Source organism: Zalophus californianus, chromosome 16 (genome assembly GCF_009762305.2).
Source record: "Zalophus californianus isolate mZalCal1 chromosome 16, mZalCal1.pri.v2, whole genome shotgun sequence".
Lineage (NCBI taxonomy): Eukaryota > Metazoa > Chordata > Mammalia > Carnivora > Otariidae > Zalophus > Zalophus californianus.
This window is the reverse complement of record NC_045610.1, coordinates 42,179,326-42,231,780: the sequence shown is the minus strand read 5'-3', so window position 1 is coordinate 42,231,780 and position 52,455 is coordinate 42,179,326. Positions and strand designations below refer to the sequence as shown.

At 46.2% G+C, this 52,455-nt stretch overlaps 1 protein-coding gene and 1 non-coding gene across 3 annotated transcripts; both read right to left on the bottom strand.

The window, feature by feature from the left end:
• Positions 1–756: 756 nt before the first annotated feature.
• Positions 757–31,143, bottom strand: DHX8 (DEAH-box helicase 8). Of its 2 annotated transcripts, XM_027626270.1 has the most exons (24): positions 30,996–31,026; positions 27,937–28,001; positions 26,223–26,308; positions 25,435–25,507; positions 24,957–25,042; positions 23,999–24,108; positions 23,244–23,609; positions 22,624–22,768; positions 22,324–22,527; positions 21,639–21,726; positions 19,576–19,673; positions 18,531–18,678; positions 17,351–17,532; positions 15,316–15,510; positions 14,823–15,008; positions 14,497–14,707; positions 13,930–14,111; positions 11,473–11,613; positions 8,552–8,707; positions 5,909–6,046; positions 5,293–5,421; positions 4,914–5,110; positions 4,290–4,469; positions 3,294–3,513 (listed from the first exon to the last, which is right to left on the bottom strand). In XM_027626270.1, exons 2-24 carry the CDS (start codon positions 27,998–28,000, stop codon positions 3,294–3,296), a joined length of 3,585 nt encoding a protein of 1,194 aa, XP_027482071.1. In that variant the 5' UTR covers position 28,001; positions 30,996–31,026. The 2 variants fall into 2 exon arrangements, with proteins under 2 accessions (XP_027482070.1, XP_027482071.1); XM_027626269.2 differs by lacking the exon at positions 27,937–28,001 and having other exon boundaries at positions 757–3,513; positions 30,996–31,143.
• Positions 9,972–10,044, bottom strand: TRNAM-CAU. The gene has a single exon. It is a non-coding gene; the product is annotated as a tRNA-Met (tRNA).
• Positions 31,144–52,455: the final 21,312 nt, after the last annotated feature.

Below are 52,455 nucleotides of genomic sequence, written 5' to 3'. Positions count from 1 at the left end.
TGACAGGTACTTTATAACCTGGCCCGGTGCCCCCAGGCCAATGGCTACCAGCTGGGCAGGGGCCAGACAGGGCTGAGCTTGGAGGCCCTCCTGGGGCTTCCTGGGGCAGAGTTTGGCCTATGGTTTAGGTGATGCTCTTCCCATGACCGCGCTACCCATGCATGTCTATACCCTAACTATGTGCGCGCCCCCCCCCGCCCCCCCGCTTCTGCTGTGGCTCCAGGCTTCTGTTTTTGCTGAAGCTGGGGACAAGAGTTTACACAGAGAGGATCTGGAGAATGGAGAGAGAAGAAAGGCACCCAGGCAAGAGGGTGCAGGGAAAGCCCTGTGTTCTGATCAGTGAAGGCGAACGACCCTGGGTCTTCAGGGAAAGGGGAGTAGAAACACGGGCTCCTTCCGCAGACTTAGGGGAGACTAGAACACTGAGGCCCGGGTGGGTGGATGGGAAAGGCAAAACTGAGAAAGTGGTAACACCTAGGGAGGGAGTAGACCTGACAAGGGGTAACTGTCCAGGTGTGAGGGGAAGAATGGAAGGTTCTAGACCCAGGCTCTGGTTGAGAGTGCTCTCCAGTTAAACCAGAACTGCAGCCCTGCTAAGGCTGCGCCAGCCCAGCCCAGCCCTCATTAAGGCTTGAATAGCTTGGGTCCCCAGTCCCTGAGCCCTCAGAGGAACGGATGCCTGTCAACCACTACCCACAGGTAAAAAGCAACGTTATTGTTTTCCTAGAAACTGAAAACATCAACTTTGATAATTTAGAGCAAGGAACAGAACACTTTAAAATACAAGTTTTAAAAAATATACATATTTTTTAAAAATACATAATTTCATTCCATGTTAAAGCCAGACTATCTCGGTGGGAAGCTGTAGAAGTCCATGGAAACCCTGAGGTCCTGAGTATTTGTAAAGGAGTGACAAGAGATTTGGATGAGAAATGGTATCCACCGCCTGAGATCTGTGACCTCTACCCTCTGAAGTCTTTATTAACACACTACTCCTCACAGCTCTTTGTTCAAATCCTTAACCTTGGAGGGCCAGTACTCAGGAGGCAATCAGGCTCCGGCCTGGATGAAGGTGAACCCTAGACCGAGGAGTAGAGTTTACATGAGCAGCCCCGGGATGGTCCCCCCCACCCCGCCCCCGCCCCATACACAAGCACACACTCAGCACATGCACAGGGGCAGGAAACTCCTGAGCTAGGCTCCTGCAGGGGTGGGGTGAATGGCCTAGAAGATTCCAGCTCCCTGCAGGAGACCCACATCCTCTCCTGGGCTGTCACTCAATCTCTGGGAAATACTGTTTCAGGGAAGAGAAACAAGGGCCCCATTGTGTGGGAGCAGCAGACAAGTGCTCCTTCCCAATCTGGCCCCTTTCTCCCTCTGAGCAGGCTCAACAATGCTGCCTCCATGCTGTTTCCTGATGGACAGTCTGAAGGTCAGACCCCTAGCCATACTGACAGCAGAGAAGTGACCCCAGCTCTTGGGGTAGATGTTCAAGGAACACCCACAGAGCTAGAGTCCTTTTTGCTCACGTAACCCACAAAAGATGACTAGCCCGGCTGTCTCTCACCTTGGCCTGTTAAACACGTCCTTCTCAACCTCAGCTAAAATACCAAACCTCCCCACCCTCCCCCCAGGGCCTTAAGGATCTCCTAGGTGCCCATGCCTCCCAGGCCTGGTCACTTAGTGGGGCAGGCGGCTGCCAAGCCTGGAGTCTGCTCCTGAGCTGGAGACTGGGGAACTGGGTGCCCAGCCCCTGCTTCACGTTCGGTTTCCTCTGTAGGCCCCTGCCTGTCTCTCCCTGTAAGGCCTTAAAGGTAAACACACAAAGATCCCCTGCCCATAATTACTGGCCTGGGCCTCCTGAGGAGCACTCGAACAAAATCAGCTCAAGGACAGGGCAGGGACTTCCAATAGCAGATGCCCTGGCCTCTTTTCTGGTATTCTTTTCTGCTGCATCCTCTCTGAACTGTCTTTAGGGTGGTCAGTTTGCTAACCAAAGACAGCCTATATTCTTTTACATTCTAGAACATCCTAGAGTCTCAGCATCTGGTGTACAACTCAGTAGTTGTAGTACTTACATCATTTCAGAACTTACTAGAATAAGGATGGGGGAGGCAGTACAGGCCATAATATCCCATGCGCCCAGTCCCCCAGGGGCTTCTCTACCAGCTCCACACCTAGACCCGCTTTCCAGAAGCCCCACTGCCTGGCCTGGCAGCATCTGTCTGATCTTCTTCCCAGTCGAGAGCTTCCTCAGGCACCGTGAGAGGGGCACCGGGAGGTGGCCATTCCCCAGGCAAATGCTACGAGAAACTCACTCAGCAACAGCAGTACAGCAGTACAAACTGGCTCTGAGAGGGGTTCTGTGGGTTTTGTTTGTGGTGGGGGACGAGAGGCTTTGACCAGAAAAAGCTTTTGTTAAAGCCCATCGAGGACCCCAGGGGGAAAAAAATAAAAGCTGTGACGTCGCCTGCATGTTTCAAAAGGAGAAAGGACGCACCGCCCCCTGGGTGGCGTGCAGAGGAGGTAGCCCGGGAGAGCATTCTGTATTCAGTGTGCTGCATCTGACCACTGAGGCGCCCAGACCAGGGCAGTGGATGCGGTTAATCACGGGGCCGTGTGGCAGAGCCGGTCTTGCGCGGGTATCAAGAGATGGGACTGCAGGCCTGGGTGATGCATCACCTCTGAGCCCCACGAGGCCCAGAGCTCTGGTTACAGGTGACTCTCCATCACGTGCGCCAAAGCCACCCATCTCCCCACCCTGAGCCCAGGCCAATATCCTAACCTTCCAGCTAGAAGAAACGGCCACAGAAAACCATTTATGTTTCCTTAAGAAAATAAATATTTCTAGGAGATTGAACAGGACAGGGGCTGGACAGGGGCGGGAAGTGGGGCCAACACTGGCAGTGAGCTTTGTGGCTCCCTCCTCCAGAGTCCCAGCTAGGGCATCAGGCCCTCACTGCGCCTGGGGGTCAGATGCTCGAGACTCCCCTTCCCATCCTAGGACGACAGGAGTTGCCCATTTCATGGAGACGATGCCCTGTACTCCCTCGTCGGCCGTGAGCCACACCCCCAGCCACCGTGCCTTGAGGTGGTAGGGGCTGGAGGCTCTGGTCGAACCAGGCAGAAATCTCTGTTTCTATTTTACCACAGGGAAGAAGTAAGAGTCAAGTTTAGAAAAGGCCCAGGGAAGACAGTCACTGGACAGCCGTATCCTCAGGACGAGCTTTCCCCCGTGAGAGTGAGTCCACGCCCTGGGCCATGGCCGCACGACGGACGGGGGGTCCCGGCTCTCAGCGCCGGCGGAAGGCCCGGGATATTCTCCAGGCGTTGGGCTCCTCGTAGCGATTGTACAAGGGTTCGAGGCGCTGCTGCTTCTTCTGCTTGCTCAGCTTGGTCGGGTCGGAGACCTTGAAGAAGGCCGGGGCAAACTCCACAAGCCACCGGGGGTCGATAGTGGTGACCTCACGCATGTACTCTTTCGTGGTCAGCACCAGCTCGTGGTACACCACCCTGAGCGGGGGACAGAAAGAAGGCTGCGGCCTCCCGTGCAGGCCCCACTCCACGGTCCCCATGGCCCCCTGGCGGCCCTCAGCTGAGCTCGCACTTTACCCCCGTACCTCCCCCGTGGGGCCCCTCAGGAGGCTGCAGTCTCTGTCTACGACAGCCTCGCTCCAACGCCAAGGAGCTGCCTGCCTCTAACTGTGAGAAAGCTGTCAGGATGTGTTCTAGTGCTGGCTCTCACGAGTCCTGGCTCTAACTAGTCCTGGCTCTCACGAGTCCTGGCTCTTAACTAGTTAAGTGACACGAAGCCAATCACACCCCTTCTCTGGACCTGGATTTCCTGCTCTGTGGGATGGGAGGGTGGTTTTTCAGGCCGTCTCCACAGAACTCTGGGGCCCTGGAGAGGCGCCCCGGGGGCTGCCCCAGGGGCTAGGGCAGGCCAAGCAGCAAGGTTCTCCTCTCCAACCCCTCCTACATGACAACACCATGGTTTTACCGCAGTTTGACGTTAAGGTGCATAAGATTCTAAGTACTACTTAAAAAAAATTTGTTTAAACCGTCTCACTAGATGATCTCTAGATCCTCCTAGGCTCTCACTCCTGTGATCTTATTTCTCTCGAATGGGCCTGACACTGCACCTACGTCAGGCTTCTGCCGCTCTAGAACGGAAGCGATGTTAGAGGAGATAGTGATGGGCTGGGCGAAGACCTGAACGCAAAGTGCTGGGACGGCTGCAGGTCCTTTCTGCCCACGCCGGCCCCCGGCCCCGCGTCCTGCCCACCTACCATTCGGGCTGTCTGTTGAAGAGAGCGCTGGAAGGGTGGATGTAGACCACCTGCTGGTCGATCAGCGTCCGGTAGCCCTCCTGCGGGTCTTTCTTGGCAGCGTTCCGGAAGAATCCACTGCAGATGGCCTTCTGCACTCGCACCGTGGACTTGCCACAGGAGACCACGTCCAGCTTGTGTCTAGCAGGAGAAGAAATCAAGAGAGGATAAAGATGTGAGACTACTCTGCAATCAGAGGCTCTATCTTCCGGAATGATGGTGCCCAACACCCCCACCTTGGGTCCCCAGAGTCCAGCCCTACGTGCACCACAGGGGCAGCTCTACAGTGGGCAAGACGGATGCAGAAAGAGCCAGACATTTTATTCAATTCAACCTATAATGTTCCAGATGCTTATAAACAAAGCATTTGTCAATTACTCAGAAGTAACCTTCTTAGGCACTTTCTGAAGTGATTCTCAGCTGTAGCCTTGCCTGGGGATGGGTACAACAAAGATGGAAGAGCTGGAGGAAAAGGCGTATGTGAGGAGCCTTTAACTTCTCAGGTGCACAGAGAGACAGAGAGACGAACAGACAGGAGAGTCAAGCAGGCTCCACTCAGACATGGGACAAGTCACCGGACGTCACCTGTCCATTATGCCTAACATCTGCTTGCGAATATCCTGGGCCCGGCGCAGGGAGCGAGCCTGGATAAAGTTCTCATAGCACCACGGGTTGGAGAACTTGTTGTTCTTCCAGGAGTTGTACACGGCCAGCAGGGTGAGGTGGTCCCCTTCGGTCTGGTGGAACTTGGCTTTCTTCTGGTCTGCGAGGGCTTGTTTATCCTGCCAAGAGATGGGGCGGAGGATCATTTTCTGTCCAACAGCTACTAAGTGAGCACTTAGCAGTTGCAGAGAGTCCTACCAGGCCCTGTCGAGTGTCCCCATGAAGCACTGCGGGTGGCAAAAGGCTGATGTAACCCAACGTCACCACACCCTGTACCTGAACGTGAGCCTGACCTCCGTACCTTGGGCCTGTAGAAGACGTTCTGCACTGACAGCATGGACACAATGGTCAGCATCTCCTCGCTGCAGCCCAGATGCACGGACATGATCAGCATTTTGCACAGCATCGGCTCCAGAGGGAATTCTGCCATCTAGAGGGAGAAGCAGGGACTACAGTTGCTGCCCTTCGGAAGACGCCACCGTACGGACCAGAGGCAGCCACTGCACGGTCCGTGTGGGTACCAGCCCACAGGACCTTTACCCCTGCATGATGATGCGAGTTGCCGGTCTCCATCAGAACAATGCTGTTTTTTAATTTCCCAAATAAACCTCAACGAAATGCATGTGACCAAGAACATAACTACTACTGGGGTAGACGGGAATTTTGCAGACATCTTTCAAAATCAAGGCCAGACTCAGTCATGGATCCTGAAGTAAAACTGACTTTGGACAGAATTCCTTTTTCTGTAAAGAAATAATTTTAACGGATAGGGGAAAATCCAGTTTAAAAACAGGCATCTAGAATTCTACTCAAAGTTGATCGAGGGCCTCAGAGTTTGATTTTGCACAGAACAAAGAGTACGGAAGGCTGGCCAGGGACTCTCCCCAAGAGCACCGGAAGTTCAGTCTGGCTCCTACCCTGCGGCCCAGGCGAGTGAGCAGGCCCTCGTCATCCAAGGCCCCCAGGGTGTATAGCTGCTCCATGGCTGTGATCAAGGTTTCCATTGGAGGCGCATCCATGAAGTCAAAGGACAGCAGGTCATTGATGCCCATGGCCTAGAAGAGAACAGAAAGAACTGTGTGATGGGAAGGTGAGGCCTGCCAGTGTTAACGGGGAGGGACAGTCCTTGTACACTTCTTTCCTGTTTCTTCTACTGCAGGTAGGAAGTCATCAGCAAGCTTAGCAGTCACCTCCAGGGCTGGGCCACACAAAACACTCAGACTAGTAGAAAGCATATACTTTCTCGGGAAACTTTAAAAACTGCTCCTTCAGAGTAAATGTAAATACAACTCAACACCAAAAAGATGACAATTTAAATATGGGCAAAGCGGGGGGGGGGGGGGGGGGCGGGGGGGGGCGCGCCTGGTTGGTTCAGTAGGAAGAACCTGCAACTCTTGATCTCGGGGTTGTGAGTTCGAGCCCCACACCGGGTGTGGAGATTACTTAAATAAATGAATAAATCTTAATAAATAAATAAATAAATACGAGTAAATAAAAATGGGCAAAGGATTTGAAAAGACATTTCTCCAAAGAGGTTATAAAAATGGCCAAAAAGCACATGAAAATATGCTCAACAGAACTGGTAATTAGGGAAATGCAAATCAAAAGCACAATGAGATACCACTTCATACCCGCCAGGATGGCTATATTAAGGAAAAGAACAGAACCAGGGTTGGCAAGGATGTGGAGAAATAAGGACCCTCATGCGTTGCCAGCGGCAACGTAAACCAGTGATTTCTCGGTAAGTTGAACATACAATCACCATATGATCCAGCAATTCCACGTCTAGATATGCCCAAAAGAAATGAAAGGAGGGACACAAACAGATACTTGTACACTAATTTTCATAGCAGCCTTATTCACAATAGCCAAAAAGGCAGAAACCACCCAAATATCCACCAACAGATGAAGGGACAGACAAAACACAGTGTTAGGTACGCCACGAGTATTATTCACCCTTAAAAAGGGATGAAATTCTAACACATGCTATACCACAATGAACCATGAAAACACGGACGCAGAGCAAAAGAGGCCAGACACAAAAGGACAAATACTGCAGGATTCCATTTACATGGAAATTCAGTTCACAGAGACCAGGAAGTGGACTAATGGTCACCAGGGGCTGGAGGAGGGGAGGAGGGATGGTTCAGTGTAACAGGGACAGAGTTTCTGTTTGGAATGATGACAAAGTTCCAGAAATGGATGGTGGTGATGGCTGCATACCCTGGGAAAGTACTTAATGCCGCTGAACTGTACATCTTAAAAAGCTTACAAGGGATAGTATGTTGTGTATTTTACCAAAATTTTTTTTAAAAAGGACAACACACCAGCTTGTCCTGTCTCTTGCATACAAAATTTCTACTGTGCATAGAGGAAGTGCCTCGTGTCAGGTGCCAGGGATATGAAGATGACCAAGATAGGGCCCTGGCCCTCGGAGGGTTCACAACGGGGAGACACACGGACAAGAAACTGCAGTAACGCAGTGGAATCTGCGTGCTGGGCCAAGAGTCGGCATTTGATGTGTTTGTCAGCTAATTTGATGAATCAAAGAAACAGATGAGTGATGCACTATCCAAGTGTGTACAAGGGGGGTGTGGTGGGACCTAAGGCTTCTGTTTCTTTTCCCTAAAGTGACTGTGACCATAAACACAGCAGGTGTCCAATAACTGCTTATTGTATGAATAATAACTACAAGGAATTATGTTAGCAATCAGCAAGCACTGTGCCAAGGGCCTTTACCTGTATTATCTCATTTATTTTCACAACAGATACTGTTACTAGCCCACTTCTAAGAAGGAGAATATAGAACAGAAGGCTGAGCAGATAAATTTGCCGAGGACACAGAGCTCGGAGCCAAAGTTTGAGCCACAGATGCCTCTCCGTTCTCACTCCAGAGACCGGAGCAGGGTTTTCTGGTCTGAGCTCTGTTTCAGCCCCTCTTACAGTGGATGAATAATACATTCCAACAGAGCACTCTGCACCAGCAGACTGCCAGTGCCCCAGGGCAGCACCAGCATCAGGGGTGGGGATTTCATCAGCTGGGAAATTATTCATGCAGCCCCCCCTGCCAAAAGAGAATGAGGGTCCTCACTGGGGACCGAGAGAGGAAGAGCAATGATTCAGAATGAAAACCCAGCCCCAAGAGGGTCAGTCTGAAACCTGTACTGATAGTCTCCTTGCAAAGTTTTTGGACTGGGAGTTTCGCTTCCATTCTCAAAGAGGAGAACTGGATCGGGGTTGAAGGAAGTGTGCCTGTCCACGGTTTGGCACTCATTAGATTTTTCTAATATCCTTTGCTCCTAACTAAACTCTTTTATAACCAAATACCCTGCTGGTTATGAGGGTAAGAAACAAATGTGTACTCACAGCAGACATGCCAACTTAGCCCCAGACCCACGGTGGAGAGGCTGTTACCACAGCCATTTGCATTCCATTCAAAGGGACTGGTTCCACGAGGTTACTAAAGTATTTAACAAGGTTCATAAAACTGACGTTCATTTACTATGGACACACGATTGGACTGTTCCACCAGCCCATTCTAACAAGACAGTGATTTCTACCTTGAGCGAGAGCACTGTGCTTGCTAGGTTGGTCCTCTGGATTTCCGGCACGTTGGTGGTCAGCATTTCATCTCGGTAGGCACGTTCGGTGTACAGCCTGTAACACTTCCCTGGGCCTGTTCTCCCGGCTCTGCCAGCTCGTTGCTTTGCCTGAGCCTAGAGGGGTGGGCATACAAAAGTAACATATCTGTTAAACACTGCTCAACAGCTTTGCCCAGGAAATCGACTAAAAGGGGGGTACTGGGCAGCTGGCAAAACCTGAAATGAGGTTTATTTCACTTACTTTAGGACCATTTCCAAGACTATCAGTGCTCTTACCATCCCCTCAGCATTTCAGGAAAGTTTGTTCAAGTGAGGCAAATATTAGCACCGTGAATGGAAGAAAGATTGTAAAGATCGTAGAAATGCACATTCAAAATAGTGTGGCACAATATAAAAGAAAAAAGCATAACGCAATATGAAAAATACCATCCCCACAGTCGTGACCAAAAGTGTAAGTGAACTAAAGAAATGATATGTTAGGGGCGCCCGGGTGACTCAGTCGTTAAGCGTCTGCCTTCGGCTCAGGTCATGGTCCCAGGGTCCTGGGATCGAGCCCCGCATCGGGCTCCCTGCTCGGCGGGAAGCCTGCTTCTCCCTCTCCCACTCCCCCTGCTTGTGTTCCCTCTCTCGCTGTGTCTCTCTCTGTCAAATAAATAAATAAAATCTTTAAAAAAAGAAATGATATGTTAATCACATCAGCGATGACTCTGCAGCTTGTGTGTGTATGTGTGTGTAAGTAGGCTCCATTTACAAAAGAATCATGAGCTCCACTTACTTCATGGCCCAGCATGGAGCCTAACGCAGGGACTGAACTTACGACCCTGAGACCAAGACCTGACCGGAGACCAAGAGCTGGACATTAACCAAATGAGCCACCCAGGTGCCCCTCCCAAATCAGGCCTGAGACTTTCAATAACAGAAGGAAATGTTCATGCACACAGGTGAAAAAGCAAGTTACAGAACAATACTAATTTTGTAAACAAAACAAAAAAAACTACCAGAAGGAAAAACTAGGACAAAATGCCCTAAAACTGTAGCTAACTCTCATGGTAGGCTTGCAGATCAGTTCTATTGACTTTTATCAAAGATCCGATGTTGAACATTAGACCATAATAATCAAGAAAATTAAATATTTAAACAAAAAATACACAAAACCACACACTTAGTAGACTACTAGATTGCAAACAAGAAAGAAACAAACAATAGAAGATGGGCAGGAAAAGCATCAAAATGATGACAGGGGTGGTAGGAGAATTACGAGCAATTTAAAATTTTTTCTCCTCTTTCCCCAAAATAATGTAATACTTCTCTGCGCTACTTAGGGGAGAGGGGAGCTAATTTTTAAAAAAGTTTTTTTTTTTTAATTAAGTAATCTCTACACCCAATGTGGGGCTCGAACTCACGACCCTGAGATCATGAGTCCCACGCTCTTCCAACTGAGCCAGCCAGGTGCCCTGAGGGCTAATTTTTAAATTAAAAAAATACGTTAAGTTTAGCCATAGGTTGCTAGGAAACAGTGAATGGAAATCTGAAAAGGGCCATTTGCTGACAAAACCATCTGTCTTACAAATGGCATCAGGATTTTACAAATTCCTATTCCAGCCCCAAACCAAAGGATAAATAGAGTATGCAAAGTCACTAAGCACACAGAGGCAGGCTGCAATCACATACAGTGGCCGACTCCACGGCATTCTACAGATGTCTCTCTCCAAATGAGAGAGGACGAGTGTAGCTCATTCCTCAATCACTGTGAGTTGCATGCACCACCCCGAGAAATGGTACGGAGCATACAAGCAGGGGCCAGACCGCCCTGGTTCAAATCCTGGCTCCACCAGCTGTATGACCTTAGGCAAGTCACTTCACCCCTCTGTGCCTCCTCATCCGTGCAATGAGGGTAAAAACAACATCCACCACCAGGGATGGATGCGAGAATGCAAGGAGTTCACGTGTGTGCAAGTACCTTGTGCCTGGCACTTAGTAAGCACTCTGCACGTGGTGGCTAGCATTACTAAAGGTTCAAAATGACAATAGCCTTCTGATTTTGATGGATTATGAAAGTCACACATCCCTCTTACAAAACATTAAGATAATATATAAAAGCATAAGGAGAAAAAATGCACTTCACCCCTCAGCACAGTAACCAGCAGGTCCACCAACAAATAACCCGACTACCAGGCTGACTACACGCTGTCTCGGGCGCGCACGTGCACACATGCACACACGCATGCGCGCACACACACACACTGTACACAGCGCGCACCATTTATTTTTAAACAAAAGCTGGATTCTACACGCTATGTTTCAGATCACTTTTCTCGAATAACACACCATAATTATATGATTATGTCATTAAATATAGATGCACACCCCCATGTTAACGCCATACAACATTCTATGGCGAGGATATACCATATTTTATGAAATGACTTCCCTTTTGGAGTTCGTTTAGAATTTTCCTAGGTTTCCTTTCATATAAATAACGCTTCAGTGAACACCCTTTTCCCTTACCTTCAGACGCATGCTTACTAAACTTTCAGATGTATTCCTGCAAGTGGAACCATTACATTCAAAAGATGAACTTTTAAATGTTGGACACCTTGTAGCCAAAATGCTCTCAAAAAGGCTGATCAGGTTATTCATTTTTAAATATAATTTGGGCAGGAAATTATTCCACAATTACCAAAGAAACAAATTAACATTTCATGAATTATTACTATCTCAAATGTCTATGGCTCAGTATTTCAAAAAAGAAAAAAAAGGAATAGCTCTTTAAAAAAAAAAAAAGAAGAAAAACAATCAAGTTCAAAATACAAAACCATAAAAAATTTAAAAGCCCTAACGAGGCTTTTCAGGACAGCTGTGGGTAAAAGCTGCCATACCTGAGAAATCGGAGTCACCACGAGCTGGTCGATGCCGGTCTTGGAATTGTAAACTTTCTGCTTCACAAACCCAGGGTCCACCACATAGTAGATGCCATCAATAGTCAGTGAGGTCTCTGCGATGTTGGTGGCAATCACGACCTGCAGACAAGAGGGACAGTGGCTCAGCCCCGAGGTGTGAATCAGGACATCTGACCTCAGACATTTTCCTGAAGGTCTGTGCCATCCTCTGCCTCTCCACATGATTGGATAGCACTTAATCTGTTGGGCCTCAAATGGGTGGAAGGGGCAGTACCTTCATCCTAAAGGTCAAGATGGGGACTGGGTGGTACCTGAGAGGAGAAGTGGAACAGGAAAAAGCAAGGGCCAATCAAAGCCAATTTCATTTGGTGCAAATGGCTACATAGCTCATTTTCTAGACCCAATGTTGATTACTACAATTTTAATTTTCTTGCACCCTGGGAAAGCAGAGATTTCCTGGCATCACATGTACCAGTGCAAAATGAGATTTTTCTTCCCCCATGGGGACATCTGGACTACAAAATGGGCTGTTGTGTATGTGGAACAAGAGAGAGATGCACGCTTTTTTTTTTTCTGATCATAAAATGAACGAGGCGGCAGAGGAATTTCACGGTTTGTATGTATGCAGCAGTATGTGTGATCTAGAAGATTATTGGTCTCGGCTTGGCACTGCCACTGTTCTTCCACCCAGAGTTCCAGCTAATAAAACACAATCACTTGGAAAAATCATTGCGAGGAAGCACCAGAACATCCCGCCTTGTGCCAGCATCTCACTGGCCCTGAAAGACTCCCACCTGCCACAGAGCTGCAGAGCCCTCTTAAAAAGAAGTCCATGGGGCGCCTGCATGGCTCAGTCGGTTGAGTGTCTGCCTTCAGCTCAGGTCATGATCTCAGGGTCCTGGGATCAAGCCCCGCCTCAGGCTCCCTGCTCCACGGGGAGTCTGCTTCTCCCTCTCACTCTCCCTCTGTGTGCTCTCTCAAATAAATAAAATCTTTAAAAAATATTAAAAAAAAAAAAAGAGAAGTCCAATCATCAGGAAGAGAACAGAGGAGGAATCGCCATCCTTCCCCTCCCCAAAGCTGTTCCTCCTCCATGTTTCCCTCCTTGGTACCCTCTTCCAACCAGCCGTCCAAGCCAGAAAACCGGGAGTCATTCCTGACTTCTCCCTGCCCTTCTCCCCTGCACCTCCAGGCACCCACTATGGCTCATCCATTCTAACGCTTCAGTGTTATTCGAATTCATCTGTCTCCGTTCCTAGGTATGTACTCAAGAGAAATGAAAACATATGTCCGCAAAGAAACTTGTAAACAAATGCTCATAACAGCATTATGCATAAAAGCTAAAATGTGGAAACAACCCGAATATCCAACAACTGGTGAATGGAAAAAGAAAAATGTGGTACATCCACATTCTGGATGTAGAATATCATTCTATGATAGGATACTGTGCAGCAATAAAAAAAAAAAAAAAAAGAAGTACTGATACGTGCTACAATGTGGATGAAACTTGGAAACATGCTAAGTGAAAGAAACGAGCCACCAAGAACTGCAAATTATATTACTCCATTCATATGACTTGGAGTCTTATTCCATCCAGAATAAGCAAATCCAGAAATACAGAAAGTAGATTAGTGGTTTCCAGGGACGGAGCAGAGGGGTGAATGGGGGGGTGATTGTTAAGGGGTACCAGGTTTTGTTTGGAGGTCATGAAATTATTCTAAAATTAACTAGTGATTAATGGTTATGATTAATTACCATCAATAATGGCAATTAACGGTCAAACGATTCTGTGAATATACCAAAAGCCACCCAATTGTATGTTTTAAAGGGATGATTTGTACGGTATGTAAATTATATCTCAGTAAGGCTATTATTTAAAAAAACCCATCCGTCTCCTCTCCCACTGTCTCGTATGCACACCGACGCAGTGAGCTCCAGCTGCTAGAAGGACGCAGCCTCCTGAGACGGCCACACTCTCTTGTCCCGAGGCCATCACAGGCTGTCCTCTCAGAATGCTTGTCCTCCTGCCCTTCTTGCCTAGAGGAACAGCCACGTGCTCTTCAGGACGAGCTCAGATCCTTACTTCCTCTAAGAATTCTGAGCAAGGGGCTCCCCCTCTTCGGGGTATCCACAGCCCGAGCAGCTCTTTCACGCCATACGTTCAAAGCCTGTCTACCAGTGGGTGCCCCACAGCAGAGAGGCCTGGCCTCATACCGCAGCCCTGGTGGGTACCCGGAAGCCTGGTAGATGCTCAGTATTTGTCCAATGGAGGAGCTGGGGCTACATACAAGATCCTTATTCCTTAACTGGTTGGACTGTTCTCTAAGACATAAAAAAACAAAGCTTGTGTGCACCTTAGGCAATCCCCGTTAGGGCCAGGTGCACACGCCGTGTGGTTCCAGAGCACACGGAAGCTTCATCCCTGCCCGCTGTTACCTTTCTGCTGCCAGGAGGAGCCGGGTCAAAGATTCGGGTCTGCATCTCACTGGGAAGAGCAGAGTACACTGGCAGGATGATCAGCTCTGGAACATCCGGTCCCAGGGATTTCATTCGTTCATAGAGGATCTCGCAAGCGGTATCAATCTCCTCTTGACCAGTCAGGAAGACCAGGATATCACCTAAGAAGAGAACACTGATGTCCTGTGTGTGTGCTCCATAGAAGGCCACAGTGACATGAAAAGAATGCCAAACGATGAAAGACACACTCCTATTCCGACCTCTAATAAATCAAGCGGTTTTCATCTGTCCGTTTTTATTTCAGTTTTTCATTTTTAGGGTGTTATTTTTAATATTTTTTTAATTTTTAAAAATTTGTATCTATGTTTGTTTGTGTGTGTGTATCTATATTTAAATAGACGCATTTAAACCCTGCCACCGCTTCAAACATGCAAGACTTAGGCTTACAGAGAGACCGATACTTAAAAGGCATTTTTGAAAAGATGAGAGAAATCGACCCGCGTCAGGACTTCTGGCCTAAGAGGGGAAAATGCTCTTTCCTCCCACCTGGTGGTTCTGTTAAGTGGATCTGCATGACGGTGATCAAGCTGGCATCCAGATAATCTGTCTCAGGTTCCTTTGTGTACAGTATTTCCACTGGGTATGTTCGACCTGGGATGGTGAAGATGGGCGCTTCATAGAAGTACTGAGAAAACTTCACTGCATCCAGCGTGGCTGAGGTGACAATTAGCTTCATGTCCTGCCGTTTCTGTACCGTCTAAAAGGGAAACACAACGTGGATAAGAAGGACTGAAGCAAAAAGGCAGACTCAAATCCGATTCCCAGGACTCAGTCCCCAACAGTGGAAGGGTCACCAAAGAGCACCTAGTTACCTTCTTCAACAATCCGAAGAGCACGTCAGTGTGAATGGTTCTCTCGTGCGCCTCGTCCAACATGATGATTGCATACTGTGTGAGGTCAGGGTCAATCAGGCACTCTCGGAGCAACATCCCATCTGTCATGTACTTGATCACTGTCTCTGGGCTGGTGCAGTCCTCAAATCGAATGGTGTAGCCCACCTAAAGCAGAAGCGAAACTGAAAACCTCAGACACAAACCTCTCCTTTCTGCAATCACCAGGCAAGACTTCAGCCCCGTCAGAATGTTACCTGCAATCTTAACAGGTAAGAATTTGACCAAAATGTGCAGTGATTTCCTCAAGTAAAATATGCCTTGGACTTGAAAATAGATCAATGATGACAATGAGAACCCTCTCCCCCTCAGGAGAGACCTGAAGGAAGATAGTACCATTCCCATTTTACAGAGAGAGATCTGGGCCTATATACTCTCTTCCGGCATTTCCAGAACAGCTTCATTACCCACTTACCTCTTGGCCCAAGCAACAACCAAACTCCTCTGACACTCTTTTGGCCACCGACATGGCTGCTACTCTTCTGGGCTGCGTACATCCAATCTTGCCCCGGGACGTGTAGCCTGCCTCCGCCAGGTACTGGGTGATCTGCGTTGTCTTCCCAGATCCTGTCTCTCCAATAACAATCAGGATTTGATTGTCATGGACAGCCTGAAAGCAGCAGTATAAATACAGTCATTAAAAATTTCCCACGCACTGGGGCGCCTGGGTGGCTCAGTCAGTTAAGTGTCTGCCTTCGGCTCAGGTCATGATCCCAGGGTCCTGGGATCGAGCCCTGCATCGGGCTCCCTGCTCAGCGGGAAGTCTGCTTCTCCCTCTCCCACTCCCCCTGCTTGTATTCCCTCTCTCGCTCTCTCTCTGTCAAATAAATAAATAAAATCTTAAAAAAAAAAATTCCCACACATTACTCTGGAAGAAAATAATTAATGTTTACATTCTAACACTAAAGAAGAAAAAGGGAACACAATTATAGACATATAGTAGGATTACAACCACAGTCTAAGTTATTTTTAATCATGCATAGAAAAATATATTAATGGTGATTTTCTATGGGCAATGTTTTTTTTTAAAGATTTTATTTATTTATTTGAGAAAGAGAGAATGAGAGGCAGAGAGCACGAGAGGGAAGAGGGTCAGAGGGAGAAGCAGACTCCCCGCTGAGCAGGGAGCCCAATGTGGGACTCCAGGATCCCTGGACTCCAGGATCATGACCTGAGCCGAAGGCAGTCGCTTAACCGACTGAGCCACCCAGGCGCCCGGCAATGCTCTTTCTTATTTGAACTGCATGTATAACTTAAATTAAAAACTTGAAACTTTATGGGTATTCTTTTTTTAACTGACTCAACTCTATTTTTTAAAATTTTATTGGTTTTCTTAAATTCGTAAGAACATTAAGGTTGATGCTAAAAGCATAAACTACCAACCAGATATCCCTGATTTTACACATATGTTTTTTAAGTACTATATGCACACGGTTAAAGAATTCTACAGTAAATAAAAAAGGTATGTAAAGTGTTCCTGGCACACCTGGGTGGCTTAGTTGGTTAAGCATCCGCCTTTGGCTCAGGTCATGATCCCGGGGTTCCGGGATCAAGCCCCAAAACGGGCTCCCCACTCACTGCCACTGCCAAATCTCCAACACCTCACCCCAGAAGTCATCTTATTTCTACAGCGTTTATAACAGCAAAGGATTGCCATCAACCTATATGTCTATTAATATAGGACTAGTGAAACAAGCCAGAGCACTTCCACAAAACAAAGCATCAAAAAAAAAAAAAAAAAAAAGGAAGATTTTCTGAGCTATAACACTAAGGGGAAAAAGCAAGATGCAGAACATATGCATGATATGCTGCCATCTAGAAACATATAGTAGACATAAAACATTTAACGTTTATGCATATGCCCGTACATATGTATTTGTACTTGCTTGTGTATGTTTGACGTAACACTGAAAGGATTCACTAAGAGCTCGTAAGCTCGGTTGCCTAGGGAAAGTTTGCTGGTCTTCAAATCCGATCTCCAAAAACCGGAAAAAGTACCTGCAGCAAAGTCTTGCCCATACGGGATCCCTCGCCAAGCATCCCCAGCTCTCGTACTGGCCAGAGATGCTGCTCTGTGCCCCACAACACTCGGAACCGCTCCAGGGGCCCCTCGTTCAAACAGGTTTATCTCCTCTTTGGAAAAAAAAAAAAACGTAGGGGCCCCTGGCTGGCTCAGTCAGCGGAACATGCAACTCTTGATCTCAGGGTCATGAGTTCGAGCCCCACACTAGGATATCTATTTATATAAATAAACCCAAAAAAATGTATAGACTAACATATATATGTATTTTTAAAGTACTTGGATATGTTCTGTTTTTTTCCTATCCTCTTTGGAAAAGGCACTTCAAGTGTACACATACCCGTCCAGCTAATTTCAATCCAAACATGTCATCCTTCTTTTAGAAAACATCACTACTCCCGCACCAATACATCATAAAGGGGCTTCTCACCTGGACCAGCTGCTCCTTCAGTTTGTAGATGGGCAGGCTCTCTCTCTGCTCAATGATTGACATCTGGGTCTTTTTCCCATAAGAAGCTTTGTTGCCCCCAAAGGCATGCTTCTTCCACTCGGGAATGTCATTGGGCATCATCCCAATACCCCTCATATTGGCAGCAATCTGCCTGCCTTCCGCTGCAAAGGAAAACAGGCGACTTAGTATTATCCTCAAGCTACCTCGGTGCCCCTGCCCCCAACATTCAACAAATCCCATTTCCCCAGTTGATCCCTCCTGTCTGCTACCTCTGTGTTCAAGCCACGATCCTCTGTCCTCTGTCAGAAAAGCCTCCTAGGTCAACTCAGGTGTCTATGCTTGCCCCATCCAATCCATTCTGCAGGGCACCCTCAACAATCCCTTGGAAATGCAACTCTGATCGTGCCCTTCCCGTTTAGACCCTGGCAGCACCTACCAGTGGACTCTAGAATTGAGCCCCAATTCCTAAGTCCTGGCCACCCCACCTCATCCCCACCACTCAGCTCACCACTCCAGTCTAGCCAACAGGCCTACTTTCCACCTCACAGCCCCAGCCCAGGACACACGCCCCAAGCCCACCTCATCGCCTCTGACGGACAAAGTCCTATTTATCCTTCAGGTCTCAACTTTCTCAGGGAAGTGACCCATATTACCTGTGCTTCTTCACACAGCACTGGTCATGATGTATTTAGTTAAGCTGGTAACTATGTCATTAATCTTCATTTTCCCCACTAAACTATAAGCCTCGTAAGAGAAGGGATCATGTCTACTTACTTCACAGCGTGCCTCAAGCTCCCCAGTTGCCTCACACAAATTACTCAGCACTTGTTACGACTGTTATCTGGCAGTTACTTAACATTGACTACACAAAGAACTATGTGAAAAAAGAAGCCTCAAAGCTGTTAGCATAAAAAATTCTGGGGGCACCAGGCTGGCTCAGTCGGTAGAGTGTGCGACTCTCGACCTTAGGCTTGTGAGTTCAAGCCCTACATTGCGTGTGGAGACTGCTTAAAAATAAAATAAAAATAAAAAAGAATTTTTTTTTTTTTTTAAGTAAGCTCTACGCCCAGCATCGGGCTGAGATCAAGAGTCAGATGCTTAACACACTGAAGGCTCAGATTGTTTTTGAACAGTCCACATGCCCCTCCCAGGGTCTTACCATCAGGCAGAGGATCAACCCAGTGTTTGTTGAGCCCCATGGGAATAGAATCCATTTCCGCTTCCCGCTGGGCCTGCTTGAGTTCCCGCCTTTCTTTGGCTAAGGCACTCTGCATCATTGCTGCTTGGGAGAGGGAACCATCCGGGTTCTAGTGCAACAGAGGACAAACAGCATTAGAATGAGATCTCTCAGCATGCAGTAAATGTCCAGGAAATAAAATGTAGAGGTTAAGCCCCTTGAATCTAAGAAATGAGACCCACCTGGAAGGATGTTCATCTCAATGTACTAAACTACACTGGAGGAACTGGGGCTGTTGGCTTGAAGATGAGAACCCCAAGAGAGATGGGACACACAAGAAAGGGGTAAGACTCCTGTACGGTCCCAAGAACTAAAATTAGGACCAACATGGCTGTCTCGGTAAGACAGATTTCGGCTCCACCTAAAGAAGAGCTAATGATCAGATCCCTCTGAAGATGGAATGGGTCTCCTTAAGGGCTGGCGAATTCCCTGTCACCAACAAGGCTGAGCAGACAGAAAACCACAGGGGAAGAATGCTGCAGAAGGGTATACAAGCACTGTATGGGTGACTGGGCTGGAAGACCTTTAAAATACCCTTTTTCGAACCTAAAAAGGTATCATAACTTTCCATGAGTTCTTCTCTTCACAGCCCTGCCATCCACAGCACCCAGTGCTATAGCTTTCTACTGAGGGCCAGCCCCAACTGGTCAAGACAGTCCTTCAAACTGCCTTGGAATCTGCAAGGGCAAAGGCAGTAATAGTAGATCAAGCTCTCCTATTTCCTCCTTTCTTCCCAAAATAGAGCAGAGAGAGAGCAAAAGAATTAAAAAGGCAAAAGTAACAAAGCCAAGTCAATCACCCTTTAAAACAAAAACATTCTAGACCCTGACCAACAGGCAATACTACCTTCCAGCCTGAGTTCTGCTTCCACAAATGTAATAGCCTGCTCTGAAAAATTAACTGAACAGTTACTTTAAGAAAAGAAATTCACTCGGCACACCCGGGTTAGAGGCCCATCATTTCTCACCTTAACAATTTTAATAGGGCTCATGTCCATGCTTTGCTTGGTGTGCCCTCTCAGGAATGGAGGCTCTTCCTCAACCAGTTCAATCTCAAGATCTTCATCTAAAAATCCCCCCAAAAGAAAAAAGAAAAAAAACTGAGAGAGAAATAACTAATCATTTTCACCAAAACAAATGATTTCCATGGGCACCAGTGATCTTTACAAAGACAGCTCCCAAGATCAAAAAGCCAGCAATTCAAGTGAAACTCTAATAGAGAGAACTGTTTCTCCTGCCCTCCAGGTACTTCTGGGCATTTATGCTCTGACCTAAGAACTGATCAGAGGGGCTACCTTCAAAAGAAGTTAAGCCTGTGGAAAAATGTGGTCTAACATTCTACAGGGTCCTAAGGTGTTTGCCATCCAACTTCATTATGGAGTAACTTAACCCACAACAGACTGACAAAAAAATTAAGTTGAACAACTGGACATAACAAATGTCCGCAAGGATGCAGAGCAACAGAAGCCCACACTTATGACAGAAGCATAAATGGGGGCGGGGGGGGCCCCTGGTTGGCTCAGTTGGTAGAGCATAAGACTCTTAATCTTGGGGTTGTGAGTTTAAGCCCCACGTTAAATGTAAAGATTACTTAAAATCTTAAGGGCGCCTGGGTGGCTCAGTTGGTTAAGCGTCTGCCTTCGGCTCAGGTCATGATCTCAGGGTTGTGAGACTGAGCCCAGTGTCAGGCTCCATGCTCAGCATGGAGTCTGCTTGAGATTCTCCCTTTCCCTCTGCCCCTCCCCACACTCACATTCTCTCTCTCAAAATAAATAAAATCTACAAGTACATTTTTTTTAAGATTTTATTTATTTTTGAGAGAGAGTGTGAGCAGGAGTGTAGGGCAGTGGCAGAGGGAGAAGCAAACTCCCTGCTGAGCAGGGAGCCTAATGTGGGACTCGAACCCAGGATCCTGGGATCATGACCTGAGCCGAAGGCAGATGCTTAACCGACTGAGGTACCCAAGAGCCCTCAAAATAAATAAAATCTTAAAAATAAAAATAGAAACACAGAAACAGCTCATATGCCCATCGAAAGTGAAATGGATAAATTATAGTAAATTTACATACAAAAAACACTACAGAAATGAAAACTAAATACAACTATAAAAATCATCACAGATAAATATCAAAAGAATGATTAAAAAAAAGAAATTAAGTTCAAAAACCGACTAAACAAGGCAGTGGTTAGGGAGAGTATTTAGATATGAAAATGCTAAAAAAACCAGGTAAATAATTAACACAAAATTTAGGATGGTGGTTACCCAGAGGAGGAAAGAAGAGCATCTAATCAGAGGGGGACATGTAAGGGTTTCAAAGGTGCAGGTAAAATTCTACATAACCTGGATAGTAGGTAGTGTTCAATTATTACTGTTATATAAATTTTATGTCCCATTGTTTCACAATTTTTAAAAACTGTTAATAGGCTGAGTTAAAAGTTGTTTCCATGGCAACTCAGAGGTAATCTAATTGGACCCACGGTTTTCAGAACAATTATTAAGAATATCAGATGAAAAAAAAAAGAATTATCAGATGAAACTTACTGCCCAAAATACAGCTCTTTATATCCTGAACACGTAACATAGGGGTGGCCTGGGTAGCTCAGTCAGTTGTGTCCAACTCTTGGTTTTGGCCCAAGTCATGATCTCAGGGTCGTGAGACTGAGCCCCGAGTTGGGCTCTGTGCTCAGCAAGGAGTCTGCCTGAGATTCTCTCTTTCCCTCTGCCCCTCCAACTTGCTCAGCACACACACACTCTCACTCCCTCTCTAAAATAAATATAATCTTAAAAAAAAAGTATAACCAAAAAGTACAATATATAAATGTCTGTCAGAAAAATACATTTTCTGCTTCCATCCTGGAGGAACCCTGGTTCTCAGAGATAATGAGTGCTAAGACCTAAGGAACAAATGAGCGAAGTCACTACTTAGATGTAGATGCAGATTAAACTACATCTAAACCACCCTATCCAACTGCTCAACTCGCCCACTGTCTTCTGGATCCATGATCCTGCTCGATCCAAGTAGCTAGTTACCTTCTTCATCATCCACTTTAGGGAGAATGCCAGTCTCTTCATCAAAGTCCGGAAACTCTTCTTTGGAAAGGACATTGGCAGCAATCATCTAGTGAAAGGACAGAAGGCAGCTTTTGTAACCTGCTAGGATCAAAACCCTTCCTTTGTAAGAGTTAATACAGAGGTTCACATAGGAAACCCGGGTTTTTTCTGCCCCGGGACTGCAGGGCCTCAAACATCATCTATTCCATCCCTAGGGGGTACAGCATGGTGCCTAAAAGTAGGGCTCAAGGGTCTCACCCCCAGGAAGTGTTACCTGCTCCTTCCCAGGTTTCCCCAGCACTGTGCACATTCCCGGTTTGTAACATCCAACTGTGATGAGTTCCTCAAGAGTAAGGAACCATGATACATTCGCCTCTGTAGCCCTAACATCTACTCAGTGCCTGGCACCCCGTGGCTCTGATGTGCACTGACGAGTGGTGAAAACAAGAACCTAAGCGCTTCATTTAATCCCCACAATGCCACCACTGGTCCTGTTTCACAGATGAGGGCACTGAGGCACAAAGAAGTCAAGTAGCTTGGCTCAAAATCACATAGCTAGTAAGCGGCCAGAAATCACCCCAGGCCATTGAGCTCCAGGGCTCACCCTCCTAACTCTTATGACATGCAGAATGACTGTGTGACCATAACGGCAAATGGCCCCAACCTGTTTGATCTCCCACTTCTCCGGGTCAGAGATGCGGGTAAGGCGCTTGCGTTCCAGTGAATCATCCTCTACTTCAGGGGCACTGACAAGGGAGAGGTGAGTAGGTCTGTCCGGATTCCTCATGGAGGTCTCCTCATTGGTCTCCCCAACAAGATTTCGTCGTCGATTGGGGTTTAGATCTTCTCCAGTCTCTTGATCCACATCCTAAAGCACATACAAAAATGAGAACTAACTCACTTTCTGTCCTCTTATGTTTCCTTGGCCATCAGATGCAGAAACAAGACTGGATATCTCACTTACCTTCATACTCAGACTGGTCTTGGTCCCAGTGAAGGACAGTACTTTGACCTTCACCCTCTGGCCTTTGCTCACCACATCAGCCACATTGGCCACACGGCCTTCTCGACGGAGCTCAGAGATGTGCACTAGGCCTTCCCACCGCTTCCTAAGGGAAAGTCACAAACATCTGCAGCATGCCTAAAATATTTTTCCCCAACCGATTTCCACCCTTGTTGGGACTCAACAATAGGAAGTGGTCTTAAATGCAAAAACTTGAGAGAAAAGTACCAAGAAGGTGGTCAAAAAATAAAATAGTGGGGTGCCTGGGTGGTACAGTCAGTTAAGTGTCTGACTCTGTTTTGGTTCAGGTTGTGATCTCAGGGTTGTGAGATTGAGCCCGGCACTGGGCTCCACGCTGAGCATGGAGTCTGCTTGTCCCTCTCCCTCTACTACTCGCCCCACCCCCACACATTCTCTCAAATAAATAAAATCTTGAAGAAAAAAAAAGTCAAATTCTAACAACCTGATATGGTTGATTTGATTAAAGTGGAATTAATCATAACTTTTTAGAATGTGAAAATCCCCAGTGATAAGAGAAATTCTGCCCATCACGGGGGTGAAAGAAGAGTACCAGCCATTACCTTAATCCCTCCAGCTGCACAAAGCATCCAAACTGCATGATGCTGGTCACTTTGCCATTGTAAATGTCTCCGATGGCAGGCTCTTCTGGGGGAGGGCGGTCCACATGCTTATCCCGCCATCTGTCCAGATTCCTCTCCCCATACTTGTCCCGGTCCTTCCTGTCTTTGGGGGGACTCTGACTTCTGCTCCTTGACCGATACCTAGACTTCCCTTTATTCCTCTCCCGGGTCCTGGAGCGTGACCGGGAGCGGGACCGGTGTCTCCTCTTGTGGTCTCTATCACGGTCTCGGTCTCGGTCCCGCTCTCGGTCCCGTTCTCGGTCCCGGTCGCGGCTCCGGCTCCGCTTCTTCTTCTTCGTCTTGTCCCTAACAAATCAATAAACACCTGTTTGAAAAAGAAACCAGCCCAATTTCATCTCTGCATCCCCAAGCACCCAGCACAGTTCCACACACGTCAGGTGCCTACTAAGCGTTGAAGTGAATTAGACTTCCTCTAACTGTGACACCCCTGAAGGCCAATAAAGAATGAGGTCACAAACATATTCAGCCTCCTTCGATCCAGACTTCTATCTTATGGGCAACTTAGCATTTGCTGCGTAAATACTCTTTGCAGGGAGCAATGAAGTAGATCTAACAATGTGGTACATGGCCAGTCTAGATTCTGTAAACTTGCCCAAAATTTTGCTTAGTGGGTCCACAAAATTTAACTATCACAGTACCCTAAACCTCCAAAGGCTAAGACACTAAGAACAAACCGGTGCTCAGCATCTCTCTGCTTCTCCTGACCCGCTGCACTGGGCATCAAGGCCTCCAGTTCCTTCAGGACATCCACAGCGACTTTCACATCATCCTCATCCAGCATGGTCTGTAAGAGCAGTGGCCGCCAAAGTCAGGAGAGGGGGAGAAAATCATGTGAGAATCTGCACTCCAGATCCATCTACATCACTCCAGCGCCTACATCACTGACCACTTTATGCGAAGGAAGCAGAAACAGGTGGAGATTTCGAGCACAATTTGAGAGAGAGGCAGAAGGAATGAGCAAAGGCTCACTGCTACATTTAGCAAATTCCCTTTGTCCTTCATACAAGCCTACCGAGGGCAATCAGCCTAACCACCCCTCCTGTGAAAGCATCCAAGTGATGATTATAAATAGAAAACAGATGTTAAGGGGCGCCTGGGTGGCTCAGTCGGTTAAGCGTCCGCCTTCGGCTCAGGTCATGATCTCAGGGTCCTGGGATAGAGCCCAGAATCAAGTCTGCTTCTCCCTCCCCCCCCGCCCCTCCCCCTGCTTGTGCACTCTCAGGCGCATGTGCTCTCTCTCCCTCTCTTTCTCTCCATCTCAAATAAATAAAATCTTTTAAACAAATAAATAAAAATAGAAACACTTAAAAAATTAGACCTTCTAACATGTAATAGAGCAAAAAAAAATCTCATTTCACATATCAGGTATCTGTTCTAGAGCTATTTCATACTTATTTCATATCCCTAACCACTGCTCCCCACAATTCTCAATCCCATTTCCCTCAAACACCATTCCCTGAACTGTAATACTATTCTATGCATAGTGTGTACTCAGGGAGTGATCCAACACTTTCAATTCAAAAAATATATGACAATGAACACAAACTTAAAGCTAGGAACTAATGAGACAAAAGGGACAAGAATGGGGGAAACACCCAGTTACAGCAGACATTCCCAAAATGGTATCAGTACCCGGACAGAAGGGTTGTCTGGCTGGCAAAGGACCGGGAAGAGTTCCTTCAGCTTTTCTTTTCCGGTTTTGGGTTTAACAACTGGATCTTGTTTCATCAAAGAGCATAAAGGGGTTAAAAAAAGAAAAAGATATATTTAAGATTTTTAACAAAGCACCTCAGTATCAGATTTGCATCAAACTGAAAACTGAATATGGCATTTTTCTACAAATTACTCACATATTACTATAAATATAATTTAATTTCCTAAAAATAACACTGATGACAAAACCCTCGACAAACTATCTGGGCATGTAGCGGAGGGTGTGTTAGGGGGATACATCAGAATTCACTTGGTTAGTTATGTCTTATGAGTTTAATTTTAAGTCATTTGTAAAACTTTACTAGACTGTGTACTTGGCTCTGGACAGGGAAAGAACACAATTTACAGAATGCTCACACTAAACCGTTCTGGAGGCTAAGCGCAGCCAGACACTCACCTTTACTAGTAGAAGGCTTTGCTGGAGGCCGCATGGTTTGTATGAGGCGCAGCAAGTTACTAATAAGAGAATCCTTCCAAAAGAAACAGAACAAAAATTATCAGCCCCTGAATTATTGCCTAAAAACACTGGTTTTAGGGGCACCTAGGTGGCACTGTCCGTTGAGCATCTGACTCTTGGTTTTGGCTCAAGGTCATGAGATTGAGCCCCATGTCAGGCTCCATGCTCAGCTTGGGTTAAGATTCTCTCTCTCCCTCTGCCTCCCCCCCACGCACACATGCGCTTTCTCTCTCTCTCACTCTCTCTAAAATACATCTTAAAAAAAGAAAAAAACTAAGAAAAGGTGGTTGTATACCTGAATGGAGCTAAATGGAACAAATGAAGCACACAGTATCAATTTGATGGGCATGAAACTAGCAAAATAGCTTCAGAGAAAGCTGATATTTAGGACTCTTTGGGGGGGGGGAGTAATTTAGTTCCATTCAACCATTTTTGTTTTCCACTGTTTAGAATTACTTTCAAAACCTAGACTCTTTTGTTTTTGACTTCAGATCCATAGAACAAGAATATAAACACACATAAAGACAATGATGGAAATCTTGCCCCATTTTCCTAGAAAGGTATCACAGGAAATCCGGTTATATCACCACTGCTCAGTGGCATGAAAACATTACACACTTAATGGTTTCTTTGATTGGTATGTACAAATTATCTCCTTTCTCCATCAAAATCCTATGTGAAATCCTATCAGACATTAAAACAAAACAGGGGTCTCCAGGTACACATACCGTGAATTCGGCACCATTTTTGACCAGAGAAGCCTTAAAAGTATCAAAGGTGGTATTTTTCTCAGCAAGACTGATCACAAATTCAGCTGCAAAGGAGAAAAGGGATTAAAACTGGAATGGAGACTAGTAAAAAAGCACTTTCAAGTACATTAAAAGCAAAACCAATTAGCCTATCCAGCAGTCATAAAAACCAAAGAGCACCATCCAGTGAGAGTAAAGAGAATTCAGAGTACCAAGATTATCCAGGTATGTTCCAGTTAATTTTTAGAAATGCAAAGAAGAGGGAGTCTGGGTGGCTCAGGTGGTTAAGCGACTGCCTTCGGCTCAGGTCATGATCCTGGAGTCCCAGGATCGAGTCCCGCATCGGGCTCCCTGCTCGGCCGGGAGTCTGCTCCTCCCTCTGACTCCCTCCTCTCGTGCTCTCTCTCTCTCTATCTCATTCTCTCTCTCAAATAAATAAAATCTTTAAAAAAAAAAAAAAAAGAAAGAAAGAAATGCAAAGAAGATACTACTAGGGCACCTGGGTGGCTCAGTTGGTTAAGCGACTGCCTTCAGCCCAGGTCATGATCCTGGAGTCCCGGGATCGAGTCCCGCATTGGGCTCCCTGCTCGGCAGGGAGTCTGCTTCTCCCTCTGACCCTCTTCCCTCTCGTGCCGTCTCTCTCTCATTCTCTTTCTCTCAAGTGAATAAATAAAATCTTTAAAAAAAAAAAAAAGAAGATACTACTAGAGAATGGCTCACCAGGCCCTTCAGTGCATCAAAGGGAGAAATATCTCCCTTCCTCTCCAGATCATCATACACTTCTCATGAGACTAGCAGCTGTGCGCATTGCCATACAGACTCCAGAGGTAACAATGCTCAAAAGCAAGAGCCCTCCTTCCCCACCCCTCATGGACGTACACAGTAGGATGCTTTCTACAGTTTCAGGAAGGTCAGACCCAATCCATCCACGAGAGTCAGGCAGCTGCTGGGTGGTACAGTCTCCAAGTTGATCAAAGACTCACTTGCCCCCCAAATTTTTCTCTACAAACCTGCCCAGTGTTTGAAATGTCTAATATTAGAGCTATTTATTAAGTAAGAGACTTACGGAAGAAAAGTGCATTTTATGAGGTGCTGAGACAATAAGCCTCACGCTGTGAAGAAAATGGTAATGATTTCATCCTGATTTTAAACCTAAAACATAACAATAATAGCATGGGGGCACCTGGGTGGCTCAGTCATTGGGCGTCTGCCTTCGGCTCAGGTCATGATCCCAGGGTCCTGGGATCAAGTTCCACATCAGGCTCCCTGCTCCACGGGAAGCCTGCTTCTCCCTCTCCCACTCCCCCTGCTCGTGTTCCCTCTCTCGCTGTGTCTGTCAAATAAATAAAATCTTAAAAAAAAACAACAACAAACAATAATAGCATGGAAGATCTGGATAACTAATATAAACTAGTGCCACCATACCAATTCTGAGCTGGCATTTGCCTTTACCTTTTTGATGACATTAAGTAAAAGCCAAATGCCATGGGGCTACATGGACACAGCTTATGCGTAACAATGCCAACGGTTAAGGCTTTGTGACCACCTGCCACATGCCCAGCAAACACTATGCTAAGTGCTTCACGTGAGTTATCCCCAGGATCCTCACAACCACCCTCATTGGTAGGTAACATTATTGTCCTTTTTTTTTTTTTTTTTGCAGATGAGGAGGCTAAGGGTTTGAGATACTGACCTACCCAATAATAACTGGTGGAGCCAGGATTGGAACCCAGGAAATCTGACTTCTGAGCCCACATTCTGTAGAGAAATGTGGAGGTTAAAGTAAGCCACGTGGTGCTAGGCATGCAAAGCTCTAGAGACTATTCCAAAGCAATCAGCAGCATATTCACACTGCAGCTGTCATTAATCAAGTTTTTTTTTTAATTTTCAGAATTATATGGGGGCATCATTAAATTAACTGAACTATCAAGTTTTTTTTTTAAGTGAGCTCTACACCCAGTGTGGGGCTGGAACTCACGATCTGGAGATCAAGAGTTACATGCTTACCAAATGAGCTAGCCAGGTGCCCCAAAGATGAATTAGTGGTTAAAAACAAGTTCAGTGCTGAAAACAGGAAAAATAATGACACTGATTTAAGTGATAATACATCAGGGTGCTTGGGTGGTTCATTCGGTTAACCATCTCACTCTTGATTTCAGCTCAGGTCATGCTATCAGGGTGGTGAGATCGAGCCCTGCATCGGGCTCTGCATTGGGTGTGGAGTCTGCTTAAGATTTTCTTTCTCCCTCTGTCCCTCCCCACCAATCTCCCTAAAAAAAAAAAAAATTAATTAAAAAAAATGATAATACATTAAGGCCAAAATCAAAAGAATCAAGTCAATAAATAAAACGTAAAAGTAGCAAATATACACCCTTTAGTTATTAAAACCACTCTGGCAATTTAGTTTCAACAGAACAATACTATCTATCACATTTTTCCAACTTTAGTTACTTTAATGTTACTAGTTTTATAAATCTGTGTTTAACACTGTGATACTGTGATTTCTAAGAAGAAATATGTGTTTGGTCTTCATCCCCTTTCCAGGCACAGCACTCCTAAAAACCCTCGGAATTTCAGAAGTGTGGAAAGTGAAAAAGGTCTTCTGTTACATTAAGGAGATGACTTTAGGAAAGCTCCTAAACAAGGGTGAGGCTGAGAGGGCTGGTTGCCAGGGAAACCAACCATGTGTTTACAGGCTGGAACTTTCAACCCCACCCCTGACCTCTGGAGAGGGGGGAAAGGGGGCTGGAGATTGAGTTCTTTTACCAATGCCCAACGATTTAATCAATTATGCCTTTTTTTTTTTCAATTATGCCTATTATAATGAAGACTCCACAAACACCCAAAAGGACTGAGTATGGAGAACTAGTGGGGAGGTGAACACATGGAGATTTGAGGACAGTGGGGCACTTACGAGAGCCTGGAAGCTCCTCAATCTTTCCCACATACCTTGCCCTATGCATCTCTTCCATCTGGCTGTTCCGGAGTTATATCCTTTTATAATAAACCGGTAATCTAGTAAGTAAAATGTTTCTCTGAGTTCTGGGATCCACTCTAGCAAATTAATCAAACCCAAGGTGGGGGGGTCATTGGAACCTCTGATCTTAGTGACTGGGTCAGCACAAGTTGACAACCTGACCTTGCAAATGGCATCTGAAGTTTGAGGTGGGGCAGTCTTATAGGTCTGAGTCCTTAACCTGTGGGATCTGATGCTATCTCCAGGTAGATAGTGTCAAAACTCAGTTCAATGCAGGATACCAGCTGGTGTCACAGAACTGCTTAACAGTACTGGCAAAAACACACATCACAGAGGGTGTCAGGGGCGCCTGGTTGGCTTAGTTGGAAGAGCGTGCAACTCTTGATCTCAGGTTCGTGAGTTCAAGCCCCACGCTGGCCACAGAAATTAAATAAATAAATATTTTTAATAAATAAATGGTGTCAGAATTACAAGCAGAAGAAAACGTATTTGTGATTTATTTGCAAATTAAATGGGGTCTTCACTTACATATGGGCTAGAAAATTATGGAGTTTATACCTCATTTTATTTTTGTATATAATGAGGTTAATATCAAAACGATTTAACACTGGCTCAGTAAACGTTTGCTGAACGAAGGAACACACAACCCAGACAGCAAACTACAAGATTGTCACTCATTACCATCTAAAAGAGAAGGAGAATGAAGAAAAATGATACAGGACAAGCACATCTTGACTGGGAAGCAAGAAAAAAGTGAACTAAAACATACTGGCAGCAGGGCTTCTTCCTAGGTGCAACACGGTAACCCCGAGAAAAACACATCATCCCCATTTCACAGATGAGGAAAACAGCTTCTGGGACATTAGGTATCTTACTCAAGGTCACACATCCAACCTCCCTGACCCCTTTTGTCACATGCCCTTTCCCTTCCATCTCTCCCGTTGATGACCTCATCTTCATTTAGAAAACACAACAATTAAATGGCAGTCTCTCCCTCATCTTCCTACCACCAATCCCGAAACCTATCTGCATCTACGACCACATTCTCTGTCCTCCTTCCTATTAAAATGGATCAAGCATCCCTGTACCTCTCAAAGGTCAACCCCTCCATTCATGCTCTTGATTCCATCCATCTCTTTGCTTTCATAAGGACTCCACCTGCCTGTGGCCTTAGCTCTAGCCCCCGGGCCTTTTTCAGTTCCGCGTTTTGGTACATTCTGTCCCCAAACGCCTAAAAAGTGGTTGAGAATAGTTAAAGGCAGACTTCAAAAGGCTTGGGATTCCAGATTGGGCTCACATTTGATATATAATTTTGAGGAGGATTACTTAATTACTCAGAGCCTTGTTTTCTTAATCGAAAAACAGATAATACTATCTCATAGGGTCGTGTGAAGACCAAGTAAGATAATGTAAGTAAAGCACTGTGCATAGTATCTGCCCTGTCAATAAAGGTCGGCCATCATGATCGTCATTACAGTGCGGCTGCGGCTGCTGTCGTTGTTAACGCTGTTTAACTAACTAGGGCGGGGGAAGCAAGGAGCAGGAGCGACAGCCGCTCCGGGTTTCACTGACAGCTCTAGGCAATGGTTTGTAACAGCTCAGCCTGGAGGGTTCTCATGCGGGGGCCACGGCCGCGGGTTCCCTGGGCCCAAGTATCTGCGACAGAGAGGGAAAGAGACTCACAGGGACACACGCAGTCAACCCATCAGCCCCATTTCTCCCTCCGCTTCCCTCGACCCCAAGCCCAGAGGCCGCAGGGGCCTCCCCGGGCTTACCCAGATCCTTGTCGTTGATCCCCAGGTGATTGTCCAGCTCGGTGCAAACTTTCGACACTAAAGACAGATACTCGAGTTTGGCGAGTTCTTCCGCGGGGCCTAGGTCTGCGGTGGTTACGGCTCCCGCCAGGGCCACAACCACCGCCATGCCTACGGCCGCCACCAGCCAGCTCTACTGCCGGCCTTCTGAGCTACGCCAGGTCTGCTCAAGCTTCCACTTCCGGGTCGGCGCACGTCCCTTTTGTTTACAGTAAATTGAAAACTTTAGGAACTTCCCATGACGCAACCGAAGAATCATAGAGATCAGACAGGAAGTGCTTAAGGAAGGAACGGCCAGGTAGGTTACCCTACACGCCGGCAGCGCCCTCTACAGGACAGCGAGATTCTCAATCGGCTCTCAGGCCCGGAAACGTTCACTTTCAGCGTTCTCCCACCTGACGTCGGCAGAGGGCGACCGTGGCCTGTGCAAGGGGCGCCAAGGAGGTCACGACCCCCACGCCTCCTGCGCGCCTGCGCTTTGAAAAAAGGAACTTGGGCGCCTGGGTGGCTCAGTTGGTTAAGCGACTGCCTTTGGCTCAGGTCGTGAGCCTGGAGTCCTGGGATCGAGTCCCACATTGGGCTCCCTGCTCAGCAGGGAGTCTGTTTCTCCCTCTGACCCTCTTCCCTCTCATGCTCTCTCTCTACCATTCTCTCTCTCAAATAAATAAATAAAATCTTAAAAAAGAAAAAGAAAAAAGGAACCTGAATTCAAGCCTGGAAAAGGCCAAACTTGCTTTATAGCGGTTCCCTCTATTCCTCTATTGCGTCTTCGTGGCTCGTGACTATCTGGAGCGATTCTGTAACAAACCAGTAGGCATGGGGCGCCTGGGTGGCTCAGTCGGCTAAACGTCTGCCTTCGGCTCAGGTCATAATCCTGGGGTCCTGCGCATAGAAAACTACAAATGCCAGTTACTGTAATCCTAAGGGCGAGATAATGGTCACTGTAAAATTCATCTGTCAGGTACAGATCCCCTCAGTCTGAGACCCCAGAGAACCACCTGGCTCATCTCTTGTGAAAACCGCTTCTCAACTCCGGATTTTCCCGTGCCAATACCCTCAGAACTTGTGCCCCCAAAAAGCAGCTGTGCTGTGAACCTAATTAGGGGGTCCTAAGCTGGGGTCTCCCAACTTCTATTTCTGGTCTCCATTTTCCTTTGCAACAGCTCTAAGGTGAGGTAAGGATTTTCCCACACTGCACTGCTCTGTGTAATGAATAAGGAAATGAAGGCACCCGGAGTTAGTGGCCCTCCAATCAAGCAAAAGGGAGGGAATCAAACCCTTTTGCTTTTAGCTTCAGGCTACATTTACACGGCTGCACCTTTGGACTCTGTCCCTCCAACAACTCACCATGGACTAAAAAAATGACAGCGAAACCCCTGGAGCAGTAGCTCTCACTGACTCCAAGAGTTCCATGTTTCCAAGTTCCTAAGGAATCAGTGCTGCACTGATTCTTTTTCCTCATGAATGGAAAGGAAAATCCTGCTCTTGATTCAACGTGCTCAACTTGCCAGCTTGGAGTTAGGATATTAGGGACTTATTCCATTTGACTTCTTTTCTCTGTGCTTCTCTGCTTTTAGAAATTTTGTATTTATATTCTGCTTTTCTCCAATATTTAACTGGAAGGGGAAAACATGGAGTTTGTTTTGTCTTAAAAGCGCTGTGGGGGAAAGGGCTATAGAACCACAATGGGTGGTGGTAGTAGCAGTAAGTACTGTAAGAATGCTTAGGACTGGGGAGCCTGGGTGGCTCAGTCAGTTAAGTGCCTGCCTTCAGCTTGGGTCTTGATCCTGGGGTACTGGGATCAAGCCCCTAGTCCAGCTCCTTGCTGGGTGGGAGGTCTGTTTCTCCCCCTCCCCCTGTTCGCATGTGTGTGCGCGCTCTCTCTCTCTCTCAAATAAATAAATAAAATCTTTAAAAAAAAATTATCTCTCTCCCTCTGCCCCCCTCCCCTGTGTGCTCTCTCTCGAATAAATAAATAAATAAAGTTTAACTTTTAGCACTCTTAGGATTATTTGGGAATCATTGAACATACGTCTCAACAGTAAATATTAACAGCAAAACTTACTAAATTTTATTTACATATACATGTTTTCAAGAGTGCAAGTTTGTTACACGATACACATATTTCCTGCAACACCAAGGAATTTTTTGAAGCCAAAGGAAAAGAAATAAAAGCAAAGATAATGGATAACTTGACAGCCCAAACACAGATGCACATGGAATCTTCCTCTCCCCTTAAGAGACACTGAATCAGGGACGCCTGGGTGGCTCAGTCATTAAGCGTCTGCCTTAGGCTCAGGTCATGGTCCCAGGGTCCTGGGATCGAGCCCCGCATCGGGCTCCCCGCTCCGCGGGAAGCCTGCTTCTCCCTCTCCCACTCCCTCTGCTTGTGTTCCCTCTCTTGCTGTGTCTTTCTCTGTCAAATAAATAAATAAAATCTTTTAAAAAAAAAAAGAGACACTGAATCAAATGCAGTCCAAAAGTGGATGTATTCTAATTGTCCTTTGGTTATTATATATATTATATTAAATATTATATATCATATATAATATTTATAGTGTTATATTAAATATTATATCAGATAAATACATTTAATTGCCCATTATTATTATACTGCTTTCCTTAGATAGCTTCCATGTGGCCCTTGTAACACAGCCATTGACAGTTACCTGTAAATAATTTACCTTCACCAAAAAATATGTTAAAACAAATAGCCTATGCTTCATCACCACCCACACCACCACCCATTATGGATAAGAAATGACCTCTCACCACCTTCTTTGTAGTAACAAAGACTTTGCTTTGATGCCTATTCCTAGACTGATATATGTGTTGGGCCCTAACCGCAATCCCCGCATTATTTCTGCTCTGTCCCAGAGACTAGTCACAGCTGCTGGCATTTGGGTAAGAAGTTGGGGCAGGTAGGAAGCAGAGAAGTAGTGAACCTCTTAACAATCCTGGATTGGATGGGGGAGGGCAGAAATCACCTAAGTGTGTGTAGCTGAAAGGTGGCATCCTCAGGGAAGTTGGTGAGAAAAATCACAGGACTTCCTGTCTCCAAAACAAAATGGTATTGCTGCAACCAAGACAGCCCTAGCTTTTTCTGCTGGAGTAAAACTCAGACCTTAGGGGAAACACCTCTGCTCTGGAAGGCAAAAATCAGAATGATTTGCTTCTAAGCATATAACTGCCACTCAGCTATTCATTGTTATTAATGCAGGGGGACTTCAGAAAAAATGGCCCCTCCTTCATTGCTCCACTGAGGCCCTGACCCAGCCTAAAGACATCGATGAAAATGGCCTAAACCCTTTCATCTGCGGTCCTTCCTGATAGGGACAGGACCCCAGAAAAAATGAAGGAGTGAAATCCTTCTTTGACTTTTCCCCCAAATTCTTCTCCAGATTTGAATCAATTCATCAAAATACTTTGGACCCGGGCACTTTGGTAAGTTCTGGAAAGGACCCTTAGAGATCTGGAAGGTGGTGGGAAGCCATCAAGGAAGAACTAGAATACTCTAAATGCTGAACTCGTGGCTGGTTGGCAGAGCTGTGTTTACAACTCTGGTCTCTCAGCTGCCTAAACATGAGGGCAGGTGATTGGAAGACAAAAAACAAAGCAGGTCTGCTCCCGGTCATCTGGGGGCAGTTGGGGGAGGGGAGGGGCCAGCCCAGGGCCAGGGTCATCTCACAGGACAGTTTCTCCTGCTGCAATCCATTATTTGTCAGCCTTATCTTTTTATGCCCAGGCACAGCCTCAATTTTGCCCTAAATGTCCCTGACCTAAAATTCCCTCTCTTGTTAGGCCATCAACCTACCTTTTGGCTGCAGATTCTCCAAAGCTTTATAGCATTAGGCAAAAAATATTCCTCCTCAACAGGCCTTTCTTTCTTTCTTTTTTTTTTTTTTTTTTTTGTCACAATCAAGTTTCCTCCTTCCTCACTTTCAGGGCTATCTTAAAAATATCAGGAAAAAAGAAAAAAAAAAATCAGACACCCAGACACCCTTATGAGGTGAACTTTGTAAAAAAAAAATTATTCTCCCATCTCCACTTCCTCATCTTCTGTAAGAATGGTAAGGAAGTTTCACATACTTATTTACGAGTTAATCACCCTTTAAGTGACCCTGCTTCTTAAACTTAATTTAAGTTGGGGGGCGCCTGGGTGGCTCAGTCGGTTAAGCGACTGCCTTCGGCTCAGGTCATGATCCTGGAGTCCCGGGATCGAGTCCCGCATCGGGCTCCCTGCTCAGCAGGGAGTCTGCTTCTCCCTCTGACCCTCTTCCCTCTCGTGCTCTCTATCTCTCATTCTCTCTCTCTCAAATAAATAAATAAAATCTTAAAAAAAAAAAACTTAATTTAAGTTGGTTTTCTTTTTTGGGGTGCCTGGATGGCTCAGTTGTTAAGTGTCTACCTTCGGCTCAGGCCATGGTTGCAGGGTCCTGGGATCGAGCCCCGCATCAGGCTCCCTGCTCAGCGGGAAGCCTGCTTCTCCCTCTCCCACTCCCCCTGCTTGTGTCTCTGTCAAATAAAGAAATAAAATCTTAAAAAAAAAAAGTTGGTTTTTTTTGTAAGTTTATTTATTTTTTAGCAATCTCTACACCCAACATGGGGTTTGAACTCATGACCCCAAGATCAAGAGTCACATGCTCTTCAGACTGAGCCAGCCAGGCACCCCTAGGTTGGTTTTCTTTAAGAGGAAACTTTTAAAAGTCAGTATTGCAAGTATGGGCAACAAATTGACAAGACACATTAGGCTTCTTTTTTCTCTAACGATTTTTGTAACCTCTGGTTTCTGATTGAGGTAATTCTTTAGGAACTTTTAAGGTTTTCCTCAGGAGAGATGCTAAAAGCAAGCCCAACCAAGAAGCGTATTGATGGGAAGAGACCAGAATAAAAGAGGGGCCGATCCATTTGCAAGCCAAACATGTAAACAGCTGTCCGGTTAGTCCTAGACCAAAGATCTGGGTGAATCTGCATGTTCTTGCCACTAACTCAAAAAACTGCTGCTCTGGAAACTCCACTTCTTCTTCCAAGTGAAGGAAGATGAGTTTCCAGCGTGGCCTCCATCCAAAATCTGGAGTGCCCCTCAGAGCAAGCTATGCAAGAGTCCTTCCCTGGCTCTCCAGGCCCTGAGCCTCAGGGAGGAGAGCTTTGGTGGGAGCATAGCGGCTGCCTGCCCCCTCCCCTCCCCCCCATGCCTAGAAGAGCTGCCTCTCCATTTGGGGTTTACAGCAATTATGGTGATTTATGCCTCCAGAGTGAAAATTAGCAATCTGGTGAGGTAACTAAAAATGAATGCATCTCTTCCTGGACTTCACTCCACCCAGCTGAGCCACCCAATAAAACCAGCATATGGGGCAATTAGAGAGCCGAGCTCCTGCTTTCAGAGCTCAGCAGAAGGAGGCAGAGTTCCGGGGCCCGGGCTCCCCTGCCTGGTTCAATAATGATCACAAGTCCTAACAAGCATCCCCTCTGCCCCTCTCTAGTGCCCCCAGTCATCTTGTAAACACAAGCCTGTGGGTCCACCTTTCAAAGTCATTTGTTCCAGGTCGACTATGTTACCCTCTTTTGTTGCAAACTGACTGAAAGAGGGGAAGGGGAAGTAAGGATAAACCTCTATCACATGGGTATATGTGGGGCAAAGATATTTTTTCTTCTTAGTCATATATTTGCCTTGACATGACCCAGGAAGACTGATCTTCCCTAACTTCCACAGCCTACACTCAAATATTGGTGTGAGTGGGGCACCTGGGTGGCTCAGTCGATTGGACGTCTGACTCTTGATCACAGTTCAGGTCTTGGTCTCAGGGTTTTGAGCTCGAGCCCCATGCTGGGCTCCATGCTGTGATCCTTTAGAGTTGGAAGGGATTTAAGAAATAATGTAATCAAACTCATTCTGAGATACTGAGTTAATTGGTCTAAATATGACCTGGGCATCAGGATTTTGAAAAGTTCCCAGATGAGTCTACTTTGTAGCAAAGTCTGGGAACCACTGCCCCAATCCCCTAATGCACGGTTTCTCAACCTCAGCACTACTGACATTTGGGACCAGGATCACTCTTTGTTGTTGGGGGCTTCCTACTCATTGTACGGTGGTTAACAGCATCCTCAACCTCTCTACCTAGTAGATGCCAAAAGCATCCCCTCCCCCCAGTTGTCACAAATGTTAAAATGTGTCTCCAGAGGGGCTCCTGGGTGGCTCAGTTGGTTAAGCGTCTGCCTTCTGCTCAGGTCACGATCTCGGGGTCCTGGGATCGAGCCCTGCATCGGGCTCCCTGCTCAATGGAGAGTCTGCTTCTCCCTCTCCCTCTGCCACTCCCCCTGCTTGTTTTCTCTCTCTCTCTCTCTCTCTCTGACAAATAAATAAAATCTTTTTAAAAAGTCTCCAGAGATTGCCAAATATCCCCTAGGGAGCAAAATCAGTCTGGTTAAGAGCCACTGCCCTAATATCTTCAGTTCCCATCTTCCTTGACTTGTGGGTAACATTATAAAAATGCTCCTTAAGAAGACTCTCCTTAATGTGGCTTTCTCCAATACTGCCCCCTGACTCAGTAATCAAGGACATATTGATATTCAAAACATGTTTACAGAGTGGACCTAGAAGTTGCTCACATGTCTTTTGCTCACCTCCCCTTAACCAATTATCTGCTAGGGACACAAGAAATGTGACCTTCATGGTGGCAGCCATGCCTAGCTAAAAACTGCGGTTCTGATCCTACAGTACTTTCAGGTCCTGTCTTTTTCCCACTTTCCCCACTTCCCCCACTTCCCACTGGCTGGATGTGCAGATGTGGTAGTGTTGAGTCATCTTGGACCATATGAGCAAGGTCATGACCCCGGGGCTGTTGAAGCAAAATGACAGAAGGACCCTGAATCTCTGACCTCCCAGAGCCATCATACCAGCCCTAGACTGCTTACTCCTGAATTGTTATGTGACAGAGAAAGAAATATACTTCTGGGGAGACTAGTTGGCCACTCTTGAGCATGCAACTCTTGATCTTGGGGTTGTAAATTTGAGCCCCACATTGGGCTTAGAGATTACTTAAAAATAAAATCTTCCAAAAAAACAAAAAATGAAATACACTTCTGTCTGGGTTAAGCTACTATTATTTGGGTGTTCCTATTATATCAGCTGAACCTACAACCTTGACAGATTCAGTCAAGTTCAACTATCACTTCCAGCAACGCTCAGATCTGTCTCCAGCCGCTGCAACTCTCCCAAGCTCTGAGTCCACATTTCAGTTATCTATTGGGAGCGGCAGCTGGATATCCAACTAGGATCTTTAACTTGTATCTCTAAACCCCCCACTAACTCGTCCTGCTATTTTCCCTAGTGCTGCTTAAAAGACATCCCATTCTCCAAGTTGCTCAGGCTCCAAATCTTTTTTTTTAATCTTTTTTTTAATTTTATTTATTTATTCATGAGAGACAGAGAGAGGGGGAGAGAGAGAGAGAAAGAGAGGCAGAGGGAGAAGCAGGCTCCCAAGGAGCAGGGAGCCCGATGCGGGACTTGATCCCAGGACTCTGGGATCATGACCTGAGCCGAAGGCAGACGCTTAACCATCTGAGCCACCAAGGCACCCTCTCAGGCTCCAAATCTTAAGGGCACATCTGAGTCATCCCACAGAAGTCCATCCCGAAGCCTTGCATGTGGTCGGCACAGAAAATGTTCCTCAAGTTCAAGGGCTCAAGAAGCTTTGCCCAAAGCCACACATCTAGTTAGAAATGTTTTGCTAGATGATGGAGACTGCACATTCAGATGATAGACAATTTCCTGCTTTTTTTTTTATGGGGCTGACCATGTCATGAGGACACGGGCTTCTTAGGAAAAGGTAGTGATTTGAGAAATTCTAAACTACAATTTAAATAAGTGTTCTGCCATTTTGAGCCTTTGGCATACCATGCACTCTGATTATATCCATGTGTCTGTGTAATATAAGATACAATATCAGCATTTTATGTATTTTCATGGAGGAGATGTGACTCTTCACCCAAACATGCTCGTGCCTGCCTAATTCATTGTGGGCCAGGAACTGTTTAGAATACTGAGATATTTTTGAAATTAAGACTCACTGTGGGATCCTCTGGGCCAATTTTAAGCAAATCAGAGGATACCATAATCAATATTTGAGCCATATGGCCTGCTTTTCCAAATGAATTGTCTGTAGCCAATCCTGTTTATGTGTCCATGATTTTTTTTTTTAAGATTTTATTTTTATTTTTTTGACAGAGAGAGACATAGCGAGAGAGGGAACACAAGCAAGGGGGAGTGGGAGAGAGAGAAGCAGGCTTCCCGCCGAGCAGGGAGCCCGATGCGGGGCTCGATCCCAGGACCCTGGGATCATGACCTGAGCCAAAGGCAGACGCCCAACGACTGAGCCACCCAGGCGCCCCAATTTTTTTTTTTTTTTTGAGCTATAGAAAGGGAATCAGTGTTCCTTAAGTACCTACTTAGGCATGTGGCTAAATGCTCTAGTGGTTATCATCACAGCCTGAGGAGGTTAAGTAGGGACTGCAAGATACAGGAAAGCGGGGAGATAGGCAGCAGGGCCATTTGGCCAGGCCTCAAATGATGGGGTCTCCAAATTTCTCTGCTTTTCAGAAGCAGATTTGAGCATGGTTGGTTTAAGCCTTGAACTATATCCTCCAACTCTTTCTAAAAGCCATTTGCCCCAGTTGCCTTGGCCCGGACTAGTCTTTCACAGCTACGTGTAAATTCCAGCTGAGTTTGTGATCAAGAAACTATCCCCTTGGCCACTTAGGAGACAGTGTTACTATCACTCCAGCTCACAGGGAGATATTTCCTCCTCCAGAGCACAAGGGAGGATCCTCTTTGGGTATCATCTAGCTATTCCTATGAATATAATAGAAAAACTGATTAATGGCACATACTCTTGTAGATTACAAATTGCATCTATAATAATCCATGTTATCAATATACTTGTTTATTATAATTTTAAATTTCTGATTCATAAAAAAACTATTCCTTATAATTTTCTACATTTTACCTTTCCCTTTATTCATTTTAAACCTGGTTTACATAAAACAGAAAGATTTCACATTCGGTTATGTTCTTTTAGGCCTACACCAGTGCTTTTTGTCTTTTTGTCCATTCTGTAATAATATGCTTCAGATCAGTTTGCATTTTTTAATACCCACAGAGTTTCATTCACCATTTTTAAAGGTATTATTTAATTAGACACTGAATTCCAGAATTTAGGTCTTGCCCAGGAAATAATTTATTTAAAAGTAACTGCTTTGCATACTTTTGGTATGTGAAAGTAAATATTGCATGTCACCAAATGTCTTTGTATTAATACATTAAAGATTCCCAGTTTGTCTCATTATTTTTCAACCCCCAATACTAGCTAAATCTAAGGGTAGGATGGAAGTATCAAAATGTCATTATGTCATTGGATAGTATGATTAGTCTCATTTTACATATGATCAAGCTGAGTCTCAGAGGTGAAGAAACTGTATCATTGGGTTATCAGCCAGACTCACAGTGAATGTCCCGGATCTCTGGAAATAGTTTTGTCTCTGCTGCCTGACACCCTCCCTCCCTAACCTTGCCACATCGGATTGGTCTAGGACTGACACCCGACCCATGCCAGGCCAATCAGACTTCTTTTCTAGGATATTTGATATTGGAATAGAGGAAAGAGACCAGGCCTTCTCTAATGGTAATGTTATGATCCATGAGACACAAGAGCTACCAGAAAGCATGATCCCCTCTCTGGAAAGAAAGCCAAACGGAAAGAATAAAGCCAAACACATTATAGAGGGGGAAAAAAAGAATCCATGGGAGAGAGTGTCCTGGAGGTATTTAAGTCCCTGACTCCACTTATCCCAATTCTAGATGCTCTTGGATCCTTCCACTAAATCCCCCTTTTTGCGTAACCTGAGTCAAGTGGTCTTTATGCACCTGGCAACTGGGGAGTAAAGAGGCCTGGACTAGAGGAGGTGACCCCTGAGCCTGTGGCTCTTTCTGCCACAGTAGATCAAGTTCACCTGATTGCTCAGATCTTGTGCCAGACAATGTGAGAATGAACAGCACAAAGGCATCAAACCCAGCCCTTCAGCCTCATGTGATTTGCACACATACTGAGCTTCAGTTTCCCACACAGTGTGTGGGAAGCCGATGTTCCCACCGATGTTGTACATTTAAAAATGACATGTGCACCTTAGGGCATGGGCTCGGAAGGAAATGTTACACTCCTAGCTAGGTGTCTACACTGGACTTGGGTGGCATGGTGATAATGAAGCCACACCCAGACAAACTCATACAGGCTTGGGAGGATGGGAAGGGAAAATGAAAGAAGTAGAAAATGTGAGCTAAAGGCAAAGATAACAGACCTCTCCATGGTTATATGCTTTGCTGCTCCCAAAGTCCCTTCCCACTCATCATCTTGTTTTGGGTCCCATGGCAACCCAAGAGGGATAGAGAGCAGGTGCAGTTATTAACTTATATTTTACAGAGAAGACTGTGAAAAGATATGTACCCCAATGCAAGGAGCATAGTAGGTGCTCGTTAAACTCATCCCTTCACTTCATGCGCTACTGATGTTCAGATGTTCAGCAACCATTTGATGAATGAAAAATGTGGGGCCAAAGCATGAAGTGACTCGTCCGATGTGACACAGCTAATCAAGGGCAGAGGGGGCACTAAAAATTGGGTTGCATCACTCTGCACCCGACTACAAGATGCTGTGAGCGTTTCTAACCGCTTCATGAATTCATGTAGTGCAAGTACAGAGACCTTAATTCTCTACTGCATGAGAGAGGCAGTGCCCTTTGCCACCTCTCAGGCTTGCCAGCCAAAAGTTCTTCAAATAAATGTTTACCGGCCATAGGCATTATTAGACCTTCTAGCACTGAAAGGTCTTGCTTCCCAAGCAAGCTGTTTCAGAAACCTAGGACTCCAGCGCAAAAATGCTCAAGAAAAAAAAAAGAGTGATTTCTACAGGAGCTAGTGAGTGATTTATGGATGAGACATGCAGTCCCAATTCCCTTTTTGCTACTCTCAATGGCATGCGAAGCAAATTCGAGGAGGCAGAAGGACATTCCATTGCCCAAGTTGTGTAAAAGGGAACTGGAAACCCTGCCCTTGTATAGCAGGCTGCCCCAGTGGCAGAAAACGTGATTTCTCCTGCTGAGCATGTGAAGATGATTGAGGCCTGTCATTCCTTTATTTCCTTGTCACCAGAAGAATATCAGTTCATGCAGAAATTAGATCAAAATTTAAATGGGGCTGAAGGCGTTGCTGTCACTTGGGGAATCTCCTCCAGCTGAAGTTGCAGAAGCTCTTCCTGCACCCCCGGGAGCCATCTGTCACTAATTCCCCCGGCACCCAACAGATGCTTCTGTTCCCTGGGCAGGCAGAATCAGCTGGGTGTGAATCTCCAACTCAGATCTGTCTTGGACAATCCGAATTCCTGGCTAGATTCCAACCAGACCCGATCCCAAGGAAATAAATAGAGTAAGTCCCAGGGGAAAATGATTTGTTTCTTAGGGCAGCCTCTTTGGGGTCAGTCAGCCACAATCACCTTGGCATCCCCTTGGGCTCCGGAGAAAATGAGCACTCAGATTTATCCCAGGCCCCAGGGTGGCTCCAGGCACTTGGTAATTCAAGCCAGCAATGCAGCAGAATGACTGAGTGGTGCAGGATAAATGCTTAGCGGTGCAGCCACCCCGTGGTTGACCATCTCAAACCTCAAGGGAAGGAAGGAGATTGCAAATTGCATTGGTCCACCTACGTTGATGAACAGTATCCAGAGAATTTATTAATACCAAAGTCAGGCGCGGTGCCTGGGGGGCTCAGTCGGTTAAGTGTCTACCTTCAGCTCAGGTCATGATCCCTGAGTGCTGGGATTGAGTCCCTCATCGGCTCCTTGCTCATGGAGGAGTCTGCCTCTCCCCTTCCCTCTGTCCCTCCTCCACCCACTCCTGCTCTCTCTCTCTCTCTCTCTCTCTAATAAATAAATAAAATCTTAAAAAAAAATGTTCACCAAAGTCACCAAGAGACTGACTTAATCAGGCCAAATTGACCCTTTATAATGACCACACACCTTCCCAGCGCTAGGAGCACTCCAGTCTGAAATAACGCAGGTGCCTGGACCACACGGCACCTCTACCAGTTGGATGGTCCTAACTGACTTACTGGGTGAGGATCTCTTAGGTTTATAGAGTCATGAGGCCCTAAGTAAAGCTTCTCAAGAGGTCAGCAGCTGTCCTAAAAATGTTATGTTTCGGGATTTGGCAGGATCGTGACCTGAGCCGAAGGCAGACACTTAACCGACTGAGCCACCCAGGAGCCCCAATATCCACCTAATTTTTAAATCTTGTTTCCAGGAATGTATGCTACAGACGTGTGCACAGAAACATGCAAGGCTACATGTCCAGAAGCACAAAGATGTTCATTGCCCCCCTGCTTATATTAGTGAAAATCACCCTAATGCCCATCACCAGGGAAATGGTTAAATGAATTGCAGGACAGCCATATGGTGAGCAGCCAAGAACTGGCACAGTGCTATGATATCATTATTTTCTTCTTTCTTAAAGAATAGATGATACAGATGGATACAAACACACTTAGAAACATATGTTTTTATACATATCTAATCTGGAAAGAAGCACAAGAAACAGGAGAGAGAACTAAGAAAGGACACTTAATTTTCTCTATATCCTTGTATACAGTTTAAATAGTTAAAACGGAGCATTATCTTTAAATTTTTTTTATTTAAGTTCAATTAGCCAACATATAGTACATCATTAGAGTTCAGTTATTCATCAGTAGCATATAACACCCAGTGCTCATCACATCACATCCCTCCTTAATGCCCGTCATCCAGTTACCCCATCCCCCTATCTTTCATTTTTTTAAACTGTTTTTTTTTTTTTAATTCTATTCATCGATATTTTTTTCAGAATGATGTCAGCCCAGCATCTGTCTCACCTGACCATTATCTGGACCATTAATTACCCAGTGAGCTTGCCATTGAACTTGATAGGCTTCTGTGAATTGTGACTCCAAGGTCCCTTTCCTGCCCACATCTGTAAGGGGAAAAGGTTCAATCACCTGACCCCATTATAGGTGGGTGATTCATGTGGTTGTACGATCATTTCTTCCCAGAAACAGTGATAAACAGAGACCGAATCAGTTAAGGGGGACAAATCCACATTGTTAATTCTCCTTCTGACCATCTGAAAACATACTGTCAAAAGAAAGGGTGGGGGTGGGCACCTGGGTGGCTCAGTCAGTGAAGCATCTCACCATTGATTTCCACTCAGGTCACGATCTCGGAGTCATGATCTCAACGTCATGAGATCAAGCCCCAGGTCAGTCTCCTGCCTAGCAGGGAGTCCACTTCTCTCCCTCTACCCCTCCTCCTTCCCCTACTCTCTCTCTCTCTCTGAAACAAATAAATCTTTAAGGGCGCCTGGGTGGCTCAGTTGGTTAAGCGACTGCCTTCGGCTCAGGTCATGATCCTGGAGTCCCTTGGATCGAGTCCCTTGGATCGAGTCCCTGGATCGAGTCCCGCGTTGGGCTCCCTGCTTGGCAGGGAGTCTGCTCCTCCCTCTGACCCTAACCCCTCTCATGTGCTCTCTCTCATTCTCTCTCTCTCAAACAAATAAAATCTTTAAAAAAATAAATAAATCTGGGCGCCTGGGTGGCTCAGTTGGTTAAGCGACTGCCTTCGGCTCAGGTCATGATCCCGGAGTCCTGGGATCGAGTCCCACATCGGGCTCCCTGCTCGGCAGGGAGTCTGCTCCTCCCTCTGACCCTCTTCCCTCTCGTGCTCTCTATCTCTCATTCTCTCTCTCTCAAATAAATAAATAAAATCTTTAAAAAAAAAAAACCTAACAAATCACCTTATAAAAAAAAAAATAAATAAATAAATAAATAAATAAATAAATCTTTAAAAGAAAGAAAGGGTGGGGGCGGGATGGGGAGTTATTGTTTAAAAGGTAGACAGTTTCAGTTTTGCAAGATGAAAAGATTTTGTGGTTGGTGGTGCTGGTTGCACAAGGATGAACGTACTTACTGCCACGGAACCGTATGCTTCAAAATGGTTAAGATGGTCTATCTTACGTGCATTGTACCACAAATTACTAAATTACATTTCACACAGCCATTAGATCATGGTTTATTTTTTAAATGATAACAAGAAAATAGAACAAAAGCAAATGCCCCCTTTGGATTACATCCTATCTGAAAGCAGAATCAATGCCAGCCATTGGAATTTTGGCAAATCAGGCCCACTCCCTTCTCAGAACAAAACAAAAAGTCCTTCATCTATCACTCAGCTCTAAAGAGATCTATTCTCTCTATGACAGGGTACTATTTAAAAAAAAAAGAAAGAAAGATTTTTGCAGGACACCAGGAAAGGAGACTCTTGTAAAGCACCGGGAGAGATGAAAATTAATTGGGAGCCCTTGAGGGTGACAGATGAATAATGGACCAAGGTGCCTGAAATGAAACCGTGGCCCTTCCCCAGGGGGCGAAGCAGAGACATCCCCTGCAGCTTGTGCTGCAGGTAATTATTTCCCCATGTGCTCATCAGTCACCCATTAGCATTCAGTGGCCTGGCCTCATCACATAGGAGATGCCCGACTCTGGCCAACTCAGGAAAACCAGGGACGTGTGGCAAATTCTGCATTTGAGAGAAGCTTACTAACTGCAGGCTAGTAATCTGTTGGGTGAGTGAAAGGGGAAAGCTGGCTCTCAGTCCTGGTCCCGATTTCCAGTTCAAATCTGGGCAGGCTACAGGTCTGGAAAAAATGCTTCTGCCCTCAGAGATTCTAGAAAAATTATAAGTAGGAATCATTTTGAAAAATCTTTCGAGCCAAGAAAAGGCATAGGTCTACATCCCCATTCCCACCCAGAGGCTGGCTGCTTCCTTTGCTGGTACAAGTGTTCTCCTAACTTCTTTGAGCCTTAACTTTGTCATCTCTGAAGTGGGAGAATAATAGCGCCTCTAGGCAACAAACAAGCAAACAGATAAATAAGGAAACAGGATGATGTTTGATAGAAATAAGGGCTATGGGAAATATAAAACAGGGGGATTAATTCATTCAGTGTTCAATTCGAACAAGACGTAGGAGCATCTAGGCTGGGCTGGGCACTGCTAGGTGCTGGAGATATGTCAACGAGCAAAACCTGACAGAGATCCCTGTTCACTGGACCTCATGTTCCAGCTCCTAGAGGATAGAGAGTGTGGGGGTAAAAGGAGGGATCCTATGTTAGAAGTGGTGGTCAGGAGAAGCCTCTTTAAGGAAGAGACTTTTTGATTTGAAGAGGAAGTCTCTCCAAGAACCTTGCAGGAGAACCGCAGGCGCAAAGGCCCTGAGGCAGGAAGGTGGTTTCCAGGAACAGAAAGGAGGTCAGGGGAGCTGAAGCAAAGCAGGAAGGAACTGACACTTCCCGGAAAAGTCCACAAGTTTCCAAACTTCAGAACTATAGGTGGGCAGGAGAGTCCTGGGAATGGGTTTGGAGAATGGGAAAATTTTCACTTCCTTCTTCCACTTGCCCATTTTCCTGTGCCTGGAACAGAACCCTGAAAGGGCCTCATCCAGCTTTCTAATCTGAACTCCCAAGGAAGTAAGAGTTCCGGTGAAGAAACACTGCTGGGCCACCACCCACCAGGCAGGAACCAGTCACCCTCTCCAGGCTTGGGAGGCTCCCTCTGCCAGATGCATACCTCCCTTGCTGGAGGGAGTGCAGGCACCCAGGACAAGTGCTATAAAGATCATACTAGAGGGACGCCTGGGTGGCTCAGTTGGTTAAGGGACTGCCTTCGGCTCAGGTCATGATCTTGGAGTCCCGGGATCGAGTCCCACATCGGGCTCCCTGCTCGGCGGGGAGTCTGCTTCTCCCTCTGACCCTCTTCCCTCTCATGCTCTCTATCTCTCATTCTCTCTCTCAAATAAATAAATAAAATCTTAAAAAAAAAAAAAGAGCATACTAGATTTTTCCAGCGTGCAAGCGCCAACCACCTCTCACTTCTCTGCTTTGTTAGAGTTCAGAATCTATTTCTGCCCCCAGGTGCTGAACGTGAGCTAAGGGGCACTTTGGTCGGCTCTGGTTAAGTCTGTTTTCTGCAGGGAAAGGCCTCCCCCCCCTCAAGCAGCCGGGACGAACCCACTTTCATTCTTGTGGATTTCCCACCTCCGGGGTGTGAGGCTGTCAGGCCCAACAACTGGCAAAGAAAGGCAACTCTACGAGGGCAGCCTCGAAGGTGTAACATGGGGCTTTGGGGGGTGATTTACGCTGCAAGTAGACGTTGGAAATCGTTCTCAATTTGCAGGTCACAGGCACTTCACAATGATAAAAGTCACTGGTCCTCATGGTAAGGGCCCAGGTCAGTAATGCATCCTTTTGCATCTCTCTCTCTCTCTCTCTCTCTCTCTCTCTCTCTCTCTCACACACACACACACACACACACACACACACACACACACACACACTGTGATTTGCCACCTTTTCCTTCCTTCAGAGGGAAAAAAGGAGTCTGGAGACAAAAACCCAGATCGTGCGGGCAGAGGGGAGGGTCAGGACTTCACTCCTTGTATAAAAATGAAGCACCCTCCCTTGCCCCAGGGCTCAGCACTTCCTCAGCCGCTTCTCGGAAGGCTCTCTGATCCCCAGAGTGCTGACAAATTGGCTTCTTTTTTGCACTGCAAGAGCTCCTGCCAGGAACTGCCAGGTGCCAAGGTGGGAACTTGGAAGAAGTTCAATCTTAAATTAGGTTGGACGGTTGCCTCTTTGGAAATGGCAAGTTTCTAGAGTATGGCCGAGTCAATATCGTCTGTCCTGATGAGCAAATGTGAGAGGGTCTTCTACATAGAGAAACAGGGAACCCAGAGGAGCAGACACCCCAGTTCCCAGTCCTGGGAGGAGACAGTGGGGTCACCAAGGGATGGCTGAGAGAAGTTTCACCCATTCCCTGTTAGTGACCTGCCTTGCCCCCGGGCCTTATTGATACTGACTGTGTCCCCGTCTTTTCTTTTTCTTTTTCTTTTTTTTTTTAAGATTTTATTTATTTATTTGACAGAGAGAGACAAAGCGAGAGAGGGAACACAAGCAGGGGGAGTGGGAGAGGGAGAAGCTGAGCAGGGAGCCAGATGCAGGGCTCGATCCCAGGACCCCGGGATCATGACCTGAGCCGAAGGCAGACGCTTAACGACTGAGCCACCTAGGCGCCCTCCCCGTCTTTTCTAAAGGGCAAGTTCCCACTCCCACTTTCCATGTGGTGGCCCTTTAAGCCCTCTTGGAGAGAAATTTTGAAGCTACACTGGTAAAAAAACAAACAACAACAACAAAATAATAAAAATAATAATAACTCAAAAAAACACCCTGACCCCCTATGCCATCCACACTGCCAACCTCAAAATATTTTATATTTAGAGGATGCATCATAATTTTCACTCTCCTTTCCCCATAAATTATTGATTTGAATTTCATGACGAACCTTTCAGGTAATAGGTAGGGGTTATTAGCCCCTTTTTTCCTGCAGAGGAAACTGATGCTCAAGGTCACCCAGCTAATACAGGAAGAGGTGAAAGAGGGCTCCAGATCCAAACATCCAGATTCCTAGCTCCAAAATCTTAACACCATGTCCCCTCTGCTCCATGTAACCTTGGATTCGCCCAGATCTCAGTGGATGGCAAACAGAGACCACATGTGCTGAGGTTGGCCACGGAAGATATGGAACCCGCTTTCTCACCAGAGGTGGCCGTGCATGCTCAGTGACAGCCTCGTTACAATGATTAAATCGTCCTGTGTTGGTGACAGATTGGAAGATTGGGAGGCAGGTGGACTATGAACCCAAGAGTGCCTCTGGGACAGCCCAACCAATGAAAGCCATCCATCACTAGGAGCTGGCAGGGCCCGAAGGGCTCCTCCAAAGTCTCTGGGGACAAGATAGCCAGGGACCCTGATGAGCCAGATGTTATTTACCACCATTTGCATCTAAAATTCCTCGTTTCTTGGCATGAATTAATGGAAGAAGCATAAAGGGGTGGTGTAATGAGGCTGGTACTTTCAGCTCCTTTCTGACCTCCATTTAGGGCAACCTCAAGGGGGTAGTTCTCCTAAGGTCAAATGGCTTTAGGTGATGAGCAGGAACACAATTAGACAACTCAGCCAAGAACCCTCAGAGGCCTGTGGAGGGCAATTTGACAGAATCTACCAGACTTTTAAACGAATTGAATTTATCCTACAAATATATTCTCTCATGGGCCAAAAGGAAGTGTTCACAAAGACATTCATTGTAGCATATATATTGCTACAAATATCTATTAATGGGGCGCCTGGGTGGCTCAGTCGGTTAAGCATCTGCCTTAGGCTCAGGTCGTGATCCCAGGGTTCTGGGATCGAGCCCCACATCAGGGTCCCTGCTCAGCAGGGAGCCTGCTTCTCCCCGCCTCTCTTTATCAAATGAATAAAATAAAAAATCTTAAAAAGAAAACAAAAACAAAAAACCATGGCACACAAGTAGGACCAGATACATAATTCTCAGGGCCCAGTACGATATGTTGACTCGTCATTCATAAATTATTAAGAATTTCAAAGAGTAGCAGCAGACCATGAAATCAAGCATGGGGTCCTTGCAAATGAAAGGCCCTGCCCCACTGCACAGCCCCCTGCCCCAGGGAGCTGGCCCTGCACACACCCAGTGACCAGCTGGGCAGAAGGGGGCGGTTTCGCTGCAAGACAAACGCCCTGCAAAGCAGAGAAAATCCATGGCAGCTGGTAGGTTTCCTCGGACACCTGGGAACCAATTTCCTCACGGGGTCACTTTCCACACTCACTGCTGCTCTGATCATGAGCTCAGAAGAGAAACCAAAGCAATAAAATAAGCATAAATCAAAAGCAACCATGTTAATAAAATGGGATCCAGAGGGTCAGCATGGCAGGCTGGACATTAGGATTCAGACAGCTTTAGTATCTTCCTGGAAAAATTACACAAATTGCTGTCAGAGATATCTCAAAGTTCACACAAAATATGTCTCCTGGCTCATTTAACTCCCATTTCCCCAGCAGTAAATTATTAACTGAACACGCTTGAGCTGGTACAGCTGTTGTTCCAACATAGGCCTGACATCCACATGGAAAACTGCTCAACAGTTTGTACTGGAAGTGACCCAGAGCTAAATCCATCTCTCCTTGAGCACCAGCACCTGGCTGCTGGGGACGAATCCTCCACAGAGCATCTGGCTTCCTTTTGGAGTGGAGTACAGAGTCCCCATCAAGGGACCAAGGTGGCCCTGCAGCCTCAGGGCAGCGGTCCAGCGATCAGTGACCTCATAAGGCCAAGGGCACCAGAAGGGCCCACGGAGGCCACCAGTGGGGGATCAGAAGGGGAAAAATGTAGGGAAAGGAAAGAGGAGACAGGCTTGACTAAGGACGAGAGAAGAAATACAAGCTTTGGGACAAAATACATGGTTCCAAAGTGCAGCTTCTACCTTTCACCATCTCCATCTCAGTTTCTGGAAGTCCTTCCCGTCCTTGAGCCTCCGTTTAGGGAAGATTTCCTCCAGGAAGCTTTCGCTGATTGCCACAGAAGGATGTTGCTGCAAAAAGAAACAATAGCAGGGCACCTGGGTGGCTCAGTCAGTTAAGTGTCTGACTCTTGATTTTTGTTTTGTTTTGTTTTTTAAAGATTTTATTTATTTGACAGGGAGAGACAGCGAGAGAGGGAACACAAGCAGGGGGAGTGGGAGAGGGAGAAGCAGGCTTCCCGCCGAGCAGGGAGCCCGATGTGGGGCTCGATCCCAGGACCCTGGGATCATGACCCGAGCCGAAGGCAGACACTTAACGACTGAGCCACCCAGGCGCCCCTGACTCTTGATTTTTGGATCAGGTCATGATCTCAGGGTCATGAGATCAAGCCCCCTGTCGGGCTCTGCGCTGGGTGTGGAGCCTGCTTCGGATTCTCTCTCCCTCTCCCTCTGCTCCTCCCTCCCTTCTCTCTCTCTCTCTCCCTCTCTAAAAAAAGAAGAAGAGGAAGAAACACTAGGTAACATTGGTGGAGTTTCCCACGTGCCACCCGTATCATCTCCTTTCATTGCCCCCCCCCCCCCCCGCCCCAGCCCTTCCAGGTGGGCGTTATTACTGCACCGATTTTGCAAGTGCAGAGACTAAGGTACAGAAAGTTGAGTAACCTGCCCAAGGTCACACAGGGGGCAAGTGTGCTGTTGGGACCAGGCTGACTCCAGAGCCCTTGCTTTGAAACATTGGGCGCTCCCATTTCCTTCTTCTGCCCTCAAGCGGCTCAGACGTTTCTGCTTGTGGTATGGAAGGTGGTGTCCTGGTGTCCCTTCTCCACCCTCATGCCGGAGAAAGCTCCCTTGGGCCCAGGACTCTGCCTTACTCATGCCCCCATTCTTCCAGCAACCCAATATGAGGTCTAGTACGTGGTAGGTGCTCAATAAATATCAGTGCCATTCCTTTCTCTCCTCAGACACATATACAAAGAGGACTGTGTCTCAGCGACAGACTGAGCGAAAATATTTACAAATCACATACCCAACACGGGATTTGTATCCAAAATATATAATGAACTCTCATAACTGAACAAATAGGAAAATGGGCAACTCAATTTAAAAATTAGCAGAAGATATGGGCGCGTGGGTGGCTCAGTCGGTTAAGCGGCCGGCTCTTGATTTCGGTTCAGGTCATGATCTCAGGGTGGTGGGATCGAGTCCCATGTCAGGCTCCACGCTCAGTGGGGAGTCTATTTGAAGAATCTTTCTCCCTCTCCCTCTGCTTCTCCCTGCCTCCCCCGCTCACACACACTCTCTCTCTAAAATAAATAATCTTTAAAAAAAGATGAGCAAAAGGGCGCCTGGGTGGCTCAGTTGGTTAAGCGACGGCCTTCGGCTCAGGTCATGATCCTGGAGTCCCGGGATCGAGTCCCGCATCGGGCTCCCTGCTCAGCAGGGAGTCTGCTTCTCTCTCTGATCCTCCCCCCTCTCGTGTGCTCTCTCTCTCATTCTCTCTCTCTCAAATAAATAAATAAAATCTTTTAAAAATTTTTAAAAAATGAGCAAAAGACATGACTACTTTACCAAAGAGGATATTATAAGGATGGCAAATAAGCACATGAAAATACGTTCAGTATCATTAGTCATTAGGGAAATGCGAATTAAAACTATGATGAGATATCACGACACAACTATTAGAATGACTAAAATAAAAACTACAGATAATACCAAGTTCTGGCAATAATATGGAGCTCTCCTCCATTGCTGGTGAGAATGCAAAATGGAAAATATTTTGGCAGTTACTTATGAAGCTAAACATACATACATTTACCCTGAGACCCAATATTCCCACTCCTGGGCATTGACCCTGGAGAAATGAATATATATGTCCACACAAAAACCTGTAAATGCATATTTATAGCATCTATATGTATAA

Bases quoted from the DNA above. Each gene is read 5' to 3' on its own strand.
- DHX8 (XM_027626269.2), bottom strand. From the start codon at position 31,143: ATGGCGGTGGTTGTGGCCCTGGCGGGAGCCGTAACCACCGCAGACCTA. The intron at 14,112-14,496 runs GTGGGAGGAAAG...TTCTCTTCTTAG, and splicing joins CCACTTAACAGAACCACCAG to GTGATATCCTGGTCTTCCTG. The intron at 4,470-4,913 runs GTGACGTCCGGT...TTCTCCTGCTAG, and splicing joins ATGTTAGGCATAATGGACAG to ACACAAGCTGGACGTGGTCT.